This window comes from Peromyscus eremicus, chromosome X (genome assembly GCF_949786415.1).
Source record: "Peromyscus eremicus chromosome X, PerEre_H2_v1, whole genome shotgun sequence".
Lineage (NCBI taxonomy): Eukaryota > Metazoa > Chordata > Mammalia > Rodentia > Cricetidae > Peromyscus > Peromyscus eremicus.
The window spans coordinates 57,876,244-57,948,332 of record NC_081439.1 but is presented as its reverse complement, the minus strand read 5'-3'; the positions used below and the strand labels follow the sequence as shown (position 1 = coordinate 57,948,332).

Sequence of the window (72,089 nt, the reverse complement as noted above, 5' to 3'; positions counted from 1 at the left end):
CTTGATGATGCGTTCAATGATGTATTTGCCTTCTTTTTTTTTTTTTTTTTTTGGTTTTTCGAGACAGGGTTTCTCTGTGTAGCTTTGCGCCTTTCCTGGGACTCACTTGGTAGCCCAGGCTGGCCTCGAACTCACAGAGATCCGCCTGGCTCTGCCTCCCAAGTGCTGGGATTAAAGGCGTGCGCCACCACCGCCCGGCTGTATTTGCCTTCTTTGTAGTTTTGGCTGCTTGCAAAAGTGTGTTCATGACTTCCTAACATGGAAGGGGGAGATTTCATGGGGCCCCATATTTAGACAAAAGACGACAGACAAGTAAGAAATTCTAAGAGCAGGAAAAGTAGTTTTCCCCAGGAAGAGCACCCCCCAATTGGTTATATAGTACCGAGTGGTTAGCCCTGAAGTCTTATGCATACAAATAACATTATATGGACTAAGTAAGGTGTATTTATATATTTAGGAAGATCTTCTTTTTCTATTTCTTCTTATTATTATTTTGTGTTTTTTGAGAAAGGGTTTCTCGATGTAGCCCTGGTTGTCCTGGAACTCATTCTGTAGACCAGGCTGGCTTCGAACTCAGAGATCCACCTGCCTCTGTCTCCCAAGTGCTGGGATTAAAGGCGTGCACCACCACTGCCCAGCTGATAATTTTGTTATATTAAAAAAATACTGTATGCTTATCTAATTTCTTCTGTAGTGTAACTGTTTCTTACCCATATTCCTATACTTGATCTCAGTAAAACTTACTGGTTTACCTAGTTGGATTTAGGTGCTGTCCAGACTTTGGTCTGTGGTTGGTTTCCTATCTGGAGTGGTTGAGGTTTGTTCACATCTCTCCAGGAATAGTGTTACAACACAATCCAGTTTTTAAAATATATTAATCTTGACTGTTTAAAATGCCTGTTTTTACCAGGTGTGATGGCACATACCTTCAATCCCTATAATCAGGAGGCAGAGACAGGTGGATTTCTATGAGTTGAAGGTCAGCTTTGTCTGCATTGGGAGTTTCAGGCAGCCAGGACTACAGAGTGAGGCCCTGTCTCATAAAATAAAATAAGATAAATAAAAATAAATGTAATTAAATAAAAAATAAAGTAGATGACTATTTCCCTCACTTGTTGCCTTCATTTTGTTAGGCCAGACAGTGTTCTTATTATTTTGATTTTGGGCATGTTACTCTCATTATATGCCTCATGTTGTGTCAAGTACAGAGGATTAAAAAAAATCAGACTGAGATCTTAATGGCTAGCAGCGTTTGATAACATGGCCCAAGAGTGTCTTCTTTAATGGCTTTCTCAACTATTCCCCTCTCCAAAGACTGCTTTCCTAACTGCATCTCGGCCTCATCTATGTTATAACATCAGTGGAATGTCAATATTTGCCTTCCCACATTCACAAAATGTGATGAAGACCAACAGGAAGAACTGTGAACGGAAGTTACCTGAAAGAAACTGCACTGTCCATTGAACCTTCAAGACTGATTAACTGATTAGAACTTCAAAGATTTCGGAGAATTTGGAATGTTGCTGGTCCAGAGCCTAATTCAGTTTATCTTGGGCTATATTTAGCCCCTTAGAAAGTTTTTTAAAATCAGATTTATTCATTTTATTTTATGAGAGTGTTTTGCTTTCACGTATGTCTGTGCACCATGTGATTGCCTGGTGCTTGAGGAGGTCAGAAGAAAACATCAGATCCCCTGGAACTGGAGTTACAGTTAGCTGCAAGTAATGTGGGTGCTGGGAATTGAACCTGGCTCCTCTGAAAGCCATGCTCTTAACTGCTGAGCCAAGTTGCCAGCCTGATATATATTTAGCTTCCATAATAGCTATTCCTTGCCCACCTCTGCTTCTGACCCAATATCCTTGTGACTAATAGATCAAACCATTTGGGATGTATTAACATAACACAGTCCTAATTTCCATGACCCAAAAGGCTAAGATTGACATCAGATAATCCTGAAGGCCTCTAGCTGAGATTTCTCCACTTGGTTGTAACCGGTTACCTCTACCAGGGTGTTTAAAAGGTGCCTTGATTTGTTACTTTGTTTGTTCCTGGGCTATGATCACTTATAACTTGGCTCCCGAATAAACTGTCTCTTACCCTTTTTGAGGTGAGAATGGTATTTTTGTGTTGATAATTACAACAGCACAAAATAGATTAAGACACAAACCGGGCTAAGGAATTCTGATACTACTGCATTCCATACAGATGTTGTCAGGCTAGGTTTGAACCCTGCCCTTTTCTAGGCCTTACTTACTTTTCTCACCTAGTACATTGGGGTGTTGGAAAAAAAATCAGAATTCTTCGAGGGAGTTCTAAAAACACAGATGTCTGATCACTACATCCCAGAGATTCTGGTTATTTTGGGGTGGGCCTCAAATACCAAAGTTTATTACATTTCCCAATTAGATCTCACAAGTTGGGGATGAAAATCACAGAACTCTGTTATTCTATCAGTTGACCCTTTGGGGAAAAGCAGTTTTGAAGACAAAAAAGCTGTGTTCAAGAAGATTCATGGCCGGGCGGTGGTGGCCCACGCCTTTAATCCCAGCACTCGGGAGGCAGAGGCAGGTGAATCTCTGTGAGTTCGAGGCCAGCCTGGTCTACAGAGTGAGTTCCAGGACAGGCTCCAAAAGCTACACAGAGAAACCCTGTCTCAAAAAAAAATTTAAAAAAAAAATCACAAAAGAAGCTTTGAGGACAGATTAGCAACTAGAAGACATCATGGAAGTGGCTGGGGTATAGCTTAGTCGGTAGAGTGCTTAGTCATGTAGGCCCACTCTTACCTTTGGTAATGGAGGTGGGGGAGGGTGGGGGAGGGTAGGTGGTTGGGGATTGGATTGAAGCTTAGGTAAATCAATTTGCCCAGTTAGAGATGGTGTACAACTGTAATCCCAGCTAGAGGTAGAGGCAGGATCAGAAATTCAGCTATATGGTGAATTCAAGGCTTGCCTGGGATATATGAGACCCCCATCTCAAAAAGAAGGGGGAGGAGGGAAGATGAATACAGGGAAGTATTTTTCCCCTGGCTCTCCATTTTACTTTCTGTTATCCATTATGTGGCTCACAACTTTCCTTACCTTCACAAAAGCCCTCAATTTTCGATTGCAATTCGATTTTTTTTTCTTTTTTGAGACAGGTCTCACTACGCAGCCTGTGCCTCCCTAGGGCTGAGATGAAAGTCCTGTGTCACAGTACCCTTCTTTTTAAAAGAAACATTTATTCTATTTTGTTTCTTTGTAGTTCTGCCATCTTGTTGTAGAATAGTAGATCTCAAAGGCTTGAAAATCAAGAGCAGATCAGGCTAGAGATGAACAACAGTCACCTCACCTAAATTACAGAATGTCATTATTTCTTTTAAAGATTTATTTATTTATGTACATGAGTGCTTTGTTTTCATGTACACCAGAAGAAGGAATCTGATCCTATTACAGATGATTGTGAGCAACCATGTGGGTGCTGGGAATTGAACTCAGGACCTCTGGAAGAGCAGCCAAGTGTTCTTAACCCCTAAGCCATCTCTCCAGCCCCAGAATGCCATTATTTGCATGCTGTCACTTCACATCTCAGCCCTTTTGGTGATCCTTTGCAACCCTTTCCAGTTCCAGGTTCCGTATAAGAAAGCGCAAAATACCCAAGATCTTTGTCTACTTATTGGCATATCAGTTTTGAATACACACATGCTACAGCTTCCCCAGTTTCTTCTCCCCATGGAGGTCTGTTGCTTCTATCTCTTTCCCAGGCTGGAAGATAATGGCCAAACACTGACATGAACTTTACCTTATTGAATCTGAATTGCAATCATGTCAATGTTAGAGCCCAAAGAGTCAAACAAGACTGAGGTTTCCTGGCAAAGATGTTGGGCAAATGGAGACATGTAAGCAAGAGCAAGGCAGCTAACTGGTCAGTTCAAAGCCTCTTGATAGGTATTTAAACAATTAATGGTGGCTGGGAGAAGGACCCAGACCCCTACCCAACCCCCAACTAAGGAGCTATTGACAGTTGACAGCCGCTGAAGGCAGAGGGAAAGTCAACTTGAAGAGTGTGGCTCCTGTCAAAAATCAGGTGTTCATATTTGTGTGGATTAATGTCAGGGTCTTCAATTTGATTCTATTGGTCTGTATGTCGGTTTTTATGCCAGTACCAAGCCGTTTTTATTACTATAGCTCTATAGTAGAGCTTGAGGTCAGGGATGGTGATAAACTATACAATGGAAACAAAGTATCTTCAAGTGGTGCTGGCATAACTGGATGTCAACATGTAGAAGATTGCAAATAGATCCATATCTGTCACCATGCACAAAACTTAAGTCCAAGTGGATCAAAGACCTCAACATAAATCTAGTTACACTGAACTTGACAGAAGAGAAAGTAGGAAGTAGTCTTGAAAGCATTGACACAGAAGACTACTTCCTAAATATAACACCAGTAGCACAGACACTGACAGCAACAATTAATAAATGGGACCTCTTGAAACTGAGAAGCTTTTGTAGGGCAAAGGACATGGTCAATAAGACAAAAAGACAGCCTACAGAATGGGAAAAGATTTTCATTAACCCCACATCTGACAGAGGACTGATCTCCAAAGTAAATAAAGAACTCAAACTAGACATCAAAATACTGAACAATCCAATTAAAAAATGGGCTACAGAACTAAATAGAATTCTCAAAAGAATCTCAAATGGCTAAAAGACATTTAAGGAAATGCTCAACATCCTAATCATCAGAGAAATGCAAATCAAAATGACTCTGAGATACCACCTTACACCTGTCAGAATGGCTATGATCAAAAACACTATTGACAGTCTATGTTGGAGAGGATGCAGAGCAAAGGGAACACTCCTCCACTGTTGGTGGGAGTGCAAACTTGTACAACCACTGTGGAAACCAGTATGGCGGTTTCTCAAAAAATTGAGAATCAATCTACCTCAAGACCCAGCCATACCACTCTTGGGCATATACCCAAGGAATGACCAATCATACTACAAAGACACATGCACAAACAACTATGTTCATAGCAGCATTATTCGAAATGGCCAGAACCTGGAAACAACCTAGATGCCTGTCAACTGAAGAATGGATAAAGAAAATGTGGTACATATACACAATGGAATATTACTCAGCAGAGAAAAACAATGACAGCATGAAATTTGCAGGCAAATGGATAGAACTAGAAAATATCATCCTGAATGAGGTAACCGGACTCAGAAGGACGAACATGGTGTGCACTCATAAGTGGATACTAGATATAAATCAAAGGACAATCAGACTGCAACCCACAGATCCAGGGAGGCTACATAGCAGGAGGGACCTTAGGATGACTGTGGCTTATAAGTTTTGGTTTTGCCCAATCACTGGGCAAGCTTTAGTGAAACATTTCACTATTAAGATAGGAATTTGTACCATATCAAGCTGATGAAAGAATATGCTGGCTGTACTTCCAGGAGGGGAGGCAAAATCTTTTTAGAATATGAATTAGCCTATAGAAAAATGTCTGCCATAAATCAAACAGTGAAGGGGAAGATGAATAGGAATCTCACTTACACAACTGAAGTAAAACCTAGCTCTCTGAACACATGAAGATAGGTTTCTTCTGTCTCTCAGAATCTAATCAATATTTGTATGTATAATTCAGCTAATGTTTGGCTTAAAAGGGCTTATTGGGAAATCCTATCATTTTTACTATTTTCTACAGAGAAAATATATTACCGTTTAAAATAACCCTGGACTTTTTAATTATAACCTGTTTTTATGTTCACGCTATCTGCATAATATTTCTCCTGCAGTTGTACATAAAATGTTTTTACATTCAAAAAAAGGACAAATGCTACAGAATTGTATTACATGAAATATATAGAATATACAAATTCATAGAGACAGAAAGAATAGACGTTATCTCAAGACAGAGAAGAAAGGAATATAGAGCAATAATTTCCTAAGTACAGCATCTCTGTTTTGTGTGATGGAAAAACCCCACAATGGACAGAAGTATCAGGGTATAAAATCATGAATGTAATAAATCAATACAATTAATGTAATTAATGAATATCATAAGTATACTTATGGAATGAATATTGTGAATGTAATCAGGGAATACCACGAATGTAATTAATATCATGATTGTAATTAATGAATATCATGAGTATAATTAAAAACTAAATTCATCAAAATTAAAAAAAATTTGTTCATTTTACATACCAACCACATATCCCCCTCTCATCCCTCCTCCTGCTAACCCACCCCCACCTTCCGTTCCAAGCCACCATCCTCTCCACCAAAAGGGTAAGTCCTCCCCAATGAGGGCACAGCAAAGCCTGGTACATTCAGTTGAGGCAGGACCAAGCCCCTCCCCTCTGCATCAAGGCTCAGCAAGGCGTCCCACCATAGGTAATGGGCTCCAGAAAGCCAGTTCCTGCACCAGGGATAGATCCTGATCCCACTGCCAGGGGTCCCTCAAACACACCCAGCTACACCACTGTCTCCCGTATACATATGGTCTAGTCCAATCCCATGCAGGTTCCACAGCTGTCGGTTTAAAGTTCGAGAGTTCCTATAAGTTTGACCAACCCCACATTTAAAAAAAAAACTCGCCGGGCGGTGGTGGCGCACGCCTTTAATCCCAGCACTTGGGAGGCAGAGCCAGGCGGATCTCTGTGAGTTCGAGGCCAGCCTGGGCTACCAAGTGAGTTCCAGGAAAGGCGCAAAACTACGCAGAGAAACCCTGTCTCGAAAAAACAAAAACAAAAAAAAAACAAAAAAAACACTCCCCTGTAGCGTTGTCTGCCTCACTCACTTGTTACCTAATTAGCAATTGTGTATGATATATAACCATCCAGGTTTTTAAAATTATAGCACGTGTTTGAAATGTTATTCAAGAGTCTCCATAAAAGGTGTATATGTCGCACCAGAAATCCCAATTTTGTTTTATTCAGAAAGTAGAAAACACAACTGAAATATTATGGCATCTTAGGAAGAAGGAGCGGGGAGCATATTCTAGATTTCCCCTTTCTCTGAAGGGCACATTAACGCAGCACTTGAGATAACACAGTAGATTTTAATCAACTAAGTCATTAGCAGTGGGATTAAGAATGGGTTAGCCGGGCGGTGGTGGCGCACGCCTTTAGTCCCAGCACTCGGGAGGCAGAGGCAGGCGGATCTCTGTGAGTTCGAGGCCAGCCTGGTCTACAGAGCGAGATCCAGGAAAGGCGCAAAGCTACACAGAGAAACCCTGTCTTAAAAAAAAAAAAAAAAAAACAAACAAACAAAAAAAACGAAAAAAAAAAGAATGGGTTAACTAAAGGTAGAGACTTCCCATCCCTGGTGCTTGAGCTGGTGCATGAGCTGGCTTCTGGAGCCCATTCCCTGTGATCAGACACCTTGCTAGGCCTTGATGCAGTGGGGAAGGGCTCTGTCCTGCCTCAACTGAATGTACCAGGCTTTGCTGACTCCCTTTGGGAGGCCTTACACTTTGGGGCGGGTGCTGGGGGGCAGGTTGGGGGGGGTGATGGGAGGTGGGATGAGAGTGGGATCTGTGGTTGGTATGTAAAATGAATATAAAATTTTTTAAAATAAAAAAGGTTAGAGACTTCCCAAAGATGAGCTGGGCCTACAGGTAGGTGTGGCTTGTAACAAAAGTCCTTAAGTTCATAAAAGCTAACCTGCCAAAGTATTTTATTTACAGTTTGTAAGAGGTGGACACGCAACATATGAGTTCCATAGCTGTAAGTCAGAGAACATTATACCTGCTTTACCAAGAAAAGCCCACATTTTCAGGGAGGGACAGTTGTTGAGACAAACCGGAAATCTATGGAAATGTTAAAAGCTCTCTCCATATGTAAAATGATGTTGGGCTGAGGTCCAAAGAATGGAAGGGAGTGTAAGCAAATGGGATTACACAATCACAAAGCGTTTCCACAGTATGTTGCGTGTCCACCTCTTACAAATTGTAAATAAAATACTTTGGCAGGTTAGCTTTTATGAACTTAAGGACTTTTGTTACAAGCCACACCTACCTGTAGGCCCAGCTCATCTTTGGGAAGTCTCTAACCTTTTTTATTTTAAAAAATTTTATATTCATTTTACATACCAACCACAGATCCCACTCTCATCCCACCTCCCATCACCCCCCCCCCAACCTGCCCCCCAGCACCCGCCCCAAAGTGTAAGGCCTCCCAAAGGGAGTCAGCAAAGCCTGGTACATTCAGTTGAGGCAGGACAGAGCCCTTCCCCCCTGCATCAAGGCCTAGCAAGGTGTCTGATCACAGGGAATGGGCTCCAGAAGCCAGCTCATGCACCAGCTCAAGCACCAGGGATGGGAAGTCTCTACCTTTAGTTAACCCATTCTTTTTTTTTGTTTTTTTAAAATTTTTTTTTGTTTTTTGTTTTTTGTTTTTTTTTTTCAAGACAGGGTTTCTCTGTAGCTTTGCGCCTTTCCTGGATCTCGCTCTGTAGACCAGGCTGGCCTCGAACTCACAGAGATCCGCCTGCCTCTGCCTCCCGAGTGCTGGGACTAAAGGCGTGTGCCACCACTGCCCGGCTAGCCCATTCTTAATCCCACTGCTAATGACTTAGTTGATTAAAATCTACTGTGTTATCTCAAGTGCTGCGTTAATGTGCCCTTCAGAGAAAGGGGAATCTAGAATATGCTCCCCGCTCCTTCTTCCTAAGATGCCATAATATTTCAGTTGTGTTTTCTACTTTCTGAATAAAACAAAATTGGGATTTCTGGTCCGACACATACACCTTTTATGGAGACTCTTGAATAACATTTCAAACACATGCTATAATTTTAAAAACCTGGATGGTTATATATCATACACAATTGCTAATTAGGTAACAAGTGAGTGAGGCAGACAATGCTACAGGGGAGTTTTTTTTTAAATGTGGGGTTGGTCAAATTTATAGGAACTCAAGAACTGTAGACCGACAGCTGTGGAACCTGCATGGGATTGGACTAGACCATATGTATACGGGAGACAGTGGTGTAGCTGGGTGTGTTTGAGGGACCCCTGGCAGTGGGATCAGGATCTATCCCTGGTGCAGGAACTGGCTTTCTGGAGCCCATTACCTATGGTGGGACGCCTTGCTGAGCCTTGATGCAGAGGGGAGGGGCTTGGTCCTGCCTCAACTGAATATACCAGGCTTTGCTGTGCCCTCATTGGGGAGGACTTACCCTTTTGGTGGAGAGGATGGTGGCTTGGAACGGAAGGTGGGGGTGGGTTAGCAGGAGGAGGGATGAGAGGGGGATATGTGGTTGGTATGTAAAATGAACAAATTTTTTTTAATTTTGATGAATTTAGTTTTTAATTATACTCATGATATTCATTAATTACAATCATGATATTAATTACATTCGTGGTATTCCCTGATTACATTCACAATATTCATTCCATAAGTATACTTATGATATTCATTAATTACATTAATTGTATTGATTTATTACATTCATGATTTTATACCCTGATACTACTGTCCATTGTGGGGTTTTTCCATCACACAAAACAGAGATGCTCTACTTAGGAAATCATTGCTCTATATTCCTTTCTTCTCTGTCTTGAGATAAAGTCTAATCTTTCCATCCCTAAGAATTTGTATATTCTAGCCGGGCGGTGGTGGCGCACGCCTTTAATCCCAGCACTCGGGAGGCAGAGCCAGGCGGATCTTTGTGAGTTCGAGGCCAGCCTGGGCTACCAAGTGAGTTCCAGGAGAGGCACAAAGCTACACAGAAAAACTGTCTCGAAAAACCAAAAAAAAAAAAAAAAAGAATTTGTATATTCTATATATTTCATGTAATACAATTCTATAGCATTTGTCCTTTTTTTGAATGTAAAAACATTTTATGTATAACTGCAGGAGAAATAATATGCAGATAGCTTGAACATAAAAACAGGTTATAATTCAAAAGTTCAGGGTTATTTGAAACTGAAAATTTTTTCTCTGTAGAAAATTGTAAAAATGATAGGATTTCCCAATATTAGCTGAATTATACATACAAATATTGATTAGTTTCTGGGATACAGAAGAAACTTATCTTCATCTGTTCAGAGAGCTAGGTTTTACTTCAGTTGTGTAAGTGAGATTCCTATTCATCTTCCCCCTCACTGTTTGATTTACGTCAGACATTTTTCTATAGGCTACTCCATAATCTAAAAAGATTTTAGCCTCCCTTACTGCAAGTAAAAAGAAAAAAAAATGAGGTTGGTGGTGGTTCATGCCTGTTTAGGGAGGCAGAAGCAGAGGCAGAGGTAGGTGGATCTCCGAGTTGGAGACTAGCCTGGTCTACGTTATGACCAGATCGCGGGGACCCCCAAATATTAAATATGGAGATTAGAGTGGGGTGGTGGTGGTGCACGCCTTTAATCCCAGCACTTGGGAGGCAGAGGCAGGTGGATCTCTGTGAGTTTGAGGGCAGCCTGGGCTACAGAGTGAGTTCCAGGACAGGCTCCAAAACTACACAGAGAAACCCTGTCTTGAAAAAATAAGAAAAAAAAAAAAAAGCTCACCAGTGGAGAGGCTGTAAAGAAGCAAGAATGCTTATGCATTGCTAATGATGTGATTAGTGAAACAAATCAAAAGAAGGACTTGAGTGCTGCTATGCATTTGGAGGAGACAATTTATTGTGGATAAAAAGGGGAGCATCTTCAGAGGCAGAGACACCTGGAAGAGTCCAGAGAAAACATTACCCTGATCCATGTGAGGAGGTGGGGGAGGGGCAGAAAGAGGGAGGATAAGTGGTAAACAAAATAAAAGCAGCTGGGGGAAGGGCAGCCCAACCCCTGGGCTGGAGAGTTCACGGTGGGAGGTGAGGTATGCTATCCCCTGATGCTAGGGTCAGTAACCGGTAGTGACTTCGGGACGCTGGGAGCACCTGACACCAGGTCCACTTTGATATGTTAAAGAGGCAGGCTCAGCCTCCCAGGGTTTGGTGAGTCTTAAGATGAAGTCAAATTTTTATAGAAAGCAATCTTGTGTTACATTATCAAGGACTGCTAAAAGAAACCAAAAAACAAAACAGACAACAAACCAAACAACAACAAATCTTACCTACCCTTTAACCACTCCGAAACATACCTTAAGGAACATGAAGACGCCATGGAGAGCATGGGGAGCCAGGGAGGCTAGGAAAGCAGCCTGCTAAAGGAAGCAGCAGGTGTTGGGGTCGAGCTAGCCCAGAACGGAGGCCATGGCAGCTGCAACCAATAAAGTCGTAGGGGAGTGGCTGTCCATGCCCTAGGAGCCCACAAGGCACTGCATGTGCCATGGATGCCACTGCATGTGCCATGGATGATGGACCTGGAATTGTAAAATGTAAAGCTCGTTAGCTCGGTTTTGACCTCCTTTTTAGTTTTATTCCTTCTTCCCCCTTTCTTTGCTTTTTGGAACAGGAATGCTTCCTCTGTGCCATTGTGTTTCCACAGTATGTACCTTGTTTTTGATGTCTTACAGGGGCACATGGCTTAAGAGGCAGATCTGTGTTTCTGAGGAAACTTTGGACTGGACTTTTGAGAAACACAGAAACAGTTAAGAGTTTAGGGATTCTTGTGACTGAAGGCTTTTTCCTTTTTGTTACCCGGCACCCAGGCCCATAAAATGGCTGCCACTGACCAGTCATGGTGGCACATGCCTGTGATCCAAGCAACTTGGGAAGTTGAGGCAGGACAGTTTCTGTGAATTTGGAGCTAGCCTGGTGGGTTTCACGTTACCCTGTGTGTGACTGTGGTCTTGCCACCTTTAAAGAAGTATAAAACACCAAGCTAGTGGGAACTCACAAACTTCACATCATCAGCTGTGGAACCTGCATGGGATTGGACTAGACCATATGTATACAGGAGACAGTGGTGTAGCTGGGTGTGTTTGAGGGGCCCCTGGCAGTGGGAGCAAGATCTATTCCTGGTGGGTGAGCTGGCTTTCTGGAGCCCATTACCTATGGTTGGACACCTTGCTCAGCCTTGATGCAGAGGGGAGGGGCTTGGTCCTGCCTCAACTGAATGTACTAGGATCTGCTGACTCCCCATGGGAGGCCTTACATTTTTGGAGGAGATGGGGGTTAAGTTGAGGGCGGAGGCTGTAGGGGAGTGGGTGGAGGGTTGAGACAGGGATCTGTGGTTGGTATGTAAAATGAATAAAAAATTTCTTAATAAAGAAAAAAATGAAAAAAAATTAAATTACCAAAAAAGTGTAAAACAAAATGAAAAAAAAAGAACACCCAAAAATCCAAAAATAAAACAAGCAAAAAACATTTAAGCTGTTACATTTCCTTTGTATTTCAAAAGGAATTAATACATGGAAATTGGTAAAGGAAAATGGATTTGTTTATAATTTGGAGTCTGTTTCTCCCTTTCTTGGAGTCATGTCATGCAGAAATTTGGGGTTCTCATTATGGGCTCTTTTTTTTTATTTTTGAGACAGGGTTTCTCTGTGTAGCCTTGGCTGTCCTGGAATTAGACTAGGCTGGCCTTGATCTCACAGAGATCCCCCTGCCTCTGCCTCCTGAGTGCTGGGATTAAAGGCATGCACCACCACCGCCCAGCTTCATTATGGGCTCTTAGTTTTGCTAAAAAACAATTTAATAATAGATTCAAATGCATTGAATCCTTGAAGGCACTTGCCAGTGACAGAGCTAGACATGTTATTTATTTTTATGTGGTGTGTGCGCCCATGTGTGCTTTTGAGAGTCCTTGTGTGTGTAGGAGCCTATGGAGGACGGAAAAGGAAATTGGATCCCCTGGAACTGGAGTTACAGACTATTTTGAGCTGCCATGTGGGTGCTGGGAACTGAACCCAGGTCCTTTGCAAAAGCAGCAAGTGGTCTGAACCATCCCTCTAATCCCCATTGTTATTTAAAAAGATAATATTTTTATGTGAATGTTTATGCACATGATGTGCATACAGGAGGCCATGGTGGCTTCAGAAGAGGTGTCAGATTCCTTGGAACTAACTGCTGAGCCATCTCTCTAATCCTTACTTTACTATTTTTGATGAGTTTTGCAGAAGTAAGACATAAGTTGTTGTTGTTGTTGTTGTTTTAATCTGGTATGATTGGATGTTAAGCAGCTGGGTACAACTCAAGTAGGAGATGCTAGGTACTTGGCGACAAGAGTCAAAACTTGCTAAGTAGCTTCACATTTCCACACTCCTTGAGTACACATTTATATTTAGTAAGGTCATTTAAAAACAGCTTTCTACTTAGCCACGTGCCAAAGCCAAACACAGGGTACAATGAAGGCTTCCAAATCCAGTAAATGGCATAAATTACTTACAGAATCAGATACAATAGTACCCAATGGGAGGAGAGGCAATGTGCACAATACTGTCCTTAAAAGGAAGCTTCAAGGGCTGGAGAGATGGCTCAGAGGTTAAGAGCACTGCCCGTTCTTCCAGAGGTCCTGAGTTCAATCCCCAGCAGCCACATGGTGGCTCACAACCATCTATGAGATTTGATGCCTTCTGCTGGTGTGCAGCCATGCTTGCAGATAGGACACTGTATACATAATAAATAAATCTTTAAAAAGAAAAAAAGGAAGCTTCAAGTGGGAACTCATAAACATTGGATCAATGGCCGTGGAGCCTGCATGGGACTGGACTAGGCTCTCTGCATAAGTGAGACAATTGTGTAGCTTGATCTGCTTGGGGGGCCCCCTGGTGGTAGAATCAGAATCCATGCCTGGTGCATGAGCTGGCTTTTTGGAGCCCACTACCTATGATGGGACACTTCCTGCAGCCTTGAGGCAGGGGGGAAGGGCTTGGACTTGCCTGTACTGGAAGTGCCTCTCCATGGGAGGCCTTGCCTTCTTGTTGGGGGAAGTGGGGGGTGGGTGGGAGGGGGAGGTTGGGGAGGGAGCAGGGGAAGCAGAGAGGGAGATCTTGGGTGTGTAAAACGAATGAAAAAAATTTTTTAATAAAAAATAAAATAAAAAGGGAAGCTTCAAGTAATAATGATCTTTACAAAAAGATTTATTATTGTTGTTTGTGTTATTATTATTTTCAGGTCTCATTGTTAGCCCCAGCTGGTCTGGAACTTGCTATGTAGACCATGCTGGCCTTGAGTTTACCAGAATCTTCCTGCTTCAGTCTCCAAGTGCCACCATGTCTGGTTTGCTGAATTTCGGTGTTAGATTACTGCCAAAGTGGTTGGAAGGAACTTTCCCCCCCCCCCTTTTTTTGATTTCCCAAAACAGGGTTTCTCTGTGTAGCCCTGGCTGTCCTGGAACTTGCTCTGTAGACCAGGCTGGCCCTGAACTCAGAGAGATCCGCCTGCCTCTGCCTCCCGAGTGCTGGGATTACAGGTGTGCGCCACCATCATTTGGTGAAAGGAACTTTCTAAAGAGATGAGAATATGTTTGACCTTAACTATGGTGATGGTTTCATAAGGCCTAAACTGATGTAAAATTAATATAAATTAACTTTATTATAGAACATGATGAATTGTGACCCGGAAGTAAGCCAAATAAACACTTTCCTCTTAAAAAAGGAAAAAGTAGAAAACGTTTTTTAAAATTACATTTAGGTACTTATTTTTATTCATTTAGGTAGTGTGTGTGTGTGTGTGTGTGTGTGTGTGTGTGCGCGCGTGCGCGCGCGCATGGCATTTGAGGTCAGAGGACAACTGGTAGGAGTCAGTTCTCTCCTTTCACCATGTGGGTCCCAGGAACTAAACTCAGGTCAGCAGGTTTGGCAGCAAGCACCTTTCCAAGCTGAGTTAATGCACCCACCCCCAAGTAATGACATTATAATGATGAAAACATAAGGAAGGAAAGGAAGAAGCTGGACCCCAACGCCACATGCTTCAACTCATGAACATAGATTGGTACTTTATTGGAACTTTGCATCCTGAGAATCACATTTTATCCGACGAGTGAACAAGGACAGAAGCAGCAGTGAGTCTCAGAGGCAGGTAGCCTTCATTTTGGCACAGCTGGGTAGAGGTTGAGTTCTTCCAGGGGAGTCAATCCTGTACTCCAGGGGGAAGAGGAATTCATTCCACAGGCTACATAACACTACAAGATGCATGAAAGTTCTTGGTTTGATGGACATATCCACTATTATTCTCTTCTGGTAAAGCTGTCCCAACAGGAATCATCTGCCAAATGTAGAAGTCGTTGTTTTTTTTTTTCCCAACCATTTTTTTTTTTTGACAACGCCAGCTCTGTAGCTATCCGGATGTCCTGTTCTTGCAGTAGAGATTCATACTTGTATGTGGTTAGTCCAAGGATGGCAAACTAGCTTGTAGATTATATAATTTCAAACACTTGTTCCAAAGTCCAGGCATTAAAACAATTTCCAACGATTTGCTTACAATCAAAACAGAAAAGCAGGAAAATTATGCCAAGACAAAAGCAAATCAAATAAGCAGGAGTAAAAGGAACAATTGAGAACTTATTGCCTTGATTATCATACAGACTTTACACACACTTTAAGAGGCTGAGACATTGTTGTTTAGACCAACATGACACTAGAACACTGCACATTTGCAATCCTGTGTGTGTACATTGACACGCCTCCATGAATCAGGCCAGTTCCAGAATCCTGAAACAAAGCAAAACTGAAGGCCATTATAATCTGAATATACAGCCCAATCTAGTCGACATTCTCTCTCTCTCTCCATCACTCAGGGACTAGGAAGCAATGTGTTGAGAGGGTCCGAGAGTCTTAGTTCTTTTATAAAAGTGGCTCTCAACAATTTCATTATATGGATCTCTCAATTCCTTTCCCATTTTCAAGTATATATTAAAGTACACTTAAGGATGGCTTTCTTATTTCCATGAATTACAAGCACACTCCCGTTCAGAGCTTCTGATCAGTGTTGGTAAGCAATGTCAACAGACAGAACAGGAAAGGACATGAACAAAATGCATGGTGATTCCATATTCTTGTTTGGCTGGTGTAGAAGGAATGTGGTAGGTCAGTGTGTGTGTGGCCTTTAGTGTTATTTTTTGAATTAATAATTCTTGAAAAAGGCTCAAAGATACTCTCCATTGCTATCTTTATCTGTCCCAAGCTGGGAACCACTGGTTTATACCCACCTGCTTTCCTCACTAAATCAAGTATTAATATAGTACAATCACTCATGTTTAACAAATAGGGCATTAGCAACAAAAGCGACTATTGAAAAAGAATAAATCAATTGCAACACTTACTCTCTAGAGTGTTATGGAGAAAGAAAACATAACATGGATTGAAAGTCACATCTACTTAGAAATACGATCCAACACTTCTTTTAGTCAGTTTCTAAGCACACGAACACATGAAAAAGACCCTCAATTCCCCTGTGAGGTAGGTCCAGATTATCGTCCCCACTTCAGCAATGAGGACATGAGGTACAGAGGAATTAAGCAGCAGAGCTAAGAATTAAACCAGAAGCGACTTGGGGTTGAACTCTATGCCATTTTCCTTTCCACCTAATTTTCTAAATTCATTCCAATAGATCTTTTTGAGAGTAGGGAACTTGCTGAGACACTGAAGCAGATGTGAAATTGAATTTGCAACTCTTCACATAGTCTAAGGGCACACTTTGACATATCTGCTGTTGTCACAGCTACAATTCTTGCCTGGATACCAGCTGCATAGTCAGATTCCACATGGCAAAACACAGAGACCCCAGCCTTCGCTTCCTAGGGAAACTACATTCACTTTTATCAGCACAGAGGGAATAAGGTCTACCAAGCATCAGGTTCTTTGAGTGTGCTTTTATTAACACACACCAATTAGCAGCCAGCCAGCAAACTGAACTCAAATTGTGTGCAAGGCACTATGAGTTTCCACCAAGTGTGTAGATCTGAAAATAATGATTCTCACACTCTGCACAGCAAAGACCTTCCATGGCTTCACAGAACCATGGCATATTAGCTCATCTCTCACTTTTTTTTTGTCCAGCTCAAGGTTCAATTCTTTCCTTTTACAGATGAAAACATTGACACGTAATTTAGGTCACTTGCCTGGCACCCACAATATTAAATAGATTGTTTCTTCATTAAGTCTGACTTTGACAAAATTCACAGAAAATGGAACATATTCTCAGGTTGCCATCATCAAAATAAAAAGGCTGGCTCAGAATCAGGTAAGGAAATGTTGGAGCAAGATAAGAATTACATACACACACACACACACACACACACACACACATATACACACATACACATACATGGTAGGATATACTTATAGATATCCTTCAATTATTTTTAGATCATAAGTATATGAACAAGTATTAATAAACTTATTCTTTACCATGAAAAATCTCCCAATTAGTTCACCACTCAAGGGAACCTGAATGATTTGATAGTTGTAAAATAGACCTTTTTCTTTTTTTTATTTTTAAAGAAGCAGATTTTTATAGGCATAATTGGAGTTAACTTCAACGAACTTGAACACTTCCAGTCAATTTAGTAAAAAATATTTCTGCTATTGAACTGTTCCAATTAATAAGGTAAGTATAATTTCTATATTTGCCTAGGACATACAGTAAATTCAAATGAAATATTGTTTGGGGTCTTTATGTTCAAGTAGTGGTTTAATTTTTAAGTGGCAGCTTATCTGTAAACAAAAATCGAAGTGCTAATGATTTGTAAAGGTCGCAGACATTTGAAAAGACCTAATTGCTGATAGGCTTACAAATGTTATTGAGCTTTACTTAAATTATCAAAGGCAACAATAACTCTCATTAAAAATGTCAATGCTAGGCATGAACACAGTTTAATTTCTGAGATATCAGTGTTTACAGGTCATGCTAGTATATGAAACATGGACATTCAATTCTTAAATGAGTTTTGGTAGGGTCTTTAATCAATGACCACTGTCCTTCCAGAACTATGTTAAGTTCTATGCTTACTAGCATTAAAATTACAGTAATTTTAAATGAGTTACACTTTTATTCTATGATATTTTATCATTAATGTATCGCACGATTGGAAGATAAGTAAATGGGCTTAAATAAGAGACATACAATAACCTTGTGCTATCATGCCTAGTTGAAAAGAATAATTTCTAATAATCTACCTATTCATTCATTCTGCTTCCTTCCATATACCATGTTATCTTTGAAAAAGACAAGGCACTTTCCCATCTACTTCTAAAGTTACAATGACCTCTTTCCTAAATTAATGTGGGGTAAGAGGGTAAAAGAGGAGAGGATACGTCTGAGATAGAGTTAATCTGCAAATGACATTTGCCCATATTTCTATTAATAATATAGGTGCTACTTGCCTTTTGGACAAGCTTTAAAATGACCAGTTGGATCAATTTACATCTTGGACCAAATGAGAAGTAACAGAAACCAATGCTTGCTTGCTTCCCCCCCCCCCCCCCCCCCCCGAGACAGGGTTTCTTTGTGTAGCTTTGTGCCTTTCCTGGAACTCACTCTAGCTCAGGCTGGCCTCGAACTCACAAAGATCCGCCTGCCTCTGCCTCCCCAGTGCTGGGACTAAAGGCGTGCGCCACCACCGCCCGGCTCCTTCTCTCTTTTCTTTCTTTCTTCCTTCCTTTCTTTTTCTTTCTTTCTTCCTTCTTTCTCTTCCTTCCTTCCTTCCTTCCTTCCTTCCTTCCTTCCTTCCTTCCTTCCTTCTATTCCTCCCTCCCTCCCTCCCTCCCTTCCTTTTTTTTTTTTTGAGACAGGGTCTCATTCTGTAGCCCTGGCTGGCTTCAAATTCAGGGCGATTCTCTTGCTTTAGCCTCCTAAGTGCTGGAATTAAAGGTGTAACCACCATGCCAGGTTTTCCAGAATGTGACTTAAAAAAAAAAAAGTCTTAACTTGCAATCTCAAAGCCTGGTGAGATTTAAATGCTTTGGTTAAAAACATGTTATTTTTAAACTTTTTTTCCCTCTGGAAACTACCATGGCAGTTTAAAGGGATATTATGTATCAAAGAAATTTAAATTAATTTTTTCAATCAAAACTAACTTTCACAAAATAGTTGGCTAACCCAATGGAAAAATACAAGTTACATTCTATCCTGAGGCTAAAAGAAAAAGTTCGGTGGGGGAGGAATTAGAGACTAAGGCTTACTCTGTCACATTAGCTATGAATAATTTCAATGAAAAGGAATCTCTTCCCCACTCAAGCTACCCAAATTCTAATCACTTCTTTTAAGGGAAAGCAACGTGAAACAAAGTCACATAAGAAGAAAGGAAAAGAAAAACCAGATTGTTTCTGGGTAGCTCAAGAAACTATGATTAGTCGATCAGTATACTGAACAATAAAATAACATATTTATGAGTGAGTAGGTCCAATTGAATTGACATATTGTGGCAAATGTTTTTAATGACAAATACTATTGTAACTTGAATTATACTTGGTCACCTCCAGATACAAGCTATTCCTATATTAATAACTGTTTCATGGAAACAATTCATTACACTTCTTGTTTTTTTGAACAAAATGAAGTGTGATTTGTACATGGCAGAAAAAGTCACTATGATCACTATTTGGTCAAATTCTAAGGCTCGAGACAAAATGTAAGATTGCTGAGGGCTGACAAGTACAAGTGATTATTTTACCAGTGAGAATTAAAGATTCTGTATTATGATGGAAATCAGTTTTGGTATTAAAATGTCACAGTATGAAGCATAAATCTGATGATATTAGCTGGAACATAAAACATAGATATGTTTTTCCCTGACCTTAGCTATAAAACCAGACATTGGGTATGCATTTTCAGAGGCTTCCTTCTTGTCTATAAAAATAACCTTCAATTTGCAGCAGGCAGACATATTTGCAGGCATACACAATATATTAGAACTTAGAGATTTGGGGTGGCTGGGTGACACGGGGGAATGGGGGCTCCAAAAGTGTTTGTGCAAACCATCAGAACCACATATCAAATTGAGTGTCTTTCCTCCTTCTCTGGTCAAGGACTAAGGATTTCAGATTAGGCATAACTTGGAAAAGTGGCTTCAAAAAGCCTGACCTTGTGTGCAGAGATGATTGTTCTGTTCACTGGAGTGAACTTACTTAAAAGCAGGTAAGAGGGGAAGGACAAAGAGAATGTGTGTCAGTCACTGCAAATTACCAACCCCGCCCACAGACAGGCATTCACTTGCAGTTGAGTTAATGGGATCGAACACTTTTGTTATATTATCATTTCAAATGGTAGTAGAACCAGAGTGGTAATTTCACTCAATTGAATTGTGGAAAGAAAAAAAAAAAACCAGAAAGATGCAGGTACCAATCAAAACATGTGACCACTTAACAAACAATTTTTTCTAAATTTGACTTCTCTTTCCTTATTGATAATTTCCAAATGTTTAGAAAAGATTCTCAAGCAGAAGGCTAAAAATATTGTATCAACTCTGACTGGCCTACTACACAGTCTGTAGGTACAGTTTCTCAGCACTCTTTGTAGACTAGAGGAACTGCATAAGAGAATAAACCATGCCTTTCATGGAGGCCTTGAGACCTCACAGGATTCAAAATCTCAAGACACTTTTTTTTTTTGAGACAGGGTTTCTCTGTGTAGCCCTGGCTGTCCTGGAACTCACTCTGTAGACCAGGCTGGACTCGAACTCAGAGATCTACCTGCCTCAGCCTCCCGAGTGCTGGGATCAAAGGCGTGCGCCACCACCGCCTGGCTCTCAAGACACTTGAAGGTGGAAATTCTATGTATTTTCAAAAGAGGGAAAAGATACAGAAGGGAAAGGAAATGAGAGCTAATGCAGCCATAAGATGAGTTGGATGTCAAATATTTTGGGGGGTGGAGTGGAGGATAAATGGAGAACAGTGAATTAAATGGAAAAAATAAAATTCTTGGTCTCAGGTGTAATGTAATCTTGTGATCTGAACTAATGATATCAATTTTAATCCACTTCATTAGGAAGGGCAATCCTGCCCACACCTGAAATTTAACATACTCATTTTGGCTCTGTCACAAAACAGCATGTTAAAGGTCTCTACATTCAAAAGGATGCTTGCAAACTTCATATTAAAATCTATGCGGAATTGTTGGCAATACATTAAGAATATTAATACATTCTGTAAACCACGGCATACCACATTTTACATTATGCAAAGAGACAATATTTACAAGTCTTTAGGAGTTTAAATATTTTATCCACTAACATAAGTGACAGTTTAGCAAAGTGCAGGAGGAAACCAGTGCTATTAATTGCATGTTCTTTAAAAGCAGAGTAAAACCATTTCTAAAAGCTACCAAAAGCATATTTGGGTGTGTCCAGTAAGGGATTCCAGAGCATTAAATAGCCTAGAAAATGATGCATATTTAGAAACAGTGAGTGTGAAAATCCTAAGGCAGCATGCTCAGAACAAGGGTTTTGTTTCTTTACACACTGGCACTGATGTTTTTAGTGTCAACTACATATACTTGTATATGTTTGTGTGTATTTATTTAAAAATTGAGAGTGCAAAACACAAGCCTCATTTAATAACAGAAAAGATGTGCAAATTGTCTTCTGAAATCAACACAAATCAAAGAATGAGAAGAATATTCTACTGTTGTAAAGAATAAACTGAACACAGCAAAGGAGACTGTCTCCATTCCAAGATCATCTACAAGGCACTAAGGGTAGGAAATGACAGATAACACAGACGTGACCGAACGAAACTCCTCAGTCGGGTCGGAAGATGGGGTATTTTGGTAAGAATTCTATTAGTATTACCTGTAAAAATAAAGACAGAAAAGAATATATTAACAAAATAGTTTTCACTTAGTGTACACAAACCTGCAAAGTCTAGTTGATTTCCACAGGATTGTACTTTCACCCTTAATTACAGGAAGTGAGTGAAATACACGAAAGAGGTCTGCAAAGAATTCAGCACAAGTTGTGACAAACCAGGCCATTCATTTCAAAACGGAACTGGCAGGCGAACCTACAGCTGTACTGCCTGACTCACAATTCTACTACATTTGTATATCCCTGGACCTTTTATTTTCAGCCAAGTAGAAGAGACTAAAACTACTTTATACGAGGCTGGAGAGATGGCTCAGTGGTTAGAGCGCTGACTGCTCTTCCAGAAGACCCAGGTTCAATTCCCAGCACCCACATGGCAACTCACAACTGTCTGTAACCCCAGTTCTAGGCCTTCTGACACCCTCACACTGACATACATGCAGGTAAAACACCAATGCACATAAAATAAAAATGAAATAAAAAAAAAAACCCCAAAAACCCTATTTTATACAGATTAGGAAAAAAAATACGTGTTTTTAGTTTTCAATTAAAGCAGCTAATATTAGTTGAGGATTATTATTTTTTTGTAAGTTGTTTGTGAAATAGGAGTTGCCCAAATGGATTGACTATAAAACAACTGAATTGCAGAAAGGGTCACAAGGTTTCTGTTTTTGTGAATTCCTGGCTGGCCTGGAATTCTCTATGTAGATCAAGCTGGCCCCCAACTCCACAGATAGCTTCCTGCCTCTGCTGGAGGCAGAGCTGGAATTAAAGGCATGAGCCACTTCTATTATTATGCTATTCTATTACCATCACGACAAAGGCAGTCCCATGTATCTCAGGCAGGCCTTGACATTAATTACTCTGCAGCCAAGGATGACTTTGAACTTCCTGCTAAAAGCGGTGCTGGGGACTAAACTGCGTTCTGTAGACGGCAGACAAGCACTTTACCAACTGCACTATATTATCACTCCTGGGATAGTTAATGATAAACATTGGAAAGTTAGAAGGTCCATGGTGGTGACTAGATCATGTTCTTTGTAAATAGTCTTATGCTTTATGATTAAAGCTGCCTGTTTCTTTTTATTTTTGAAAAAAAATTTTTTGAGATAGGATCTTATTATGTAGTCCTGGCTAGCCTGAAACAGAGATCCACTTGCCCCCTGCCTTCCAAGTGCTGGGATGAGAGGTGTGTGCAATCACATCCAGCAAGATTGCACATTTTCTTTCCTTTCCTTTTCTTTTCTCCTTTCTTTCTTTTTTTTCTTTTTTTTTCTTTTTTTTTGTTTTTTTTGAGACAAAGTTTCTCCATGTAGCTTTGGTGCCTGTCCTGGATCTTGCTCTGTGGACCAGGCTGGCCTCGAACTCACAGAGATCCGCCTGGCTCTGCCTCCCGAGTGCTGGGATTAAAGGCATGCTCCACTGCCACCTGGCAAGATTGTACATTTTTAGTAAAAATTCTTAGCCTATATTCAAATATATCCTAATGCACTTTATTTATTCATTAGTTTATTCACTCCAAGTTAAATTTCAGCCAAGTTATCAGAGGTTAAGAGCACACAACTATCTGTCCTGAGATCTGATGCCCTCTTCTGGCCTGCAGGGGTATGTGCAGGCAGAACACTATAATAAATAAATAAATCTTTAAAAAAAATCAGCCAAGTTAAAGAAAAACCAGATAGCCAGGAGGTGGTGGTGCACACCTTTAATCCCAGCACTCGAGAGGCAGAGGCAGGAGGATCTCTCTGAATTCGAGGCCAGCCTGGTCTACAGAGTGAGTTTCAGACAGCCAGGGCTACACAGTGAAACCCTGTCTTGAAAATCAAACCAAACCAACTAAACAACAGCAAAAACAAACAAACAAACAAGAAAAGCCAGGGATATGGGTCCAGAACTGGAAGTCAGTTCCTATGTAAGGTGTTTTGATAAGCTTGCACCTCGGTGTATTTTGCTAAGCAGCAGCTGCTGTCAGTGCCGTATGTTAGGGTGTCTGTGCTAACAGACATGAAGGCTGGACAACATTAGCAGCTGAGCACAGGAGCTGAGACTGTTTTACGAGGTACATGATCTACTCTAAGCTTTTAACTTTAGGTTGGCCAAAAGTCTAAGGAAAATGAACGGTGGCTGCGAAGCCCCAACAGACAGCAGTTCCAGCGGAGAAGCTAAAAGGTACCGACAACAGAGGACAAACACAGTAAAACATTGCACTGGGCTGAAATCCCAAGAATAGAATCAAAACAGCTTCATACTTACATACTCCATCATATTGCTACTTTCACATTTCCTTTTAGTCAGCTTCCAGTGCAAAGCCAGCTAAAAAAGTAGAGTTTGGTTAAGAATTTTTCCATCATCTTCGGCTAATTACAATGTACTGCGTTTGAGTGAGTTACTAAAAGTAAAATCTAGGCTTTGTGACATAAAACAGTACCTCAAATACCTTATCAAAAACATATGCTAATAACAGGACTAGTTCATTAGTCCTTTGTGTGCTGGATAATTCACTTAGTGCTTACTTTTTTAATCTGATAATACAAATACACAAATGGGGCACCTCTTTGCCTTAAATTTCTTACCTTGTGGTATAATCTGTTATTTTCCCATTCTAGTAACTTCTGAATCGATCTTCTGGTCTAAGAAAAAGGATCAAGATTCCATGAGAAGATAAGCTGAACATTATAAGCTACATGTTTCTGTATTTTTTTTTCGTATTCTTGTAAGGCATTACTAATTTTTTCTGTTTTTTTTTTCTATTACAAATCAGAAAAAAGGCACATATAAAAACTGCCAAAAGCCAAGTAACACTTTGAGTGGCTGTTATAAAAGGAGATCTCATCCATCCATCCATCCATCCATCCATCAATCCATCAGATTTGAATTTACGCTTTTCCAAATGAAGTATGCATATGAATTGCTCTGTAGTACATGGCCATGCACTGGATTTCTATGAAAGTTTATCAATAGCGCTAACAAAGAACAGCAGCAGTTGGGGGCCTCATACAGATGTTTGTGAACCTTTCTTAGGACTACATGCTCCAAACTAAGGTGGTTCACCACAGACTGTTTTCCTAGCAAACAGTGAAGCCTGAGACAACAGGCACAGCAAGGCAGGAAACGGATATGGGGTTTCTGCACTCTAATCCACTCAGAATGCATGCATTTTGTAGGAAGCAAGAAGTTTCTAAAGCTGTTGAAAACACCTTACTTAGGACTACCAGGCATTTTTGATTCTTACTGAACACTGGAAAAGGTTTCTGATTAACATAAAAGAAGGAAAGGCCCCAGCATTTGGGAGGTGCATTCCTGTGAGATCTGGGCCCATCAGGTGTCAGTGCCACACAGTGAGATCCTGCCTCAAAATAAATAAAGAAAAAAAGGGAGGAAGGAAGGAAAGAAGGACCCAGTTGAATAAAAATTAAGAAGAAAAATCAGTAGAAAGGTGAAAGATCTGTATTTTGATCATGAAATGAAGCATCATATTGTTGAATTGTCCACACTGCTTCAATTCAATACAGAAATGAGAAAGAAAACCTCAACATTTGTATGGAACCACAAAAGACCCCAAGAGCCAAAAGAATCTTGAGAAAGAACAAAGGTAAAGCTATCACATGTCCTGATGTGAAATTATAATTGGCTGGACGGTGGTGGCACATGCATGCCTTTAACCCCAGCACTTGGGAGGCAGAGGCAGGTGGATCTCTGTGAGTTTGAGGCCAGCCTGGTCTCCAAAGCGAGTTCCAGGAAAGGCGCAAAGCTACACAGAGAAACCCTGTCTTGAAAAACCAAAATAAAATAAAATAAAATAAAATAAAAAATTGGGGGTTGGGGATTTAGCTCAGTGGTAGAGCGCTTGCCTAGCAAGCGCAAGGCCCTGGGTTCGGGCCTGAGCTCAAAAAAAAACAAAAAACAAAAAACAAAAAAACGACCCATAAAACTTTTGCCGGGCAGTGGTGGCGCACGCCTGTAATCCCAGCACTTGGGAGGCAGAGCCAGGTGGATCTCTCTGTGAGTTCGAGGCCAGCCTGGTCTACAGAGTGAGATCCAGGAAAGGCGCAAAGCTACACAGAGAAACCCTGTCTCGAAAAAATAAAAAATAAAAAAAAAAGAAACTATAATTGAATGCATAATCAAAACAGTGTGACACTAGTGTAAAAGACAGACATAAGGGGCTGGAGAGATGGCTCAGAGTTAAGAGCGCTTGCTACTTTTTCAGAGGACTGGGATTCAGTTTCTAGCATCCATATTGGGAGACTTACAACCATCTGTAATTCTTACTCCAGGGGATGTGACACCCTTTTCTGAACTCCATGGGTGCCAACACACACACACACACACACACACACACACACACACACACACACACACACATACACACAGAGGCATACACAACAATCCCCCCGTAGACATATAGAGCAGCAGTACAGAACAGAGAGCCTAAAAATAAGCCCCTACACCCACACACGATCGAGGAATTTTCAACAAGGATAGCAAAACACACAATGGGGGAGGATAGTTTCCTGAATGGTGTTGGGAAACCAGATATATAAAGGTAAGAGTGAAGTTGGCCGCAGCTTATATCCCACAAAAATTAGCACAGATGAATTAAAAGCTTAAATATCTGCTCAGAAGCTACAAAACTCCTTTTCAAAAAGATCGTAAGTAATAAGCTCCTTGACACTGCTCTTGGCAATGTTTTAATATTGACCCCCCCAAAACAAAAAACCCAGCCCCAAACAAAACAAAACCAGAAATCCCTAGCCCCTCTCTCAACCCCATCAAAAAACAAAAACAAAAACAAAAACCAACAAAAAACAAAAACAAACAAACAACCCCCCCCCAAAAAAAACCCAAAACATAAAACCTAGACAAGGGGAAAATCAAAAAGAAATGAAAAGGCAACACACACAATGGGAGACCATTATCTGCAAGTCATTTATCTGAATGAATCTCCAGACATGTAAAGAACTCCCACAACTGAACACAACCCAACAAAACAAGCAGCAAGGAAGCAGTCCGTCAGCAGAGTGGTCCTACTGGTGGAAGAGAAAAAACTCTTCCGGCTTTGATTTCAGGTCAGGTGCGGGAGGAAGACGCCAGGCAGCCATTTTGGAAGTTTATTACCTAGTCCTGGCCCCTCTCCCTATCTGTCTGCCTATCGGGGAATCTGTCTAATTCCTAGTTCTCAATATGATGACATATGGATGTAAAGGACACTTGGAAGCCACTTTCCTCGTGGGCAGACAGTGTTTGCTGAGAGCAGCCGAATCCTGGAGGAGTGGAAAGGACGAAGGGTGAAATATGCACACACCTTTAATCTCAGCACTCAGGAGGCAAAGGCAGGTAGATCTCTGTGAGTTCGAGGCCAGCTTAATCTACATAGTGAGTTCCAGGACAGTCAGGGCTACATAGTGAGACTCTGTCTCAAAAAAGCAATAAATATGTATAGCTATCTCGCTTTCTCAGAGTTTAGTTTTGTTTTACCTGTAGTCACTTCTGCTGTTGTGACACAAGGTGGCGCTCTAAGTCCAGATTAGTTCTTAACTGCTCTAAGTCCCAGCAGTTCTTAACCTATGGGTTGCAACCCCCACATCAGCCATCCTGCATATCAACTATTACATTACGATTCATAACAGTAGCAAAATTACAGTTATGAAGTAGCAACAAAAATAATGTATTAAAGGTCACAGCACAAGAAGGGTTGAGAACCATTGGGCCAGGAAGATGGTTTAGTGGTTAATGACATTTGCTGGTTTTTTTTGAAACAGGGTCAATTTTGTGTTTTGCCTGTTGTCACTTCTGCCTCTGTGACACAAGATGGCATTCTAAGTCCAGGTTTCTGCTACAGTCTCAGCACTTCTGAACCTATGGGTCTAGACCCCCCCCCCTTTTTTTTTTGAGACAGGGTCTCACTATAAAGCCCTTGCTGTCCTGGTAACTCACTGTGTAGACCAGGCTGGCCTCGAACTCACAGGGACCTTGAACTCATAGAGACCCACCTACTGCTGCCTCCTGAGTGCTGGGATTAAAGGTGTGTATGAAGCCTGGCCAAATTTGCTACTCTTGCAGAGGATCCAGGTTTGGTTCCCAGCACCCGAGTGGCAGCTCACAGTTATCTGTAACTCTAGTTTCAGGGGATCCAATGCCCTTTTCTGGCCTCCATGAACAACTGGTACACAAGTGGTCCACATCCATACATACAGGCAAAACACCTATACACATAAAAATAGATAAAATAAGAAATTAATGAATAATCTTCCACATAGACATTATTTGACCTAGATGGATTCACTGCTGAATTCTATGAAATTGTTAAGGAAGAAATTAGCATTTCTCTGAAATATCATCCAGAAGACAGGAGCAGAGCAAATATTTCCTAACATGTCTATAGAGCCATTATTTCCATAGTACTCAAACCAAACAAAGATGCTATACAAACATATACCTATAGGCTAGCTAGTATTTCTTCATAAACAAAGTCACAATAATCCCAAATTAAACATTTCAAGTACAGTAAGGTATTATCACAGCCTAGTGGGATTTGAAAATCAATCAATCATGTTAGCAAATGTAAAGAAGAAAAATCACGTGATCATACCAATACATTCAGGAAAGGCTTTTGACAAAATAAAAAACACTGAGTGGACTAGAATAGGAAGGAATTGCTTCAACTTGATAAATAATATCTACAAAAAGTACAGCTAAGCTTATAGCTAAGATCACCTATGAAACAGCTGAGGTCCATAACCAATATTCCTATTAAAAATCACAGTGAGGCCGGGCAGTGATGGCGCACGCCTTTAATCCCAACACTCGGGTGGCAGAGCCAGGCAGATCTCTGTGAGTTCGAGGACAGCCTGGTCTATAGAGTGAGATTCAGGACAGGAACCAAAACTACACAGAGAAACCCTGTCTTGAAAGACCAAAAAAAAAAAAAAAAAAAAATCACACAGTGAGCCGGGTGGTCGTGGTGCACAACTTTAATCCCAGCACTGGGGAGGCAGGGGCAGGAGGATCTCTGTGAGTTCGAGGCCAGCCTGGTCTACAGAGTGAGTTCCAGGACAGCCAGGGACACACAGAGAAACCCTGTCTCAAAAAACCAAAAACTAAAAAACAAGAACCAAAAAACAACCAAACAAACAAAAAAATCACAGTGGTTGTCATAGCTAATGTGATAAAATAAGAAAGGCAGGAAGAATGGGGGCATGTATTTGGCTGCTCACATTCCTGTATCAGTTTACCATAGAGCCAATGGCTTATGAAAAGCAGACATTATTCCTCAGAGTTATGGCGGCTGGAGCGTCCAAGATCATATTGCCTGCAGACTCAGGGTCACGTGAGGGACCAATTCTTAGCTCATGCATAGCCATCTTCTTGCCGTGTCATTCTTTTTGGCAGAGGGGTGAGACAGCTCTCTAGAGTTTCTTTAATAAGGGCATTAATTCTATTCCTAGGGCCCTGTCTTATGACGTAATCACTTCCCCAAATCTGACCTCTCAATACCATCACATGATGACTAGCTTTCAACACAGGAATTCTGGGAGATGTAAACATTTCTGCTGTACCATTTTGCCCTCCCCTGTCCCCAAATTCATGCCTTGTTATACAGAATGCATTCATTCCATCCCAGGAGCCCCCATTCCAGCACCAACTCAAGTGGAATTTGAAATTACAAACATAATACTGTTTACTTGAGTATCCCATAAATAGAAATACTAAAGTAGAAATTTACTAAAATATAAAGGAAACCACAAACTCTGAGGAAAGAAACAAAAGACTATCCAAATAAATGAGAGATATTCCATGAACACAGGTAACTAGACTCAATATTGTCAAAATGTCCAATTTTCCCAAATTAATCTACATATTTAATGTACTTTCAAAGTCCCAGGAAGTTTTCATGAGAATATAAACAAACTGATTCTAGAGTTTATACAAAAAGGTAAACATCCAGAGTAATCAACAAAACACTACAGAACAAAGTCAGAGAATGGATACTACCTGGCCTGAAGACTTAGTATAAAAGGTACATTTAAAAATTATTTATTCATGTATTTTATGTATATATGAGTGTTCTGTTTGCATGTACAACTGCACACCAGAAGAGAGCATCCAATCCTATTACAGATGATTGTGAGCCACCATGTTGCCATTGCTGGGAATTGAACTCAGGACCTTTGGAAGAGCAGCCAGTGTGCTCTTAAATGCTGAGCCATCTCTCCAGTCCCATAAAAGCACATTAATTGAGCAATGTGCTATTGATAAAAACAAAACACAACAACAACAAAAACACGATTACAGCATTAATGGGACTGACTAGAGGTGAGTTTTGACAAGTGATGAAAGACATTTATTGAAGAAAGGATAGTATAGTCTTTTTATACATAGTTCTTGAACAAGTGCACATTCACATATAAAAATGAAACTATTCAAAGATCATGGACATAAATGTAAACTGCAAAACTATAAAACTCTTATACTATAACCTAAAACAAAATCAAGGTGACTTTAGATTTAGCAATGGATTCTTACATACTCAACTAAAAGGAAGAAGATGTAAGAGAAACAAAAAAATCGATTATGTTGAAATCAATAAAATTTGAAAATTCTGGTATAGTTGTGGTGATCCAGATTCATAGACTACTCGAACAAGGACTTGAGACAAGCCCTACATTTTTCCATTATGCAGATACTGGACATACAACTACTTCTCCCAGGACTTGACAATTAACCCCAAATTTTTCTTTTCAGGATCCCCTAAAGATGTCTTCACCCCCAGAAAGCAGGAAGTAATTTTAAGAAAACCATGCCCATATTCTCAAGAGGTGGGGTGGGTGTTTTTTGGTCGTTCAATGACTTATGGATAATTGTTATTGTTTATGATGGTTGGCTACAAGTTGTTAATTGTTAATGGTCAGGAAAAAAGCTGAACAAGGAGATTAGATTCAGAGTTTTTGTTAAAAAAAAGAAAGAAGAGAATATAGATATGAGGTAGATCATTGAATCTACTCTAAAAAAGAAAAAGGGAAGATATAAAAATGACAAAAGGTAGATTATTGACTCTATTATGAAAAGAAAAAAGAGAATATGGATATGATGAGATAAAAGGTCAATTATTGAATCTACTTTTAAAAAAGAACTACTTGTTTTAAATAGGATAAGTAATGAATTTTTTTTTTTTTTGGTTTTTCGAGACAGGGTTTCTCTGTGTAGCTTTGCGCCTTTCCTGGATCTCGCTCTGTAGACCAGGCTGGCCTCGAACTCACAAAGATCCGCCTGTCTCTGCCTCTCAAGTGCTGGGATTAAAGGCGTGTGCCAGTAATGAAAATTTTTATCTGAATTTGTCAAATGTTACTGGACTGGAGTTTTTTGTCTGAATCTGTCAAATGTTAATGGACTAGACATTGTTAATGTAATTCTTGACTGTATATATTGTATATACTTATTGGATACAGTTTTTCTTGTATTAGTTATAAGCTTTTTTAAATTTTAAACAAAAAAAAGAGGAAATGTGGTAATATTGTGTTCCTCAAAATATTGTGCACCCTAATAAACTTATCTGGGGTCAGAGAACAGAACAGCCACTAGACAGACACAGAGGCCAGAAAATAGAGGCACACACGCCTTTAATCCTAGCATTCCGAAGGCAGAGATCCATCCAGATCTCTTTGAGTTCAAAGCCACACTGGAAACAGCCAGGCATGGTGACTCATGCCTTTAATCCCAGGAAGTGATGGCAGAAAGCAGAAAGGTATATAAGGCGTGAAAACCAGGAACTAGAGCTGGTTAAGCTTCAGACTTTTGAGAAGCAGTTCAGCTGAGATCCATTTGGATGAGGACTCAGAAGCTTCCAGTTTGAGGAAACAGGATCAGCTGAGAAATTGTCAGGATGAGGTAGCTGTGGCTTGTTCTGCTTCTCTGATCTTCCAGCGTTCACCCCAATACCTGGCTCCAGGTTTGTTCTTATTAATAAGACCTTCTAATAATTTGTGCTACATCTGGCGCCTAACTTGTCAGGTACGAATTCTTGAAAAAGCTACTTGCCTGTGGCCTTGCGGGGCCCCAGTTCAGACCCGAGCTACCCTCTGCCAGTTGTGGTGGAGCACACTGGTTGGATTTGCTGAAGGAGGGAGAGGCAGGAAGATCCCGAGTTTGAGGCCAGCCTAGGAGGCTTGCTAAAGAGAAGTTTCAGCCAGGTCTGAGCCCCAAAGGTGATGGTGGGACCATGGAGGCAGCGACTGCTGCTCCAAGTTGCTGGCTCCTTCTCATCCTGTTGGTGACTACAGTGATGCTGCTACCTGGGACAAAGGGTTTACTGCTGCTTGTTTAGAAAAGAATTGCCAGGACCATTGTGTTACAAGAAAGCATTGGCAAAGGTCAGTTTGGAAAAGTTTTGCAAGACAAATGGTGGGGAGAAATTGCTGTGAAGATATTCTCTTCTAGGGAAGAACATTCATGGTTCTGAGAGACAGACATTTATCAGACTGTGATTGCTCCAAACCACAGAGGAGGCACACACAAAAAAAAGTCTGCAGGGAACTATGGCCATGCCTAACAGCAACTTTGAAATCTTCAAAAGGATGACGAGACCCCACAACGATGACTCCACAAGGACTATGGTAAAGCCACTAAGCTGATTAACACCACCAAAAGATTGACTTTGGACTACAAACTGTTCAGGAAAATTTCAAGATGGCTAGCTGAGGTGATCCAGATTCATAGACTACTCGAACAAGGACTTGAGACAAGCCCTACATTTTCCCATTATGCAGATACTGGACATACAACTACTTCTCCCAGGACTTGACAATTAACCCCAAATTTTTCTTTTCAGGATCCCCTAAAGATGTCTTCACCCCTAGAAAGCAGGAAGTAATTTTAAGAAAACCATGCCCATATTCCTCAGCGAGGTGAGGTTAGCTGTGGCTTGTTCTGTTTCTCTGATCTTCCAGCGTTCACCCCAATACCTGGCTCCAGGTTTGTTCTTATTAATAAGACTTTTTAAGATTCATGCTACATATAGTTAATTTCTCTCTCTCTCTCTCTCTCTCTCTCTCTCTCTCTCTCTCTCTCTCTCGGTTTTTCCAGACAGGATTTCACTGTGTAGCCTTGGAGCCTGTCCTGGAACTCACTCTGTAGCTCAGGCTGGCCTCGAACTCACAGAGATCTGCCTGCCTCTGCCTCCCGAGTGCTAGGATTAAAGGCATGCGCCCCCCCGGCTGGTATAGTTAATTTTTATGAAAATAAGATAAGCAGTGGACTCGGAGAAAATATTTGCAAAATACTTATCTTGAAGACTATTGGCATGTAAAGTATATGGATTGTTTTAAAAAGTTGAACAGTATTAAAAGAAAAACAATTAAAATTAGACATAGCTCCCTCAGCCCCTGTCTTGGTAGAAAATGGTATCCCTCTGAAAATGGATAGGTGAGTATACTCTGGAAGGTGTGCAGTCTTTTTTTTTCTTCTTCTGGAGGCATCCCATAACTGGGCTATTAAAAATGGGGATAGCTGGGCATGGTGGCACATGCTTTTAATCCTAGCATTTGGGAGGCAGAGACAGGTCAATCTCTCTCTCTGAGTTAGAGACCAGCCTAGTCTACAAAGTGAGACAAAGACAAAATACCCAAACTACAAAACCCCCAAATTAAAAAACACCACCACCACCAAATTCCCAAACAGACATATATTATGAATAGAACCCTCTTCAAAGAAGGTACATAAATGGCAAGTAAGCACACACACACACATACACAAATCTGCTCAATGTCATATGCTCTGTAGAACTGGAAATCAGATCAATTGTGAAATATCACTGAACATGTGTTAGAATGACCAAAATCTAAAATACTGACACCACCAAATGCTGGGGATAATGATGTGGAGAAACAGAAGTTATATTCACTGCTTGTAGGAATGCAGAATGGATTGATACTATGGAAGGCAGTTTTCAAAGCTAAACATACTCCTACTGAATGATCAGCGTCACCCCTCTTGGAACTTATTCAAATGATTTTCAAAGATCTGCTGACTCACCTTTATGATTGCCAAGTCTTTTTTTTTTCCCCACAGCTGAGGACCGAACCAACTGAGCTAAATCCCCAACCCCGATTGCCAAGTCTTGAAGCAACTAAGATGACCTTCAATAGGTGAACAGATGATAAACAAAGCATGGTATACTTAAACAGAGTGATATTATCCAGTGACCATCAAGGATAGATCTGGTGAAATGAGCTACCAAGCCAAAAAAAAAGTTAAAGAACTTTAAATATATACTGGTAAGTGGAGGAAGCTGGTATAAAAAGACTATCTGAAACAACTTTAAGCATATGTTTCTAGAAGAAACAGAAACATTAGAGACAAAATTTCAGTGATTGCACAGGATTTGGAAGTGGGAGAGAGGGAGGAACAGGTATAGTACAGTAGATACTTAGGGCAGTGAAACTACTATTCTGTATGACACTGTGATGACAGATAGAATAATTAGCTGTCAAAAACCCATAAAATGTAGACTACAGAATGAACCCTAATGGAGACCATGAACTTGACTTAATTATAATGTAGCAACAATGGCTCATCAATTATAAAAATAGCATCACACTAACACAAGATGCCAACAGTAGGGGATAACAGGTTTATGGGACTTCTGTATTTTTGCTCATTTTATTCCATAAACCTAATATTGCTTAAGAAATATACTAACTGGGTTGGATATATAATAACTCTAACTAACTATATATAATAAATAAACTAACTCTTAACTCAGTGGTTAAGAGTGCTTGTAGCTCTTCCATAGGACCTGATTTTGACTCCCAGCACCCATATCTCAAAGCTCAGCACTGCCTATAACTAGCTCCAGAGGGATCTGATGTCTCCGGGCTGTGTGGGTACCTGTATTCATGTGTATATTAACTGCCCTGCATGTAATTAAACATGAAATAGATCTAGAAAATAAATGCTAGTAAAATCAAACACACACAATAAAAACTGACAGTATCTACTGCATAAAGACTTACAAGACAGGCTAAGGATTTTAAGTTTTTAATTTTTATTTTCTGTGTATGAGTGTTTTGCTTGCATAAATACATGTGTACCATAGTTGTGTCTGGTGCTTGAGAAGGACAGAAGAGGGTGTCAGACCTTCTGGAACTGGAATTATAGAACATGGAAGATTGTGAGCTGTCATGTGAGTGCTGGGAACTGAACCTGGGTCCTCTACAAGAGCAAATCCTCTTAACCACTGAGCCATCTCTCCAGCCCCACTAAGGAAGCTTATAAATCTGAAACCAAGTGACAGTACATATTAATTTGAATTTATTGAGAAGAACAGAGAACTCTTATGCTGTGGGATGTCCTGCTGTCCAGGAAGCAGCATGTAATGGCACACAGGTAAAGCCATGGAACACGTGGTGACATATAGATTAACAGAAATGGGCTGAGTTTAAGTGAAAGAGCTAGTCAGTAATAAGCTTGAACTAATGGCCATACAGTTTGTAAATAATATAAGCCTCTGTGTGTTTACTTGGGTCTTAGCGGCTGCAGGACTGGTGGGTGAGAGAGATTTGACTGCGGGCCAGGACACAGGAAAATTTCAGCTACACTCTTAAGAGGCCGAATGAATTCTAAGTAAAAAGGCAATGTGTAATAAAACTATTACAAGTCAAAACCATAAACTTGAATGCAGCTAGAGAGAAGTAATCTGTTTCAAGGAAGCCATAACGAGATGAACAACTCATTTCACATCAGAGGCCAGGAAGGTCAGAAGCACTGGGCTGATATATCTTAAGTGCTGAAAGAAAAATTGTCAACCTAAAATTCTATGTCTAAAAAATAATTATCCTTTCACAAAAGGGAGAAATTTTAAAAATCCCCAAACAGGGATGAAGGAGCTCATTGTCATATGAACTGCCTGTTAAGAGATTCTAAAGGGAGTCCTTTAAGTTGAAATGAAATGATACCACCAATAAAATACCAAAGATATGAATACATATAAAAAAAAACAGTTCTGTTGCATTTTAGTTGGTAATGTCTCTTTGGATTTAGAAGATGAATCATAAAATGAAAATTATCTATCTGTATTAAAGGGCCCATAATACTCAAGATGTAACCTGGGACAATAACAACATAAAGGCAGAGGTGAGGACATACATAGGAGCAGAGTCTGTGAACTATTAAAGCTAAATGGTATTTAGTCAAACTAGTGTGTTATAAGGTTGGCATGTAAAAGGACGTTTCCTGTCCTGACTGCCTGTTCCTAAATACCTGGTAGCTACTTCCCAAATTACCCACACAGAGGCTTATATAATTATAAATGCTCAGCAGATAGCTTAGGCATGTTACTAACTAGCTCTTACAACTTAATCCCTTTCTATTAATCTATGTATTGCCACATGGCTTGTGGCTTTATTCCTCTAGCACGTCTTGTTTCCTGGGCAGCTGGCTGGTGTCCCCCTGATTCTGCCCTCCTTCTTCCCATCATTCTCAGTTTGGCTTTTCCACCTGACTTCCTGCACAGCTACCAGCCTGTCATCTTTTTATTAATCAGTGAGAGTAATACATATTCATAAGTATAGAAAAGGATTGTTCAGCCGGGCGGTGGTGGCGCACGCCTTTAATCCCAGCACTCGGGAGGCAGAGCCAGGCGGATCTCTGTGAGTTCGAGGCCAGCCTGGGCTACCAAGTGAGTTCCAGGAAAGGCGCAAAGCTACACAGAGAAACCCTGTATCGAAAAACCAAAAAAAAAAAAAAAAAAAAAAAAGAAAAGGATTGTTCTATAGCATTGGGGTTAATTGGAACCAATAAGAAAATAACAAAAAACATACACAAAAAGAAATCAGAAGATACATGGTTGTTGAATGTGAAATGAACCTGTAGGCTCATGTGTCTGAACCCTTGATCCCCAGCTAATGTTGCTGTCTTGAGAGGTTGTGGAACCTTTGGGCAAAGAGACATGGCTGGTAGAGGTGGGTCACTGAGGTAGGCCTTTGAAGGGTCTAGCCTGGTCATGCTTCTGACCTGAGTTCTCTACTTCCTGATCAACCATGCCGTGAATGAGCTGCAAATTCTTCTTCTTCTTCTTCTTCTTCTTCTTCTTCTTCTTCTTCTTCTTCTTCTTCTTCTTCTCCTCCTCCTCCTCCTCCTCCTCCTCCTCCTCCTCCTCCTCCTCCTCCTCCTCCTTCCTCCTCCTCCTCTTCCTCTTCTTCTTCTTCTTGAGTTAGGGTTTCTTTGTGTAACAATTCTGGCTGTCCTGGAACTCATTTTGCAGACCAGGCTGGCCTCAAACTCACTGAGATCCACCTGCCTCTGCCTCCTGAGTGCTTTGGATTAAAGGTAGCACACTGGCTCAAGCTGCAAATTCTTGATGCCATGGACAGAGTTGCAACACCATGTCATCCCTGACTCGATAGACTATATTCCTTGAAATCATGAGCCAAAATAAATCCTTCCTTCCTTCTTTAAGTTGCCTTTGTCAGGTATTTTACCATAGAACATGAAAATTAAACCAAACAATACTTCACAACAAAAATCAGTTATACATAAGATAAGGAGCTGCAATAAGATTCCTTCTGCTGCAATAAAACACCATGACCAAGGCAAATTAAAGAAGAGTTTATTTGGGCTTACAGTTCCAGAAGGCTAGACTCAATGATGGCAAAGGGAAGTGTGGTGGTATTGTGTTCCCCAAAATATTGTGCACCTTAATAAACTTATCTGGGGTCAGAGAACAGAAAAGCCACAAGATACTTAGGCTAGAAAATGTTAGCACACGCCTTTAATCCTAGCACTCCAGAGACAGAAATCCCTCCGGATCTCTGTGAGTTCAAGGCCGCATTGGAAACAGCCAGGCATGGTGACTCGCCTTTAATCCCAGGGAGTGGTGGTAGAAAGCAGAAAGGTTTATAAGGTGTGAGGACCAGAAACTAGAAGCATTTGTCTGGTTAAGCTTTCAGGCTTTGGAGCAACATAGTTCAGCTGAGAGCCATTGGGATGAGGACACAGAAGCTTCCAGTCTGAGGAAACAAGACCAGCTGAGAAGTTGGCCAGGTGAGGTTAGCTGTGGCTTGTTCTGTCTCTCTGATCTACCAGCTTCACCCCAATACTTGGCTCTGGGTTTGATTTTATTAATAAGAACTTTTAAGATTCATGCTACAGGGAAGGCATGGTGGCAGGTGCAGGAAGCTGAGGGCTGACATCTTGAACCATAAGTGCAGAGTAGAGAACTGGGAATAAAACGTCAAAGCCCACCCCCAGTGACATACTTCCTTCAGCAAGGCCACACTGCTGAGGATGTCTTTTTGTATGCTGTGAATGTGTTGCTCTGATTTGGTTGATAAATAAAATGCTGATTGGCCAGTAGCCAAGCAGGAAGTATAAGCGGAACAAGCAGAGAAGAGAATTCTGGAAACAGGAAGGCTGAGTCAGGAGTCACCAGCCAGACACAGAGGAAGCAAGATGTGAAGCAGAACTGAGAAAAGGTACCAAGCCACATGGCTAAACATAAATAAGAATTATGGGTTAATTTAAGTGTAAGAGCTAGTCAATAGTTAGCCCAAGCTAATAGCCAAGCAGTTTAATGAATATAAGCCTCTGTGTGTTTACTTGGGTCCAAGCAGCTTCAGGGCCGCGGAAGCCAGGTGGGACCCGGAAAACTTCAGCTACACCACACCTCCTAAACTTATCCAAACAGTGCCACCAACTGAGGTCAAAGTACTTAAACATCTGATATTATGGAGGATATTATCATTCAAACCACCACTGGAGGTAAGAGGAATTGAGTGACAATTAAAAGTATGACAGATAAAAAACAAATAGCAAAATTGAAAAAGGAGATCTTTATAAGCTGAATTCTGTTCTCTGAAAATTCATGTTGAAGTCTCAACCCCCGGTATCTTGTAAAGCAATTGTATGTGGAAATAGGGAATTGAAGGATGTAGTCCAGTTCAAATGAAGTCTTATTGATGTGGTATAATATGATTGGTTTGCCTTGTTGTTGAGACAGGGTACCAGGTTAGCATCAAATTAGCTAGGTAGCTGAAGCTGGCCTTGAACTCCTGATCCTCCTGCCTCTACCTCTTGAGTGCTGAGATTACAGGCATGAGGCACCATACCTGGTTATGATTGGAATTCTTTTTTTTTTTAATGCCAAATACCGTTTATTGAAGGAGGGAGGAGGTCTTAAATACAGGCTTACAGTACAATGGGAGAACCCCAGAGGGCAGAATTTCGCTACTGATGTTTGACAATCTTGCATCTAAGCTGTTAACACCCATTATGCAGGATACACAGACAAGGAACTTCCCTTAAGCATTCAGGAGGGTGGAACCTGGCAGGGAATTAGCATAGGGAGGATATCAAGGTCAAGGTCAGCAAGCAAGGCAACAGTTACCCAAAATGGGGGCCAGGGACCTACAGGTTCCCCTTTTACTAATAAATGAGCTTCTGACTTAGGTTGCGTGGGACATCAGCAGGTCACCTTACCTGTCATGGAGACACCTGCCCAGGCCACACAGGTGCTCTGTCTTAGATTTGTGAGCGCCCCCCAGGCATTACCAGTCTTTGAATACTCATTATCATACAGGCTTAATTGTGTGTGAGCTGCAGAGTTAACTGCTGCCAAAGATCTCAAAGGGGCACTGGGCTTGTAATCTGTATGTTCGACACAGAAAAGACCAACAGAAGTCCTAACCCACCCATAGCCAGTAGGCTAAAGGCAACTGAGCCATTCCCTTCCTTAATGAGCCTTACTGCAAACTGGAGTCCTTGTAAGATGGTATCCCAAAAACAAATGGAACTTGCGTTTATAAATTTATTGACTGGAATTCTTCCAGGAAGAAGAGATTAAGAATCAGACATGCACAGAGAGACATGTGAATATGCAGGGACGAGACTGTAATTAATTGCCCAAAAGACTCAGAAAAACAATCCTTTTGGAGACATTTTTTTAAAATCAAGAGACAGGGTCTCACTCATTATGTAGCCCTGGTTAGCCATAAAACTCTATGCAGCCCTTGAAATTCACAGAAATATGCCTGCTTTAGCCTCCCAAATGCTGAGATTAAAGGTGTGCTCCATCATGCACAGATGTTGGAGACATCTTTATCTTAGGCTCCTAGAATCCAGAACTTTGAGGAAATACATTTTAGTTGTTTAAGTCATCTTGTCTGTGATATTTTGTTACCAAAGCATCAACAAATTAATACATTGTCATTAGTTACCTTAAAAGTAAACAAATTAAATTCTCAATGAAAATGAAGAGATTTTCAGAATAGATTAAAGGTATGACCCATCTATATATTGTCTACATGACACTAAATTTAGATCTAGAGAGACAAATAGATTGAAAGTAAAAGGACAAGGGCTGGAGAGATGGCCCAGAAGTTAAGAGCACTTGTTGTTCTTGCAGAGAACCTGAGTTCAGTTCTCAGCACCCACATGGCAGCTCACAACCATCTATAACTCCAGTTCCAGGACATCCAATACCTTCTGAGGGCACAGTAGACTTTGAGTAAAAGGAAAAGAACAACATACAAATGAAAAAAAAAAGATAGACAATACATATATACACACACACATGAATTAAACTGTTCAGACAGTGTAACAAAACTGCATATACTGGTTTAAATTTGTATAGCTGCCCAGGTTAGTGTTTTTATGGGATTCCTGAGTGAGTGAATGAGTGGGTCTCTGATTCTTGTGCCTTCTCTTGGCCTTTTTTCCTTCTGTTGGTTTGTCTTGTCAAACTTCAATGTGATAGTTTTTGTTCTATCTTATTTTATTATGTTTTGTTATCTCTTAGAAGCCTGTTCTTTTCTAATGAGAAACAGAAAAGGGAGTGGATCCAGAGGGGAGGGAAGGTAGAGAGGAACTATGAGGGGTAAAGGGAGGGGAAATCATAATCAGGATATATTATGCAACAAAAAGAACACATTATCTATTTTCAATAAAAGGAAAAAAAAACCCAGAAATTTGTATCTCCCAGTTCTGGAGGCTTGAAATCTATGATCAAGAAGTCAGCACGGTTGAGTTCTGGTGAGGGGCTTCTTGCTAGAGTTCTGAGAGCTTGCTTTATATGTCTCTTCATATCACAAGGAGAGACAGAGATGGAGAGGCAAAGTGGGTGGAGGATGGGGAGAGAGAACTCTTTTATCTTTTCATATAAGGGCAATAATCTCATAAAGACTCTACCCTTCAGGGTTAGGACTTCAACATGATGAATTTGGTGAAGACAAAAACGTTCAGTCACTAATAATGTAAGCTGATAAATCAGAGAATAAATCTATCAAGACTTAACTATTATGAACATACATACAATAAAAAAATAATGAAAAAGAATGTTTAAAAATTGACTAAAGTGAGAATTAGGTAATTCTAGAACAATAGCGACTTTGATATTCTACTTTCAATAATGGACAAAACAACTATGCAGCTCAACAAAGAAATTCACAAAGGAAGAAATTAAACACCATATCCTGAAGCAATGAATAGTTCAAAGAACCCACAAGCAAAGCAGAAAATAGTGAATGAAAACAAACTACTACATGCTAAACTTAGAGGCTGCAACTAAAGCAATGCTTAGAGGGAAGAGGAAGTATACATGACGGTGGGAAAAAAGAAGGCTAGTCTCAAATCAATAACCTAATACATACCTTAAGGAATTAGAAAAGCTAGCAACTTAAATCCAAAGGCATCGGAAGAAAGATAAAAAGAAAAAGAGTAGGAACAAAACAAAACACCAAAAGATCCTGTCTTTGAACATACTGACAAATATGCTAAACATCTAGCGACAAGAGAAGACTCAAATGACTAAGCCAGGAATTTTACGATCAACCTTATAGGAATGAGGAGCAGGGGAGGATACAAGAAGAATGCTATGCAGATAACCTAGATAAGCTAGACAAATTCCTAAAATTGATTCCATTTGGGGAGATACTGGGAGAGGAGGGAGGGAAACTTCGGTTGAGATGTTAAAAAAAAATTAAAAATACAAAATCTGAATAAGCCTGAGTAAATCTGACTAAGCCAAGTCAAGAGAGTGCATGCAAATCAAACCGTTGCCAACACAGTACGTCCCAGGCTTTCATAGTACAGTCTCCCAAGTATATTTAAGAATTAATATTAATTCTTTTAAAACTCTTCTGAAAGATCAAGAGGAGGGAGCGCTTCTTAACTTCCTGAGGCGATGAGAAATGGAGAAGAACTGCTTAATGGGCATGGGGTTTTTCCTTAGGGATGATGAAAAAGTTCTGCAACTGCAGAATGGTGATGGCTGTATGACAGTGATAATAGTTTTAATGCCATCGAATTATATACTTGAAAGTCACTTCACAGGCAAGTTTTGTATGTGTTTCTACCCAATAAAAGCAACTATTCTTGGTTTCAAAGGCAGCCATGAAGTAATATATAGGAATATAAAGGAAATATAAATTTATAAAGTAAAAATATATTTATAATATAAAGTACAATATAAAAATTTATACTATAAATATAATTTTATATTTATGAAAAATATAAATACAAAAAATGTAAAGTAATGTAAAGGAAACATGAGAGGGAAAGTAGATTGAACTTGCTTGCGATTGGGAGGGGGACTGGGGAGAAATCTGTACTCACTACAAATGATCCCAAGATTTCCTTTTAAAATGAAGGAAATGGCTAGGCGGTGGTGGCGCACGCCTTTAATCCCAGCACTCGGGAGGCAGAGCCAGGCGGATCTCTGTGAGTTCGAGGCCAGCCTGGACTACCAAGTGAGTTCCAGGAAAGGCGCAAAGCTACATAGAAAAACCCTGTCTCGAAAAAAACAAAAAATAAAAAATAAAAAAAATAAAAAAAAATAAAATGAAGGAAATGTTCTAAAGTTAGACTGTGTAGCAATGGTCACACAAGCACTATTTGTAAATATACTAAAACTAAATGATTCATCTTTTAAAAAAGATTTATTTATGTGCTTAACATATATGAGTGCTCTGTGTGCATGTTGCACACTAGAAGAGGGCATCAGATCCCATTGTAGATGGTTGTGAGCCACCATGTGGTTGCTGGGAATTGAACCCAGCTCCTCTGGAAGAGCAGCCAGTACTCTTAACTGCTGAGCCATCTCTCCAACCACATGGTTCATCTTCTTAATATGAGTAAGTTTCATGATATGTAAATTCTTTGTCAAAAAGGTATTTGAAAAATTACTGGCTAGGTGACTCTCCGACTGACTATGTATCAAGTTAGCTCAGTATTAACTACTGTACTTTGGAAAGCAGATGAAAATCTTACACACAGCTGAGCATGGTTATGCATGCCTTTAATGCCAGCACTCAAGAATCAAAGACAAGTAGATCTCTGTGAATTTGAGGTGAGCCTGGTCTCCATAGTGAGTTCTAGGACAGTCAGGGTTACACAGTAAGACTCCATCTCAAAAAAGAAAGAAAATAAAATCTTACGGAGTACAGCTGTTAGCCAGTAAAGCTGACCAAAAAGCGGGTGGGGGAGCACACTCATTAACCCTTCGTATTATTTATATGTTATAAACACAATTATTTTCTTATATATGACTATAGGCAAATGTTCAGCAGAAGATAAAAGATAGTGGTTGGAGCTATGGATGTAACTTAGTTGCTATAGCGCTTGCCCAACATGCACTTAAAAGCCCAGGGTTCCATTCCCAGCACTATATAAACTAGGCCTACTAGTACTATAGTAGCCTATAATCTTAGCATTCAGGAGGTGGATGCAGGATCACAAGTTCAAGGCCATCCTCAACTACATAGTCAGTTCAAGGCCAGCCTGGGATAGGGGACATGGTCTCAAAAAAACACCCCCAAAAGCTTCAAAGGCAGGTTACATCTCAGTTATAGCATTGTATAGAATAGCTTCATGTCTTCTTTGCAATAAGAGCACACATGTACTCTGTGAAAGACACAAATAAGAAGCTTGAATACAAATTTCAGGTAGAACTATTTGTCTTTCCCAACAAAGCCAAATACCTTTTCTATTTGACATGATGTATGGGTAGGGCTTTTGTTTTTACTCTTTGTTTAAACACTTCAATAAAACCCCACAGACACAGAATCAAGTATGATGGTAGTTACAAGCTCTACCTCATAAAACATCATCATATTTGCATTATGAGAATAGATCTTCCCTTCGAAATAGCCCTCTCAATTTATCAAGGCTCAAAGTAAAAAACAGGAAAGGTTTAAAGTAATTTCATATGTAAGGGTGGTGACACGAGCAGGTCTCAAAGTAAAAAACAGGAAAGGTTTAAAGTAATTTCATATGTAAGGGTAGTGACACGAGCAGGTCTCAAAGCTGAACATGAAACCAGAGCTGCTTCTGTGGTTCATGTAAGAGGGGTAAGTGGAACTCACTGGACCCACGTACCTTCGAGGCTACAGTGGACTCTCACTCAACTCCAGTCTTCTCAGGTCTCTAGCTTAGAAGGAGAAGCTGGCTGGATAGCACAAATTTTCTTGTAAAACTAGTTAATTAATTAATGAGGTGCCAGGGGTACAATCCAGGACTTCACACACTCTAGGCAAGGGCTGTCTCAGTGGTCTATATCTCTAGTTTCAGTATTTTACTTTTTAAATGCTGAGAATTATTCTAAATGTTCAACAATATAGAGGAGTGGTTTGGCTCTTGGGGTAATGGTCTGCAAATATACACTAAAGGATATTTTTAGACAGGGTCGCATGTAGCCCAGCCTGGCCTCAAATGTACTATGTAGCCAAGGATAGCCTTCAACCTCACTCCTACTGCTTTCACCTCAAGTGCTGGGATTAAACATGTGTTACCAGGCCTGGTTTATGTGGTCCTGGGGATTGAACTTCGGGCTTTGTGCATGTGCAGTAAGCACTCTACTTTATCCCCAGCCTGAATTGTCATTTCTGAAGATTTATTATTTTATTTTTAAAAATGTGTGTGTATGTATGCCATGTTTGTGAGGGTGCCCATGGAGGCCAGAATAAAACTCTAGATCCCTTGGAACTGGAGTTACAAGCCTCCTGACATGGGTCTAAAACTTGAACTTGGGTCATCTGGAAAAGCAGTAAACTCTTTTAAACTGTGAACCATGTCTCAAGTCTCATAAGTGATCGTTTTTTAAATTGCAAGATGCTCGTGTGTGTGTGTGTGTGTGTGTGTGTGTGTGTGTGTGTGTGTGTGTGTGTGAGTGTATGCATGCATGTGGAGGTCAGAGACAATATGTGGGAGTTGGTTCTCTCTTCTCCATGTTGGTCTGGAGATTGAACTCAGGTTATCAGGCTTGGCACCAATCACCTTTACTAGCTGAGCTATCCTGCTGGCTCCAGTATAAACTCTTAGTTAACCAAAGCAACAGCAGAAAGAAAGATATCGGAGAATCAGCATCATCTCAGCTTTCACTGAATAGTCTACTAGAAATACTCATAGCAGAAACACATGACTGGAAAAAAAATCTTTCAGACCCTCTGGTGCAGGTACTGAGATAGACAAAAGCATACATAAATCATGGAAGAAAAACATTCTTGGTAACATTAAAACCAAAAACCTTGTTTCTAAGTAATTGAGACTGGCTATATTTATATGATGGAAAATCCAAATGATTAATTCACACTGAAGCTTTAAAATAATGGGGTAGAAGTTATTGAGTGTAACTTCTAAAAGACACAATTAAAAATTTTATGCTGTCAGCTTTGCCTTTTTAAACTTATACAAAGCCAGTTGAAAATACTTGCTTTGACAAACACATTAAACTATTTAAAGCAAAGCTCTGATCTACTGGTGTTTTTAATAACCACCAGGGAATCAGTAAAGTGCTTCATTTTTCCATTTAAAAAGTCATAGGGGAGCTGGACTTGGTGACGCATGTCTATAATCCCAGTTGCTAAGGAGGCTAAGGCACAAAGACCAGGAGCTCAAGGCCTCCCTGGGCCACAGAGGGAGTTTAAGATCAGCCCTGGCCAGGTGTGTGGGAGTGTGAATATTTAATCTCAGCACTCAGGAGGCAAAGGCAGATGCAGACAGATCTACATAGTGAGTTCCAGAGTAGCCAGGACTACACAGTGAGACCCTGTCTCAAAAAAAATCAGCCTTGGTAACTTAATGGGACCCTGTCTCAAAATAAAAACAAGGGTTGGAGCTATGACTTGGTGGTAGAGCACCTGCCTACCATGCACAGAGCTCTAGGTTAAGGAAAAAAAAGTCATAAAGCTGACATTTTATTATCTGTCTTTTTGAAGTAATCATGAAAGAGCTTAAGAGAAAATGCAAGATAAAATGAATATTTCTTGAGAATATTTTCAACTTATAATGCTATATTTGATTTAGTTGACCAATTATTATTTACAAGTTTAAACAAAACATCAGTAGGTACCAGGCAAAGAACTTTAGGTAAAATGGGTGTTTGGATTTAACAACAATTTAATTTGTGTGTGTGTGTGTGTGTGTGTGTGTGTGTGTGTGTGTGTGTGTGTGTGTACACATGCATGTGGTGAGTATGTAAAGGCATGTGCCTGTGTGATCTTGTGGAGGTCAAAGGAAGATGTCCTATTTTAACTCCTCCTAGTTCCTTGAGACAGAATCTCTTGTTGAACCTGGAGGGAAGCTGACGGCCAGCAAGACCCAGTGAGCCTTCTGTCTCCACCCACGCCTGGCTTTTGACATGGGTTTTGGATTTAAACTCAGGTCCTCACACTTGCACACGAAGTGCTCTTACCCATCTCTCTAGGCCCTGTAATTACATTTTTATTTCCATTTCTGGGAACTGAACTTAGGGCCTCACATGGGCTGGACAAGCCCTCTGCCACTGAGCTATATTCCTAGCCCATTAATCAGATTTTTCAAAGATGTCTTCCCACTGAGGAAAACAGTCCTGAAATAAAAATATAATTTTAAAGAAGACAAAATTAAGGCAGTGTCCTAAATTCATGACACAACTAAAAAGGTTATTTTGGAAAGTTACTGTGACATGTTCAAAGCTAAGGGCTTTCTCCACCTTTGAGGATTGCTGGTTCTTTTGATGGGCTTCAGAGAGCCAAAGATGCTCTCCTGGTATACCAGTAGCTCAGAACTATTGAAGTCATCCTTTCGGGGTTTCTTTTTTAAAGAAGCAATCCATATATATTTACTTGAGTACATTCAATTACACTGCATTTATTTCAAGTGGTGGAAACTCATATTAAGTGATAAAGTATTGATAAAGGCTTGAACAAGTGGCTCACTCTCGCTTCCCAGAGCTTCAGCTTTAAAATAAGGACAGGATTGTTATGGGAATTACATAAATCATGTAAAGTAAATGGAAACAGTTCTAACACATAATAAATATCCAATAAATGGCAGCTCTTTTTATTGTTATACAATAGCCTGGTTATACTCACTCTTTTGTTGAGACAAATAACAGGCCACAGGCTGCACCCCAGGGTACAGCAGCAGCAGAGACATCCACACAGCAGCCATTTCACATTGACTGGGAGAGCCTTTTTCAGACATGAGTTCACACGGCCAATGCTGGTCTTAAATTCTTCTGGAGCCACCTAAAACAGGGGGACTAACTTTATGAGTTTGTGGACAGATTCCCACTACCCCCAATCCTAAGGAAAATGTCTTATCAGAAACATTTCAATGTCTCAATATATTCTCTCCATAAATCTGTATCACATACTCTCGGAAGACATAATTAAGTGAAGCAATATGATTTCATGGTTGTAGAACTTCATGTCATACCCACAATGCTCTGAAATGACCAACAATCAACTAAAAGCAACCCGGCTGATAGCAAGGGAAACCCATCAATCAAGCACTTTTGTTAGCAGACATTCTTGTTAAGGCAATGGTACTCACCATCTTCAGGCACCCTGACTGAAAGCTGAGTTATGGTTAGAAGCATAAGACAAGAAGAAAAACCAAACTACTAACCAGAGGAGATGGAATTAAAAATAGCCTTTGATAATAATCCCGAGTTACTCTGAAAAAAAAATAAACTCTTAACACCTTTTCATTCTGGCAAATCTGCAATAAAACAGTTAAATTCGCTGCTAATTGCAGGGAAATACATTAACAAGAGATAATATCTGGTAATTATGTTTAAAGCAGTCTGTTGGTATTCAGTACATATCCGATTCCTAAGCACTCTGAGTTTTGAAGGTTGAAGAGTCTACACAAATTCAGTATTTCTAGTTACTACCTCCGTTCCTGCAAGCAGTTGCTTCTCTATAAACAATGACAGAGTCGATTCAAAGGCACGAGCACGACCCATGGAGTTAAGATTTATATCAAAAATTCCCCTTGTAAATTACATGATTCCAAGGTACACTAAAAATAGTCTGCTTTCAGTGAAATCATGTTTCTGCATTACTCAGAAAGTTGGCAAACAGTAAATTCAAGGGGAAAAGTTCAGCCTTTGTTGTGAAAACAAAACTTAGGATGTTGGTAGAAAAATAAGTTGCTGTAAAATGAAAGCCCCATGACAATGTCTGACATCACAAACCTAAAAGCTTCACTCTTCCACATAAAAGGCTGTACTAGAGGAGTTGCTTTGTCATGTTTTTTTTTAAAATTTTTTAGCAAAGATGTCTTAGAATCCACACAAATAGACATATTAATGGATGCTATAAAGATCCAATTCAGCACCATCACAATGAAAACATTAAGTAGATACGCTCTAGTAGAACTGTTTGTGTCACCCATAAGTCAATCACTCAGTTCATGAAATGGTTATTTTTGCTAACAATGACCAGTTTTGAGACTGTAGAGCTTAAAACTTTGTTTACATGGGGAAAATGGACTTCATTCTCCATCTACACGGTTAAAAACGTAACACAGTGACAGCTATTGTGTACCGAGAATTCTACTGAACTGACATTTCTGTGGGTAAATAGAAAAGTCATCCACAGACGTAGGCTTTATAATTGAAATCAGAAAACATTAATAAGCCAAATCAGGAGACTTGGCTTCTAGTTGTTGCCATGTCTGAGAAAATTGCAGGTAAAATCATTTAATTTTTCTGAATCCTGGTTCCTCATATAAAAGGTGAAATGATAGTCTTTTTATATTTTTTAATTTATTCATGTATTTTATGAGTGCTCTATCCGCATGTACACCTTTATGCTAGAAGAGGGCATCAGATCCCATTACAGATGGTTGGGAGCCACCATGTGGGTGCTGGGAATTGAGCAAAGGTCCTCTAGAAGAGCAGCCAGTGCTCTTAACCGCTGAGCCATCTTTTGAACCCTGATAGTCTTTGTTTTATATAGTCACCGGAAATGAAAGTCCCAGCTTAGAAAGAATTTCTTGGTTGGAATACTTTGAAAAAGAAAGTCTGTAAATCACATGTCAGATGTAGAGAAAGAAAGCCGTTGCCTGATTTCTCTGAAGGCAAAGGGATTGATCAGAAGGGCATGGAAAGACCACAGTTTTCTTACACATTCGATTATAAATAACAGGATAATCTGCTACACTCTAAAGGAAACTTCAATGCTTTTCAGCTTTTGATTTTCTCAGAGATTCTCCCCCTGCTCCGCTTCTTTCCTCTCCCTTCTTCTCAGAAGCAGGGACGGAACCCAGGGGCTAGCCCCCGCTAAGCAGATGCTCTTCCGCTTGCTCCTCTTGTAGTGCTTTGATGTTCTTTTAAAAAACAAGGTGCCTAACCACTATCTAAAGATTTATCTGTCCCAACCAGCAATATTTAACTTCCTTCTCATGGCAGGGAATCACTAAGTAACCAAGTAACAGTTACAGAAAGAAAACAGTTCAAAAAATAGTTATCATCTTCACTTTCTACCTGAGCTAAGGGACACACAGAGTTCTGGGAGGGGCCAGAGTCCTTCCTTCCCTCAGGCGTTTATTTTTACTCTCTCATAACTGTGTAACATGGGTCCCTCCTGTGAGGAAACTTTTGAGAACAAATGAGGTACAGCTATAAAGCTACTTAGCACAATACCTAACGTCCACCAGACTCTCAGCAAATGGAGCTACTGTCTGTATTTCAGGGTGAGATTACAGGCCAAAGAAGAGTCTTAATTTGTGTTCTTTAAGCACTTAAACACTATTGGCCTGACAATGTGTCTATTTTCTGAAAAACACGACCCTTTACCTCACTGCCGAGGAGTGCTTAGAGAACGGCTTTTCCCTGCTATCTTATTCCTCCCCGCCTCAAAAAAACTTCACTGGGTATAAATAACTGTAGTCACTCTATGATGTAGGCAATTTTTTAAAAGAACGAAATTACTTTCATATTATAACAATAAATTTTAAAAAATCCCAAAATGTTTTCCATCTCAGCTGATGATAATTTCATTTCAGAATGGTTTTTCAGTGAAGGCTCACTCAGTTTGTCGCCTTAAGGTTGTTCCCAAACAGGCCAGCGACCTTTCTTTCTTATTTATTTTTATTTTATTTTATTTTACAATATAATTTAATTCTACATATCAACCACGGATTCCCTTGTTCTCCCCCCTCCCGCCCCCAAAATGTGTAGCCCAGGCTGGCCTCGAACTCGTAATCCTCCTGCCTCCACCTCCTTCAGCAAATCCTACCGGCGTGCGCCACCACAACCGGCCCAGCAACCTTTCTTGTCCTCAGTGACTCACCTCTGTGTGCTGGTAGCATGGAAGCACATCCCAGTTGTCCGGATAAGTGCATCTCTGGTGTCCTCATCATTTTCCAACCCTGACTTCCAGCTCTTACTGTAAAGTACCACTTTGCAGTACCAGGAGACGTTCTACAGTGTTGCCATCTTTTAAAGCTTTGCTTATTTTGAAAATATTGGCTAATTTTTTTCATTTATTTATTTGTTTATTTATTTACTCTATCTATCTATCTATCTATCTATCTATCTATCTATCTATCTATCTATCATCTATCTATTTATCTGTCTGTCTGTTTGTCTGTCTGTCTATCTGACTATATAGGACAACCTGCAGGAGTCTGTTACATCCACTGTGTGGCTCTCCGGATCTAACTCAGGTTGTCTGGCTTGGTGGCAAGCACCTTTTACCCACTGAGCCACCTTGCCAGCTTCGAAAGTACTTAAAAAAGAGTTTGTAGTTATGATTTAAACTTTCATTTAAAAACAAATATGCAAATACAGATGAGAAAATTAAATGTAAAGAGTTACACCAGAGATAGAAATGAATCTGTCCAGCCAGGGGGTGGGGGTGGGTTGGAGAGGGGGTGGTGCACTCCTTTAATTCCAGCACTCGGGAGGCAGAGGCAGGCGGATCTCTGAGTTCCAGGCCAGGCTGGTCTGCAGAGTGAGTTTAGGACATCCAGGGCTACACAGAGAAACCCTGTCTCGAAAAACAAAAACAAACACACAAAAAAAGAAATGTCCAAAAGAACAAAACAGTGTACACAGAATCTTCGAAAAGAAGTTTCTGTCTAGCCGGGAACAACAGTGGTAGAAAGCTGAGGAGGGAAAGCTGGCTTTCAGTGTGAAGCATGGCAATGAAATCAATTACACGCCACGGTACGCAGTTTGTTAGGAAGCTGTCTTTCATTACCTGTTTCTGAAAATGAAACCACACTCCTCAAATTTGGCAAGTTTCCTTGTCCAAAACCCTCTACTTTTAACAGATACGCTCTTACTATAGACACATTAAAACTCAAATGTTCAAGTTACTAAAAATGAGAGATCAAATTTTGGGTCGTAAGCCAAATCTACTGAAAAGAAAAACTTGCACTAGAATCTCAAGCAACAAACTACAGTCTGCATTTTGACTTTAAAAAGATGCCACAATTGGCTTCTGGGGAAAAAACTCTGTATTTGAGTAACAGTACAAGTCATAAAGCAGAGATGGGGAATGAGAACTGACTAGCTCCCAGCTTTAAGCGGGGAGAAGAAATGTTGAGTTAAGTGCAGATTCCGAGTTAGTGCCATTTGACTCCTTCGCTTGTATACAAGCGAGGATTTCCAGTACTGAATGTCGGCTGGGAGCCTCTGACTTCCTAAGCGGACAGTAGGCTGTAAAGAAACACGCCATTCCTTTTGACTCTCTTGGAAAGAGAAAAGAAAACAGCATCATGAAGGTGGGGAAAAGGGCCATAATATTTTATAACAGGATGCAGGGGCCTGAGGAGAAAATCAGAGCAAAGCCCAGCAGGACTGATGTGCCTCCCTCATTGTGAGGAACACAAGCATAGCAATCACTTGTCATATTGGGTCACAATAGAGGAGGGCAATTTTTATGGCTCACCATTCCCAACACTACACAGTGCGCTCCCCATAACGCTTTTGACTTCCTTCAAGCTGAGGGCCGGAAGCTCTCACTTCTTTTTTAGAATGTATGTGGCTGTTTCCCTTTCTGGTCACCAGAGTATCTGCGTGTATATACATACATACCTACATGATTTGTCCTATCATGTTAGGAGAACTTACCTTAAGTGAAATGGGGGAAACAATCCCTTCTGCACTTACAAAAATGGACACAAAAGAAGCAAAAAGTTAACATGGAGTTGTGGAACTTACAAAATGGCCTTTTAGATTTTCCTAATTCGCTGCAATTTTGTTCACTCAAGTCAGCTACTTGGAATATCTCACTCATGCCAAAAGACTGAGTTTTATGAAGGGCAATTCTTTTCTGTTAGGTATTACACTTATCCATTTTAAGACAGTTTATAAGGAGTATTAAGTTGGGAATTAAGACCTTTTTATTTAGTTTTTAATATTTATATAAGGCCTTCCCCTGGTTATTAGTGAAATGGTTTAATAATCCACACTAATCTATACAAGTGAAATAGTACCTACTGGAGAAAAAAATCTCATTAAGGAAATAAAACTTGTATTAATTCATTAACATGGAACTTAAAAATCAGACCTCCAGGAACTAGAGCTGAAGCTCAGTGGTAGAGCACATGCTTAGTGTGAGCAAGGCCCTGGGCTTAATCCACAGCAACAAAACAAACAAACAAACATCAGACTTTCAGAATTACTTCCAGTGCTTTTCTCATTGTCAAACACACATTAAGAAAACATTGCGCTATCATTTCTGCATTACCCAAAGTATACCTATGTACACATGAGAAAATTTGAACATACAGCCACACATCAGTATGATGTGTACTATAAAAATAGTCACCTGAAAAGAATAAATGTTTTAGCCAGGCATGGTGACTCATGCTTGTTGTAATCATAACAATTAGAGAGCTGAGGCAGGAGGATTGCCACAAGTTTGAGATCAGCTTGGGCTACAAAATGAGTTCCAGGCAGCTTGGAATACGTAACAAAACCCTGTTTCTAAAAAACAAAAAGACAGATTGGGGAAAAAAAAAGAAGAATGGATGTTTTCAAGAACAGCTTCCATCCAGATTATCTAGGTTGTATGAATGGATACCAAAATCAGCTTACTATTTTTTTTTCCGAGACAGGGTTTCTCTGTGTAGTTTTGGTGCCTGTCCTGGAACTCACTCTGTAGACCAGGCTGGCCTCGAACTCACAGAGATCCGCCTGCCTCTGCCTCCCGAGTGCTGGGATCAAAGGTGTGCGCCGCCGCCGCCGCCGCCGCCGCCGCCGCCGCCGCCGCCGCCGCCGCCGCCGCCGCCACCACCACCACCACCACCACCACCACCCAGCATGCAGCTTTTCATTCTTACAATTCCGATTTAAAATATCCTAGTATCTTATGGGTCAATGGAATTTTTAGTTCCAGAAGTTTGGAAATGAATGAAGAGGCGTGAAAAGATATTCCAAAGATTACTTCAGCACACAAAACTGGCTAATTTAAAAAAAATGGATAATGCTTATGCCTGGGAGCTATATTTACTGACAGTTTTCTAGAAATTTCTAGGCCCCTAATTTTGTTTTGTTTTGTTTTTTTGTTTTTGTCTTTTGAGACAGGATTTCTCTGTGTCATTTTGGTGCCTGTCCTGGATCTCACTCTGTAGACAAGGCTGGCCTTGAACTCACAGAGATCCATCTGGCTCTGCCTCCCAAGTGATGGGATTAAAGGTGTGTACCACCGCCCGGCCAGAAATTTCTAGGTCCCTAATTTTAAACATGTAAAAAAATTAAGCTAGTATTAAAGCTGGATGTAATTTCCCAGACAATACATGCAGTAGCATTAAGGGAAATGTAAAGAAATCTTCTATTGGAGATGTTTTGATTTACATTTTTCTTTAATTTTTAATATTAAAGCTACCATGTTCTTACCAATATGTTATTATTCAGGAGATATTTCCATGTTTAATTTTACACATTTGGAGAAAATGTTTATTATTAATGTTTATAAAACACATCAGAGTTTAAGCTGCTGCTGCACTTGATGAAGTATTCTGAATGATTAGGAGAGGGAGGTAGAGCATACTAGAGACCAAAGCCAAACATTTACACTGAAGAGATTTTCTCTCTCCCTCTCCCTCCCTCCCTCTCTCCTCTTCTTCTTTCTCCTCTTCCTCCTCCTTCTCTCTCTCTCTCTTCTCTCTCTCATTGTGTGTGTGTGTGTGTGTGTACATGCACTTGCCTGGGCAAGTGTAGATGCCAGAGATTGACTTCAGGTGTCTTCAAAGCTCTCTTGCTCTCTACCTTAATTTTGTGAGAAGACAGGATCTCCCAGTGAACCTGAAACTCATCATTTCTGCTAAACTAATTGGCCAGAGAGTGTTCCCCAGGTTCTGTCTGTTTTTGCTATCAGCACTGGGGTTACAAATGCCAATCATTGTACCTGACTTTTATATGGGTGCTGGGGATCTGAACTCAGGTTCTCATGCTTGCAGAACAAGCACCTTTTGCCCACCGAGCCATCTCCCCAAACTGAAAGTTAGCATTTCTGTAAGAGAATTTTTCCAAATACAGTACTTTAAAAAAGGCAATATTTCAGCCAGGCGGTGGTGGTGCATGCCTATAATCCTAGCACTAGGGAGGCAGAGGCAGGCAGCTCTGTGAATTCGAGGCCAGCCTGGTCTACAGAGCGAGATCCAGGATAGCCAAGGCTGTTACACAGAGAAACCCTGTCTTGAAAAACAAAAAACATAAAAAAGGGCAATATTTCAAGTGTACAATATGCTGGTGGGTTTTGTTGTTGTTGTTGGTGGTGGTGTTTATTCTTATTTTTTTCTTTTTTTGAGACAAGTTCTAACTATGTAACCCAGGCTAGTCTGGAACTCATGACTCTCTTGAAATCTAGTGCTGGGTTTACAGATCTGTGCCACCACAGCAGCTCAACATGACATTTTAATATACATATACATAGTGAAATAATTACTACAGTCAAGCAAGTTAACATACCTCCTTACATAGTTATTTATCATTTCTTTTAGAAAATCTGAATTTGTTCATTTGGTGAATTTTCAGTATATAATACAATATTATTTATAATCATCATGCTGTACTTAATCCATACTTATAGGTTTGAATCCTGGTAAGTCTGAATTTTGAACAAGAATGCTTGTCTATACAATTGAATATAGAAAAACCTGCAAATAGAAAGGTAGTTATTTATTGCTGTGAGTCCAATTCTAGAAACGCAGTCTAAAAGGAAGAAAAACATCTAACCAAAAATGTGATGCTTTTTATTTGTAATAAATGATGCATGCCACATAACACTTTAAAAATCATAGTGACTCAGTTACAAAGATAACTCTGGCAATGAAATATTGAAAATTATAGATCTAAATGAAAACAATTACAGCTACCTGTGCTAAGCAAAAAAGGCGACATTGGAAAAGCTCAGCAGGTAAATAAACAATGGCTGACATTAAGAAACACAGACAAAATAGCTGGCCAGAGGCTCGTAGTCATGGTAACACTGTTTAGTCACTGCGAACACAGCTTCCAAGTAGGGAGGCCTCCTGTTATTTGGCTTCATTACCAGTGAGTCAAAGCATTTGTCATAACATTGAATAAACCATAACACAGTGCATTAGAATCGGAAAATTCAAAGCAAACTCACTTACCTTCCCTGTCAGAACCGAGGGAAATTCCGTATCAAACTTGTTGCTTAATCCAAACCTTAAAAACAAAGACAGAACAAAATCTATTCTGTTCAGCATATTTAACCCTTTCTCCCAATAGGTTATAAACCCATGCAGTTTTCTTTGATCTTCAGATTTAAAAACATGTCCAGAATATGCACAATTTTATGATATATATACCAGTTGAAGCCAAGTAATGGATTTTTAAAATCCATATGTAAGTCCTAAAAATAACACTAAATTGAAAAGCTATGTTCGAAATAAAACTTGACACACTTAAAAAAATAAATTTTTGACTATTTGTCCATATTAGCAGTTAAAGAAATCTAAGGGAAGCAATTTAAAATTGTTGCTGTATTGGGTTCGTGTTTGTTTTTGAGAAAGAACTTAAAGTTGGGTGGGTAAGGAGGGGGAGATGATCTGGAAAGCCTTGAGGGAGAGAAAGAATATGATCAGAATATATTTAAAGTTAAAAAATTGTTTAAAGTAATAAAAAATAAAAGTGGAATTCTAACTATATCCATGAGACTAAAAATAGCCAGCAGTCATAATTTTAAGTTTTTATTTATATTTTAATTTTGTGTGTGTGTGTGTGTGTGTGTGTGTGTGTGTGTGTGTGTGTGTGTGTGTTACTCTTGGAGGCCAAAAAAAGAGTATTGGATCCTCTGGAACTGACTGGAGTTACAGGTGGCTGTGAGCTGTCATGTGGGTGCTGGGAATCAAACCCAGGTCCTCTGGAAGAGCACTACATGCTCTTAACTGTTGAACCACCTCTCCAGCACCCCTCAAGTTATAATTTTTGACTATAATGTTTCTCTGTTAAAATCCATTTTAGTAGATAATTGTTAGAATTGGATGACAGATGATACGTGAGAATAAATTATGCTATTCTTCGTACTTTTGCCTATGTGTACAATTTTTTTTAAAGTATTCTTTTCCATTGGGCGGTGGTGGCGCACCCCTTTAACCAGCCCTCAGGAGGCAGAGGCAGGAGGATCTCTGTGAGTTCCAGGCCAGCCTCGTCTACAGAGTGAGTTCCAGGATAGTCAGGACTACACAGAGAAATTCTGTCTCGAAAAACATTAAGAAAGTATTCTTTTCCCATTAATGTAGACTTTGGAACTATAATTTGATAACTTGTGACCAGTTACTCTTCAGACAATTAAAGGATCTTTTTAAATGCCTTTCATTTGCTCAACCATTTTGAGAAAAAGAGATACTCAGCTCTAAAGTTTTCTCTTCCAGTCTGCTCACTACAGTATGTAATAAAGTCAAAAGGAACTTTCTAGGCCTTTGCTCATCTGCTTGTTGAACTGAGTAGGGATAACTTAGGTTACTTTCGTTATGTCAGACAATTCCATATTAGAATAACTAACAATTTTATGTCAGTGGATGATAGGTAAGCAAAAAGGAAAATAGACTAGTGTTGAGAACTCCATGAAACAAAAGCAGTAACAGGTAACACATGCCAATAACTATGTACTGACCAGGCTAGACACTGTGCTAAGAAAGAACATTACTGCAAAGTCTTAAAGGCTGCCAAGAGAAGGATTGTCAGTCCCATTTTTTGGACAGGGAAGCTGACATTCATTCATGGTGGCACATGCCTTTAATCCTAGCATTAAAAAACATTTTAAAAAATCAGCCGGGCGGTGGTGGTGCACTCCTTTAATCCCAGCACTCGGGAGGCAGAGCCAGGTGGATCTCTGTGAGTTCGAGGCCAGCCTGGACTACCAAGTGAGTTCCAGGAAAGGTGAAAAACTACACAGAGAAACCCTGTCTCGGGGAAAAAAAAAAAATCAGTTAATTAAATGATTTGCCTCAAGTCAAGCTCCTATCTAGTTAAGAAGTGGTAAGAACTAAAAATTAATAATAGTTACTAATTTTCTTTTTTAGTAAGTAAAAATGAATCTTCTAAAATATAAAAAGTATATTAAAATGGTAAAGGAAGTATATTTTTACTTCTTAAAAATCTCCTTTATGAGCAACATATAGGTATCAGTGTCTGTGGGAGATCAGTTCTGAGCCCCACCTTGGACATCGAAATCCTTGGATACTTAAGTCCCTTATATTAATTTTTTATTAAAATGTTTTATGCTTATTTGATTTCATTATGCATAGATTTTGCCCACATGTATGTATGTGTACCATGTGCATGCCTGGTGCCCTTGGAGGTACGAAAAGGGTGTCAGATCTCCTGGAACTAGAGTTACTAAAGGTTATGAGTGTCCACATGAGGACTGGAGGCCGAAACTGAGTCCTCTGTAAGAGCAACAAGTGCTGTAAACTGCTGAGCCAGCTCTGCAGCCCCAAGCTCCTCATATTAAAATGGAGTAGTAGTTGCACATAACCCATGTACATCCTCTTGTACTCTTTAAATCATCCTAGTAATAGCTAATACAACTACTATGCAAATGGTTGCTATACTATATTGTTTACAGAATAAGAGAATTTCCATGCATGTTCAACATAGATGGTATTTTTTCACATAGTTTTGAACTGCAAGTGGTTGGATTTATGCCAAACCTGTGAATATAGAGGGTCAACTCTTTATCTACACCATAAAATATAAAGAAGCAGGTATAGTGGCACATGCCTGTAATCCCAGGATGAGGCAGGAGGATAATGAGTTCAAGGCCAATTCATCTCAAAAATCAAACAAAGCATAATGGAAAGCAAACCAGACTCACTACTCTCATAATTTTGGCTATCCTGTTCTCACCTACTAGGGATTTCTTTTTTTTTTTCTTTCTTTTTTTTTTTTTTCTTTTTTTTTTTTTTTTTTGGTTTTTCAAGACAGGGTTTCTCTGTATAGTTTTGGTGCCTGTCCTGGATCTCACTCTATAGATCAGGCTGGCCTCGAACTCAGAGATCTGCCTGGCTCTGCCTCCCGAGTGCTGGGATTAAAGGCGTGCGCCACTATGGCACGGCCCTACTAGGGATTTCTTTCCTAAATATTTTCTTTCTGTAATACTGAGGATATAAAAAGAGTGCTTACTTCAAAAAAACCTTAATTCTGAGGGTTTTGCTTAGTAGCTACAACTATATGGCTGCTGCTGAATAAACACCTTATCTCTGTTTCATAAGCAAACTATGAAGTTAGAACAGTGGCTCAGTTAGGCAGTGGTGGCGCACGCCTTTAATCCCAGCACTTGGGAGTCAGAGGCAGGTGGATCTCTGTGAGTTTGAGGCCAGCCTGGTCTACAGAGTGAGTTCCAGGACAGCCAGGGCTACACAGAGAAACCGTGTCTTGGAAAAAAAAAAAAAAAAGAAACCATGGCTCTACAGAGGTTACACAAATGCATCTATTCATTACTCATCAGTGATAGGCATTAGCCAAGCTGTGGCACTCTTCAGCATTAGACAAAGAGGCACTTGGGAACTACTCATAAGCCATTTTATTGACTTTATTAAATATAGCGTCTATTATGTGTTTGAAGTTGACCAAGCTGGTGGTTGTCAATGATTGAATTTTCTTTAAGTGTTTTCAATGCCCCTACATTTTAATTTCTTGGAACAAGTCTTTGGATTATAGGAAATGGAGGAGAGAAGGATGGATCCTTTTCCTTGTTTTTCCCTGCCTCCCTATACTCCTTGCTTTCCATGCTTGTAAAAATGACTATTTTTCAATCATTTAAAACCTTGCATAAATGAAAGTTCATGTGCTCAGGTTAAGAATCAGTGCAGTCAAATTCTGCTAACAAGAACCACTATTTTGCTAGAAAACTATGTACTTAATTATATAATACTGATTCTGAATTACAGGTAGTGAGCTCTACTGTACTAAGAAAAAGGAAAATAATGCCATATAATATAAACAGAGGTTTTTTTGTTTTTATCCCACTTAGATCTTTCTTCTGGAAATAACCATGTCTTACCAGACTACATGATAGCTGAAAGCTTTGTAAAATAGTCACCTGATGGTTTTCAATCCTGGGGAATGAACCCAGGGCCTTGCTCATACTAGTCAAGCCCTCTCTCTGAGCCCATTAATTCAGATTGTAATTTCTCAATGACAGGTAACAGAAAAGGTATGCCATTCTCTAATTTGAGAAGTGTCTGTAAATTTGTGTAGAAATGTATTGTTTATACATTTAACCATCAGTTTTGATTCTATATCTAATAATTTTAATGAGACTCCCTGAAAACTGGTAATTCAGCAATCATCTCAACTACCTTCTATATAGGTACTCTAGCAAGTGCAGACATCCACACATTTTAAGTAATAGGAGTGTGTTTATGTTTATAAACACAAGGGCAGGGGGAAGTCTCATCAAATGTATTTGTTTTCTGGATTTCAATACGCTGTGCCCTAATATTTATCCTAAAAAAGAAGAAAAGTATAACTCAAATATACAGCATTTTTGAAATACTTTGTACTTGCTAGTGGCATTCATTGTTTTGTTTCTACAGTTTTAAACCTGTGAGAGTTAATTTAGTAATACTTTTTTTTTGAGACAAGGTCTCACTATGTAGACTAGGCTGGCCTCTAATTCACATGGATCCACTTGCCTTTGCCTCTCAGTGCTGGGATTAAAGGTGTGCACCATGGACACCTGGCTTCACTGTTTCTTTTGATATTATAATTAATTTAATGTTAAAATTCATATTTTGTTAAAATAACTAGAAGGCCAAAATTATTAAGATGATACAAGTAAACTGGAGTACTCTTACACACAGGAGCTAGCTTAACAAAGCTTTATAGAGAAACAGAGATGCCATCAGTTGGAGAGTGGTGATACCTCATCACTAGGATTATGATATTATTACAGCTATATATACATATATCTAAGCTCAGAATAAAGTCCTCTTCATAGCATGATTGAACAAATTCACATTTGTTGAGGGCCTGTAATATAGTTTGCACAACAATGGACATAGACTATCACTAAAATGAACCAATATTCATTGAACTTACTTAAACAAGTATTATGGTAGGCACTGACGATTCAGAGGGAATGAGAGATTGTTCTTGCTGTTGTAGCTTACAATTCAGCAAGGGCAAAGAAGACTTATAGGAAATGGTGACATTTGGAAAGCTAGGGTGAAGGGAGGTATGTACTGGTATTTAAGATGGAAGCACTAGCTTGAACAGACATAAGATTAGAAATAGCATGCTGTGATGAGTAACAGGAGGTACACTCAACTGAGATGGACAATAGAGAATGATGAGGCATGTTTGAGGGTTAAGTAGCCCAGGGAAGAGCCTGAGCAGAGTCTGGTATACATACACACACACACACACACACACACACACACACACACACACACACACACACAGAAACTCTGGATAACTGAGACCACAAGAAGCAAGAAGAAACCATTTAAGATGTGTAGATAATAAGAGTAGAGGGCTAAGCATAAAATTCTGGAGATCAGTGGTATTTAAGAAGCAAGATAGGAAGAAGACTGTTAATGAAAAATACATGCCAGGCAAGTAGTCTGTTACAAAACTGTACTCCCAGTCTCTGATCATGGTGATCTCAGCTGAGGCCAGATTCTTCACGGTTAAGGTGGCAGAACTCAGATCAGAGGAGGAAAATACGGTGCATGGATGTACTTTTAAGGAATTTGGAGAAGGAGAGAGATTAGATAGCAGTAAAGGGGATTTGGCTGTCAGAAGGTTTGGGGACTGAACATATTTACGGGGCAATTTAGACTGTAGATTCTAGAGAGAGTCAAAGTGAGGCACCATCGGAGCCTGGGGCTGCCTTATGGTACAAGACCTTGCTTGGGCAGAGGCTAGAAGGCAGAAGAGACTAGATGAGTTCTGGGGAAGGAGAGGGACTCCTTGAATTCTGATATTGGGTGCACTAAGCAACAGGACAGTGCCATGGTTAAATGGAATTGGAAGAAAATGAGTTTGGCACAAACATGCACAATGACATGAGGAGAGGCAGCAGACTGTGGCTATAATTCAAGAAGGATGGCAACTCAAACAAGAGTGCTGCCAGACAGGAATAGAGAAAATGAAAAGTCTAAGCCAATTTCCAAATGTATGATGACATAATGCTGGGAAATTCGGACATAGGGCAATTCAAGGAGAAGAGTCAAAATGGCTCAAAGATTTCAAATACTACTCTGGGGGAATAGAATGTTGGGTTAACCACCAGAAATGTGGCAACCAGAAATATAACCCATTGGGGGAAAATGTTGGGTTTAAGATAGACTGAGTTAGAATCAGGTTAAACATATCTATTGCCTTGAATATGTATCTCTTACTCATGGTGAAAGGTACAAAATATTCCCCCTTTAAAAAAATCCAGTGGATGGTGACAACTCTCAAATTTTAAACTTTGAATTGAAGCAAAATCTTCTACAGATGAAGACTGAACAGATAATAAAGTCAGGGTACAAGAGAGTAATAAATAGTTCACTCAGCCGGGTGGTGGTGCACGTGCCTTTACTTTAATCCCAGCACTTGGGGAGGCAGAGGCAGGCAGATCTCTGTGAGTTTGAGGCCAGCCCAGTCTACAGAGTGAGTTCCAGGACAGCCAGAGCTGTTACACAGAGAAACCCTGTCTCGAAAACTAAAACTAACAAAACAAAACAAGAAAAGAAAGAAGAAAGGAAGGAAGGAAGAAAGAAGAAAGAAATAGTTCGCTCACATAGATACAGGGCCAGGGGTGTAGCTCAGTGATACAGCCCTTGCCTGGATGTACAATTCCCTAGTTTGAGTTGCATCACACCCCTGCATATAAACTATAAAATATAGTTTAGAGCAATCTACACATGCCTACACATCAGAAAACAATGAAACACAATTTGATATTTTAGATGTGTCAGATTAAGATTATTCTTACAGATTTTTACCTCACTTGACATATGGAAGGTTCTGTTATTATAGTTCATGTCTCAAATCCCAACAAAAATTTTTCTTAAAGATAGGATCTCACTCTGTAGCCCAGGCTGGCCTAGAGATCATTATATGACCCACGTTGGCCTGGAACTCATTATGTAACCCAGGTTGGCCTTGAAGTCATGAAACTCTTCTTGTCTTAGTATCCCAGGTGATGGAATCACAGGCATAAAGCACCATGCCTGGCTTCTAGCAGACCTTTTGAACAGTTAGTCTTTTTCTTAAAACGTTAGCTATTTAGCATCAAATGTTCTTCCTAAATAAGAAAATGTATACAACAAAACTAGATAATTTTTCAAACTATATTCATGTCTAGTGATTTAAGTACTGGCTTATGCTTTTCAGACTTTTCTCCAATAAATACCCAGATACTACTAGCACTATCCCTTTACTCGTAATTCCAGAATTTTTAAACCGTGTATGTGTTGGGGGTGTTGGCAGGGAATTATACTACAAGAGGCTAGACACAGCAAATCTCAGTGCTTTGTTTTAAACGAAGAAATGAAATTGGTTGTGTGGTGAGTAGAATGGAGCCACGAGGGAGCTTTAGAGAACTTAAATTATGCTTCCTTGGTACGTACGCCTTGTTTGAATTTTAGAAAATAATGGGGGGAGTTGGATCATAAAATTATGGGTCGGAGTATAAAACACCATTTCTCTGTTTGGTCATGTAAAATAACCTGCAAGCAAAAAGAACCCTGGATACCAGAATCATAATTAGTCTGAATAATGGTCTTCCTAGTGAAGAAAGGAATGGAAGGAAAACAGTACAGTCACCTGAAGAGTGCAGGCTATCTGCAAAAATCCTGGACTGAGAAAAACTGTCTGAAAATTACCTAATCAAAAATCAGGCCTAAAAGTCTCCCCAAAGCCTCCCACCACAATTGAAAAAGTATGTGGTAATACAGTCATTCAATGATTCAAAAGTATATTACATGAGTCGAAGGGCCTAGGTGAGCCATGATCAAAATTAAAGATAGTGAGACATGATGAGAAGGAGCAAATCTATTTTGAAAACGCAGTAAAAGACTCCATAGTTAAGAGTATGAACCCAACACCATATTCAAAATTTTAAGTATTTACAATCCAAGCAAATAAAAATGGGGAAGCACTCTTCAAAGCCCAGAGATCATTTTTTTCTTCTTTTACTGTACAACCAAGACGATATGAAGCCCTTGCACACTATTTTCTCAAATATGATACAGAATTTCAATTTAAAAGAAGCCACCCTGGATGAGTTTTAGAGAAATCACCCTCAATTCATCAAGGGCCAATTTCCCTATATATTTAATATTTGTATATTTAGTATCTGGGCATACAAAATACCCTGTAGGCATCTTAATTTATTTCAGAGCCAAAGGGCTTAGAAACCATGTACTCCAAAACCTTCATTTTGGAGATGGAGAACCCAAGGCCCAGAAGTAAGATTCAACTGACCAAGGTCATAGGGCCAGTAAGAAGGGAAACTGAGATAAGCAACCAAGATCTCTCACCCGCCATCCATTGCTCTTTCTACTTTGCATAGATTCCTATCAACACGAACCTCTAATGATGTGATATCAAAAGAACGTCAGAGTAGTGCGTTCAACAGAGAAAGGATGACGATATTCATTCATATAAGCATTGGATAGGAAGAATGGATGGATAAATACGTGGGTGGATGATTATTTATATTATTCACAAAATGCACCACATTTTTGTTTTGAAGAATCCAAGCCCAGATCTTGTCACATGTCACAGCAGTCTCGGTTTTCCACTAGCCATCAATCTTGGCAGCAGAGAAGCCTAGTACATCCTGCAGTTTAGAGACTATTCACTTGCCAGCACACGTACAAGCGGATCACCCATACTCTAGTGCCTCTAGCTGTCCACCCCGCAACTCCATGTCCTACACTCACTCTTTTATCGATGCATCATTCTCCCCATTTCTTTGACACTACACCTATTCAGTCTGCGGTTTCTCTATTTAGACCAGGTGTCCTTTGCTAACAGTATGTCTTAGCCCTTCCCCACTCCGCAGGCCCTTCCATGCCCTTTCCCATTCCTCTGTCGCCAAATCTCAGCCTCTGCAAGACCCCGGCCCCAATCGCTTACACAGTGATGTGGCCGGCGCCGCGCACCAACACAGGGTCTGGGGCATATCTCCGCAGATGCTCCTCGCTCACTACCCGTGGCGGGGGCGGCACCTCCTCCTCCTCGTCTTCTTCTTCCTCCTCCTCCTCCTCTTCTTCCTCCTCCTCATCTTCCTCCTCATCTTCCTCATCCTCATCAGGCCCAGATACCGACGAAGACGACGACGACGACGGCGACGAAGACGACGTTGCTGCTTCTTCTTCTTCCTCCTCCAGTTCCGAGATGGTGTCGAACTCCGCCATGTTGGGCAGCAGGATGCTCATCACGTGACCTCGCGATCGCCGCCACTCTCCGGGAGAAGAGTTTGAACCTGCGGAGCTACTGAGAGAGGAGGGGGAATGGACTGAAGAGAAAGAGGAGGGGGTAGGGAAAGCACTTGAGGAGACGCGCCTGCGTATTGGGCAGACAGAGCGGGGGTTGGAGGCGGGGGCATGAGGGACCAGGGAGTAAATTCGGTGTACGCTTGCGCGGCTCCAAGGGGAGGGGGCCGGTAGAGGTGAACTCCAGGGAATTCTCGAGGTCCGGTCTGCGGGTGCTGATCTTCGTACTGCGCTTCGGACGTCAGCCTTGTACGCAAGGGACGTACGTTCTCGTTTTAGTGCCTGTTAATTAATGCGGGATATATTTACCTCTATGCAGGCAGTCGAGGGAAATCAAATTCTATAAAAGAGAGTTTAGGACTTTGCCCAAAATATCTCCAGGTACACATATGTCATTCCCTTACGCAGAGATTGTTCAATCCTGAGAGAAGGGTAAACATTTTTATTAACATTTTACAAAAGAGGAAACTTTCTATTAATTTCTCCTGCTGAATGGTACTTTGGGGACTTGTTAAGTGTCACAGACTGTGCTTAGTGCTCTGTGTGCGTATCTCATTTAATCTCCCCACAACCCTATGATGGCTGTACCATGTTGATTCAAATATCACACAAGGGAAATCTAGATACAAAGAGAGCAAGTAATTTGTCCAAGGTCATGGAGCTAGTAAATGATAGACGAGCTTTTAAATCTGGATTCTTTTCCTTCTCCCAAAGCCCTGTACTCTTAGCCAAACAGCTACAGTGCCTAAGGTTGCTTGGGAAGGCTGGGTGGAGTGGTGCATTTTGGTTGGTTCTTATGAATAAGAATATGCAGGTTTGCAATTGGGGGTTTGAAGCCAGGTGTAGTAGCTCATGCCTTTAAACTTAGCACTTGGGAAGCAGAAGCAGGAGAATCTTTGAATAAGGCTAGCCTGGTCTACAGAGCTAGTTCCAGGACAGCTAGGGTTACAGAGGGAAACCCTGTCTTCAAAAAGAAAGAAAGAAAAAAGAAGGAAAGGAAGGAAGGAAGGAAGGAAGGAAGGAAGGAAGGAAGGAAGGAAGGAAGGAAGGAAGGAAGGAAGGAAAAGAAATTGGGGTTTTGAGGAGTGGAGCTGGAGAGTGTGTAGAGGGCATACCAGTTTAGAGACATATTAATTAACATCACCTATTCTATAGACTCCAAGCTATATTCTTCTAAATACCACATCTCAGTTAACTCAAACAATCTGGTGAGGTAGGCACCTCTATATGTCTTTTACAGATAAAGAATTGATGGGCTGGAGAGATGGCTCAGCAGCTAAGAGCAGTGGCTGCTCTTCCAGAGGACCCGGGGTCAATTCTCAGCACCCACGTGGCAGCTCACAACTGTCTGTAACTCCAGTTCTGGGGATATGACACCCTCACACAGATATGCATGTGGGAAAAACACCAAAGCACTCAAAATAAAAATAAAGAAATTATTTTAAAAAGATGAAAAATTCAATGTCAGGAAATTGAAATAATCCTGATTTGGGTCTGTAATGACCTTTTCCTCCCACTTCCCCCCATTTCAAACATTCTTCCTCATCTTCTCTACACCACTGAAATACAGAGACCACATATTTCAAGTTTCTAGGTAAGGTACCAAACTGGTTCATACCTGGCAGCTCACAGAATTTGTGCCATTAAGACTGTAGAGTAGTGCAGCTACTCCGTAATAGAATGAATATGGTGGTCCAGGTACTCTATATTAATACTGCTTCCCTATGCCTTCTGCTGCACTGGAGCTTTCCTTCTGATTAGATGGTGTGACTGGGAAAATGGACAGAGCCTGGGATTTAGAATGAGCCTTGCATCAGCAGCAGAGTGGTACTAAGCAAAGTATTTAGGTATGTGACGAGGAGAGAAATGTTTACTATAAGAGATATTGTTCAAATATCAAGCAATTGATGTTCTTAATATTAATTTTTTCGTTATATTCAATAGCTTGGCTATTTTGGAATTGAAAAGTAAGTTGTAACATTATCTATAAGGAAGTACTGTAGCTTTTTGTTGTATATAGAACTTTACTTTAGTCAGAGATTAAGATAAAAGATAGAATCTTAAAATATTTAATAATAATCATTGGTTTTCCCAGTGCTATTAAGCATATTATATCAACAATGAGAGTGAATGACCTTAGACCTAGGATCAACTTCAATATTCTGTGCCCATTCTAAGAAGCAAGACAAAAATCACAGAGGAGATTAAATATTTCCCAAACATCCTATCCACAAAGAGTCCAGTAAATCAATATCTAGAGGGAATAATACTGTTTTGCTGATTACTGCTCCTGTGGTAGCTTCTCCTTTTCATCACGCAAAATTAGTCTAGGAAGGAATAGTAGATAGAAAGGGAAAGGAGTAAGGGTGGGGTTTTGTGATAAATGCAGTAAGACATTGGAACTATTGTAAACTAGGCACTAGTGACTAGGGGAGATGGGAAGAAGGGAGAAAGGGCTGGGGAATTCTACTGTAAATTGCAAAGCGGAGAGTCCAGAGATGTAGTTTAGTTGGTAGAGGGCTTGCCTATCATGCAGGAAAACCCTAGTTCTAATCTCCAGCACTGCGTAAACTGGGAATGGGGGTGCATATTTGTAATCCCCAAAGTCGGGAGGTGGAGGCAGGAGGATCAGAAGTTCAAGTTCATCCTTGGCTACACAGTACGTATGAGGTCAGCCTTGGACACTATCTCAAACAAAATAAAACAAAACAAACTAAATAAATTGGAAAGAGGCAGCTGACATTTAGTCAGAAGTCAAAAGGACAAAGTAGTTTGGAGGAGTGCTGCACTTGGCCAAGTGTGCAAGTACAATCTGATCAGCTCATCTGTTGTCCTGCACACACACGGTGCTGAAAAAGCATGTGTGATTGCAAAGGTAATCAGTTCTGCCAGGAGGATTTAGATTGGGAAAGCTGAGAAAAACAGGTTTTGTGTATCCACTGTCACTGAACACATGAAGCGTGATGGCTTTGAAATGATAAGTTAGCTTTCAGGATAGTCAATTAGGGAGTGGATAGAGAGGAAAGCAGGTGGGATAAGGTTTTGTTTACCTAATGTGCTAAGGAGGTCATGAGGGCAAATTTGTCATCTAATAGATAGAGGCCTGAGGCACAAAGTCTCGGGGTTTAATGGTCTGAGAGGGTTTCACAGTTTTAAAAGATAGCTTTGTTTATTTTGTTAAAGTATGCAATTCAGTGATGTTAGTCCATTTGCAGAATTGTGCAGAATCACCACAAACTAATTTTAGAGTATGTGCCCCATTTCAATACCTGCCCCCCATTCTCATTCTCAATCCTATGTAACTCTCAATCTGTGTTGTGAGTTGGTATTTCTTTCTTTCTTTCTTTCTTTTTTTTATTTAATGCCGAATGCTGTTTGTTGAAGGAGGAAAGAGTTCTTAAATACAGGCTTACAGCACAATGGAAGAACCCCAGAGGGCAGAAGTTCGTTACCGATGTTTTACAATCTTGCATCTAAGCTGTTAACGCCCATTATGCAGGATACACAGACAAGGAACTTCTCTTAAGCATTCAGGAGGGTGGAACCCGGCAGGGAATTAGCATAGGGAGGATTTCAAGGTCAAGGTCAGCAAGCAAGACAATAGTTACCCAAAACAGTGGCCAGGACCCTACAGGTCCCCCTTTTACTAAAAAATGAGCTTCTGAGTTAGGTTGCGTGGGACATCAGCAGGTCACCTTACCTGTCATGGAGACGCCTGCCCAGGCCACACAGGTGCTCTGTCTTAGGCTGGTGAGCGGCCCCCCAGGCATTGAGTTGGTATTTCTTTAGCAGGGCTTTTCAAATATATTGTATTATAAAATATGTTGTCTATGACACCTTCTTTTGCTTAGTGTGTCTTTGAGGTTCATCATATTGTATCATTTATTAGGACTTCATTACTTTTAATGGATAAATAATATTTCATTGTTGTGGTATATTACATTTTGCTTATTCATTCACTTGGTGATGACATTTGGATTCATTTCATTTGTATATTGTGAAACTGCTGTTATGGACATTCATATGTCTCTGAAACATTTTAATTTTAATTTCCTTCTTTCCTTCCTTCCCTCCCTCCTTCTCTCCTCCCTCTTTCTTTCGAGACAAGGTTTCTCTGTGCAACAGCCCTGGCTGTCCTGGAACTCACTTTGTAGACCAGGTTGACCTTGAACTCACAGAGATCCGCCTGCTGAGATTACAGGTGTATGCCACCACCACCTGGTTTAATTTTTTTTCTTGAATAGGTATGTTTAAGTGAAATTCTGGGCCATATACTTAAGACTGTTGAACTTTGGAGCTGGAGAGATGGCTCAGAGGTTAAGAGCACATTAAGTTCTGACTTTGGTTCCCAACCCCCATTATTTGGGCAGTGCACAGCTGATAAATCCAGCTCCCACAGATCAGATGCCTTTAGCCTGCAGACATGTGCACACACACAGTTAATGATAAAAAAATTTTTTTTTACAAAGATTATGTTGAACTTAATAAAATTGTTGAAGTATTTTTCCAGAGTGGCTCTATCAGTTGACATTCTCATGAGTTATTATCTATCTTTTTATCATAGCTTATCTGTCTTTTAAATGATTTATTTACAACAACTCAACGGCCAGCACCATTTATAAATATGAAAGAGGTATTTATTCATATTTTTGCTTACTGTTTCTTTTTTTTTTTTTCTTCAAGACAGGGTTTCTCTGTAGCTTTGCTCCTCTCCTGGAACTCGCTTTGTAGACCAGGCTGGCCTCGAACTCACAGAGATCCACCTGCCTCTGCCTCCCGAGTGCTGGGATTACAGGCGTGCGCCACCACCGCCCGGTCTTACTGTTCCTTTTTTGTTTCTGCTATTCCAAGATACTTGACATTTTTGTTGTCTTTCCTATATAGTCTTTGCTCCATGTTCTCGATTCTGGGTTTTTTTTTTTTTTTTTTTATCATGCTGGGGATGGAACCCAGGACCTCACACACACTGGGAGAAGTGCTCCAACTGTGTGACTCTTTCCCCAGCCCCTGTACTCATTCTTCAAGGCCATTGGCAGTAACTTATCTGACTTTTCTGCACCTGTGTCTTTGTACTGGGTGTATAAATTTGGACTGACGGTGGTTTCAGCATTTGAAAAAGGTTATGCCACTTGCTTCATGTGCCCACGTGTTTTAGAGAAAGAACAATCTCTTGGTTTGGAGTTGTCAAAGATATTTTGCTTATTTGCTGGATGCTTTTTTGTTTGTTTGTTTGTTTTCTGGTTTTTTGAGACAGGGTTTCTCTGTGTAGCCCTGGCTGTCCTGGAACTCACTCTGTAGACCAGGCTGGCCTCGATCTCACAGAGATCGGCCTGGCTGTGCCTCCTGAGTGCTGGGATTAAAGGCGTGCACCACCACTGCCCAGCTTGCTGGATGCTTTAAATATCTTTCTTCGTTGTTAACATCTGAAAATTTAATTAGTATGTAGTTTGGTATGGATTTATTTGTCCTTCTATTTTGAGTCTCCTCCCCCCCTTCCTCCTCCTCATCTTCTTTTTTTGAGACAAGGTCTATGTCTCTTGGCTGGCTTAGAACTCACTATGTAGACCAGGCTGGCCCGAAACTCACCGAGATCCACCTGCTTCTGCCTCCCGAAGGTGTGTAGTATCAGTTTAATGAGTTGTTTTCAAGTAAAATGTGAGTGTCCTCATGTTAGCTCATGAGAGCCTGCATACCCTTTCAGCTTTCTCTTTTGACTGATGTCTGCTGGCTCTGCTCCCTTGATTTGATTGACACTCACATGGAGGTACTTAGTACTGCTGAATGAGGTGAGAAATTGGGCTTCTCATGTCATTTGCCCCAGTCCTGAAGATAGAAGTGTCTTGCAGTGGATGAGTGAAAATGAGAAGTCCTGATGGTCTCTTTGGCCTTTCCCCACCATTGTTTGCAGCTTCAGAAGTATGGGAGTCAAGCAACAAACTTGGCCTTGCTGTGTAGATGAAGGCGGAACCGGAGTTCTTTTCTGTGGTGTTTACAGTTACTATGCAGGTAACCAACCATCTAAAGGTTTTTCCAGTTAACTGTGCTGCTCCTTTTCTGGTCCTTTGGCTAGAAAGAACTGAGTTGGGGGTAAATTTATATCTGTCCCAACTAGTATTACTACAGTTCTGGCTTCTTCATCCCCAAATCTGGGATAGATGAGGCAATAAGAAATCCCAGTGAGGAAGGGGGGATTCTATTCCCCAGTGGTGTAGCCCCTGGTATGTTTTCCTTGCTTAAGTAAGTAAGCCCCATCCATGTTCATGCAAGCAGCCCCAATTAAATAGAGTGGGTCACACACACACACACACACACACACACACACACACACACACACAGAGAGAGAGAGAGAGAAAGAGAGAGAGAGAGAGAGAGAGAGAGAGAGAGAGAGAGAGAGAGAGAGAGAGAGAGAGAGATATGAAAGTAGAAGGGAGGTTTGTTAGGAAGAACGAGGGGTTCAGTGGTAACAACAGAGAGCAATGGGGTGAATATGATCAATGTGATATGATCTTACTATGTAACCCTGACTAGCCTGGAACTCATTATGTAGACCAGTCTGTCCTCGAACTCACAAAGATCCACCTGCCTCTGCTTCCCAAGTGCTAGGATTAAAGGCATGCACAACCATGCCTGGCCAAAAATTATGTTTTCTTTTTAATTCCCTAAAATAGAAATATGTGACTGATTTTTTCTGAAATATAATATACATTTTGTTCTAAAGCATACCACTTAATATTCTTTGGTATATTCACAAATGTTTCCAGAACATTATTATCACTCCATTAATAGTCATTCCCAGTTCACCTCTCTTTCCAGCCACTAGCAACCAGTAATCTAAACTGTGTTCTGGTGGATTTGTGTATCCTGGACATTTCATAGAAACGGAATGACACAACATGCAGTATTTATGTTGGGCTTGTTCGTTTTGTGTGACACAATTTTTTTCAAGATACATAAGTTTGCTAGTACTTTGTTCTTTGAATGGCCGAATAAAATTATGTTTATGACTAAATCATATTTTGTTTGCATCCATCAATTGGTGGTTATTAGGTTGCTTTTCCTTTTGCCTATTATGAATAGAAATAGGAACAATACAAGTACTGGGAATAATGCTGCTTTTAGTATTCCATACAGGCACTTATGAACACATATTCCCAAGTTTCTTTCTTTTTTTTTTTTTTTTTTTTGGTTTTTTTCGAGACAGGGTTTCTCTGTGTAGCTTTGCGCCTTTCCTGGAACTCACTTGGTAGCCCAGGCTGGCCTTGAACTCACAGCGATCCGCCTGGCTCTGCCTCCCGAGTGC

The 72,089-nt window shown here is 40.3% G+C and overlaps 1 protein-coding gene across 1 annotated transcript; it reads right to left on the bottom strand.

The window, feature by feature from the left end:
• Positions 1 to 20,149: 20,149 nt before the first annotated feature.
• Chic1 (cysteine rich hydrophobic domain 1) lies at positions 20,150 to 64,897 on the bottom strand. The gene is made up of 6 exons (XM_059251127.1): positions 64,431 to 64,897; positions 55,460 to 55,514; positions 46,951 to 47,106; positions 24,184 to 24,240; positions 23,864 to 23,923; positions 20,150 to 21,598 (listed from the first exon to the last, which is right to left on the bottom strand). The coding sequence occupies exons 1-6, from the start codon at positions 64,730 to 64,732 to the stop codon at positions 21,548 to 21,550; spliced, it is 681 nt and encodes a 226-aa protein (XP_059107110.1). The 5' UTR covers positions 64,733 to 64,897; the 3' UTR covers positions 20,150 to 21,547.
• Positions 64,898 to 72,089: the final 7,192 nt, after the last annotated feature.

What these genes read in the sequence shown, in the direction of transcription:
- Chic1 (XM_059251127.1), bottom strand. Translation starts at nt 64,732, where the DNA reads ATGAGCATCCTGCTGCCCAACATGGCGGAGTTCGACACCATCTCGGAA. An exon ending in TTATTTGTCTCAACAAAAGA is followed by an intron (nt 24,241 to 46,950) that starts GTGAGTATAACC and finishes CCTTTTTCTTAG; the next exon opens with ACCAGAAGATCGATTCAGAA. An exon ending in GTAGCAATATGATGGAGTAT is followed by an intron (nt 21,599 to 23,863) that starts GTAAGTATGAAG and finishes TTATTTTTACAG; the next exon opens with GTAATACTAATAGAATTCTT.